General features: G+C 44.8%; 1 long non-coding RNA gene across 1 annotated transcript in view; it reads left to right on the top strand.

The window, feature by feature from the left end:
• LOC144771974 (uncharacterized) overlaps window positions 1-362 on the top strand; it is a 665-nt gene extending 303 nt beyond the window's left edge. The window contains exon 3 of the long non-coding RNA XR_013599572.1: window positions 38-362. This is a non-coding gene — a long non-coding RNA (uncharacterized LOC144771974). The remainder of the gene's footprint in view (window positions 1-37) is intronic.
• The last annotated feature ends 71,727 nt before the right edge of the window (window positions 363-72,089 follow it).

Below are 72,089 nucleotides of genomic sequence, written 5' to 3'. Positions count from 1 at the left end.
CAATACTTACACCGGACTCCATTATGATTGCTTACAGCTACGGCTTTATCCAGTCCGTGTCCTGAGGAGAACCCCTAATCGCTGTGTGGTTCGAAACGCGTTGACCCCGAGCCAGGGATAAAGAAGAAGGGTGCAACTAGGGACATATAATAACACCACGCTTTCCGTCCCTAGAAGTGCAACCACAAAAACATTTAATCACTGGCTCAGCAAGACTAGCAGGCAGTACCTATGAACTGTGTTGTCCGCCCGTCTTCTGTTATATAATCTAAAGGACTGGTGCCTTTTTTGAAAACTGCTTTTAGGCATCGTACTAATTCAATTTATTTGTTGTTATGTATTTTTGGTGTTTTTGAAATCCAGTATTGATGATGTACATATTGAACACTTGTATATATTGCGCACATTGTTTTCTGAATGCATTCTTTATTGTTTGATAACTGTCCTCTTTCTTTGACATACAAAAAAAGAAATATCAAAATCTAAGATTTATATATAAAAAAAACACAAATAAAATATTGATCACTCAGTACTTGCAGGCTGGGTTTGACCAAATAAGAAACAAGTAAAACCTGGTTGGCTCTCTCTTTTGTTTGGTATATTGTAGCGGTCCAAGCCAGCCAGTGATAGGACCCAAACCTTCCTTGTTGCCCTCACGAAGGCCCCAGGCGGGCTCGCCGGCCCCTCCACCCACAGGGCCCCAGCAGCTTGGGGATCAGCGGAAGTCATGGAGCACCTGCACGGAGGACTGTTATGTTTTGAGTGGGGAGAGAGGCGGAATGTGGGCCTCTAGCAGGGTACAGTCGGCGCCGCCACCGGCACGCCGGAGTTATGAGTGGGGGGGAGTGGAATTGATTGAAGGGGATGAGGACAGCTTGGAGGAAGGCGAGTTGAGGGATGGCGCGGGTGGACGGGGTTCCGGTAATGGTGTGAGTTCTTTTTTGCAGGTGTCACGGGGCCTGGGTGCGGTGGCGGCCCGGACACAGTCGGGAGGCAGGTCGGCGCCGGAGCGAAGCAGAGAGGAGCGGCGAGGGGATACCTTGGTCTCAGGTAAATCCACGGGCACTGCACGCATGGTGTCGGTGGGAGTGGGGGGGAGGAAGGGGGGGTGGATCGGTTATGCAAAGGAAAGTATGTGATGGATAGGGGTGTGGGGCCGGATGAGACCGTGCTGGCGCCTGGGGGGAGTGCAGATGGGGAACCCAAGGGGGGGACCGGGGGAGCAGGGGTCCTGGGGAAGCTGAGCGCTGGCGGCACGGGCGCGGGCGTTAATACGACGGCAGGCGAGGGGACGAAGCCTGAAATTCAGGGGTGGCAGACAGCGCAGCGGCCGGGGCGGGTCTGCGGAGGGGAGTGGCGCAGTGAAACCGCAGAGCAAGGAGTTGAAGATTAAGCGGCTTCCTTACATGGGGATTACAAAGCCGCTGGGGGCCTATTTGATGGCGTCGACTAAGGAGAAGATTTGGAAGGGGGAGTATGTGGAGTTGATGAAGCTGTTGCACCGTGAGGTTCGGTCGAAAGAAGGGTCAAAGGAGGAGGACTATGAGCTGCAGAAACACCCGCGGGTGCCGTTGACGATCGAGAATTGGACGGCGGCCTTTTTGATATTCGCGAGTGTGTATTGTGAGAGGTTCCCGGAGCGATCGCTGTCCCTGTTTAAGTACATGGACATTATCAGGAAGGCGCAAATCACGGGCAGGGGGTGTGCGTGGGTGCAGTACGACGAGGAGTTCCGGGCAAGGATGGCGTGGGATCCCAAGGCGAAGTGGGGCGAGTTAGACTGCGATCTTTGGCAGCACATGATGGGGTTGGCGGGGTCAGGCAAGACAATTTTTACAGCCAGCGGCCTCCCAATAATCTATCAGCCCTTTCAGGGCCGCCCCTCCCGAGGAGGGGTTGGAGCCGGAGCGAAGAGCCAGCCCAATGCAGTGGGCTCCTGTTGGGATTTTAATAAAGGGGTGTGTGCCAGGGAACATTGCCGCTTTAGACACGAGTGCTCCGGGTGCGGGAAGTACGGGCACCCAGTGCTTCGGTGTTGGGGCCCCCCGGGCAGCAACATGGGAGTCCGCAGGCGTCAGTCGGGGCGGGGCGCTCCGGAGCCGCTCAGCCGTCGGGCAGTGGCCGAGGCGGCAGGGGGTCTGGGCCAAAGGGCTCGTACTCCGGTTAGGCTGGAGCGCTTGACAGTGGCCCTGCGCAATTACCCAGATGCGAGGGCCGCGGAGCGTTTGCAGACTGGGTTTCGGGACGGGTTTCGGTTGGGCTACGACGGGCCTCGGCAGCGGCGTTGGGCGGACAACTTGCGGTCGGCTCGGGAACACCCAGACGTAGTACAGGGTAAGCTGGACAAGGAGGTGCAGGAGGGCCGCATGGCGGTTCCTTTTTTAGACTGACCATTGGAGGAGTTGATAGTGTCGCCCATAGGTGTGGTACCCAAGAAGGAAGTTGGGCAGTTCCCCCTGATCCAGCATTTGTCATGGCCGGAAGGCGGATCGGTGAACGATTATATCAACGAGAATGAGGCAGCGGTCTCTTACTTTTCTGTGGAGGCGGCCATGGATTTGGTGGTGGCGGCGGGGTGTGGAAAAGTAAATTTTGCCATGTTCTGTGTCCCTACGCCCCATCCATCATATGTTATGTATGCATGACCAATATGCATATGTTATTCCCCATTTCTGATTAATGACGCAATTACAGTTGTGTCCACCTCTAATATGTTAGTTTCCAGTCCTCGTGAATACTACGAATATCAGGCCTGTGTAAAATAATGTTGCCACGTTTCTCAGTGTGCACGTTATTCAATTATAAAGTCCCCGTTTCTAGGCCTCAAAAGGGCCCGGACCCTGGATTCAGCTCCTGTCTCCTGAAAGCCTCGCTGAGGAGCGATACAGCCCCCACCTGTATCCTCGACCTTTCACTTACTTCCTGCTTCGCAGTGCCCGGTGCAGCCCGGCCCTGCCTCTGAGTCTGCCAAAAGTATGTTATAGTTCCAGCTATCAGTTCAGTCCTCCTCCTTTGCATTCCTAAGCTACTGAACTGCATCAATAGTTTCCGTCGTTGTCTAGCCTTCTCGTCTCCCTGTTAGAGAAATACTGTATTTAATGGTCATTTAATATTCTTCATCACGCATTTCATGTAGAATAATGCATGGTCCAGTCTTAGAATCAAGTTAGCCTCTCCCCTCATGACTTCTAGTTTATATCAACATGTTCCCTAAACATTAGATACCAGATAGGGTTTAGGTACATGTCGCTCCGACCCTCCAGACTTTAGTCTCTGCTCCTAGCACAGAGTTCGTAGCCCCCAGCTTCTTCTAGTAACACGTCATTGCCAGTTTTCGCGCACCATTAGGTTAGAGGTCCCGGCTCCTTAGGTAGCCCCCTCCTATGTGTCCGCCCATTCATGACATATTCTGTTACGTTTTACATCACATGTCTAAGTAAACTCCCAGTTACACCTCTTTTTACTGTTATTTCTCGCGACTGTTACACGTCACGCCTTCTGCTCCACCCACTGCTACGCCTACTGCAATGTAATGCTATGTGTTTGCGCTATGTATATATGCCTGTGTCTTGTTATTGAATGTTAGCGCGCTCATCCCAGACCAAGCCCCGGCAGCTGCCGGGCCTCTTTTCCCCTGTCATCCTGTTCCTATGCAGGTTGTCCTGATCCTGTCCTTATGCTGTAATAAACCTGCAGAAACTCCTACTACCTCGAATCTTGACTCTTATTTATTGAGCTATCTGTTATGCTATAAGTCTAGTCAAAAATAGGGTATTATTTATTTATTTACCACATAATGGCGCCCGAATAGGGACTTGCCCTTTCCCCACGCGTCGGTGAAGCCACGCCGACCCCCTGACCCTCTGCAGTCGTGACGGAACTCTTCTGCGCAGTGGCAGATATTTCTGCTCAAGTATCCCTCAGGCCCACGGAGGAGACGGAGGAGGCGGTCCAGCATCCGAACGAGACGGTGGAGGAACGCGGCGAGTCCCGACCAGAGCCCAAGCCGAGAGTCCAAGGTCCGAGGTATCCGGAGGTCCACCCGTAATTGAAGTCCGAAGTCCGAAGTTCGTCGTCGTAGTCCAGTCCCGTCCGAGGCCTTCCGTTCCGTGCTGCCCGGTGAGTACCATTGCTGGGGTAGTGTCTAGACAGGGTCAGTCTAAATTGACTCTGGTCCGTGGGTTGGTGGTACCCAAGCTCACAAACGAAGTGTTCACCTAGGTGGATACGGGTCTTGATGTGTTCCTTTATGGGACCGGTATGTTCCGTACTGTTTCAGCAGTGCATCCAGTAACTCTAGTCTGTTCCGTTCTCGAGAATTCTGTTCTGTTTTCAGTATTTTTAGGTAGTATTCTGTTCGAACTGTTATTTATAATGTTGTTTAATGTATTTCCAATGTCGTGGTATGCCTGAATTGTTTCCCCAATTGTTATTGTTTTTCGTGTATTGTATTGTGTTCCGATTCAAGTTTAGAATGCCGCTCTTTTCCAAGTTACGTCAGTTAAAAACTAGAAAGGGTCTGCTGGAAGCAGCAGTTCCTGTTCCGCCAAGGGACAGTCCAGGTCACTTTATGTATCAGAAACATGGCATAAGCGCCATATTGTATTTAGATTTATGGGTAGAGTATACCAAACAGTTAGAAGAAAAGTATAGATGGCCCGTATCGGGTACATGGGATGCCGAATGTATCATGCGAGTAGAAGAAGCATTATGGAAAAAGAAAGCCAGACAGTCACAGAAAGATGCCATCGAGTTATGGCGTAAGGAAGCGCATAGAAGAACGGAAAAGGAAGTCAGAAAGTCAGAGTTAAGTAGAGAATCCCAAGAACGAGCCCAAGAAAAAGAATTAATCGAGATAGGTGAACAAGTCAAAGCCGAACAGTCAGATAGACAGAGGCATGCCCTTATTAAGGGTATGTATCCTCTCCTTGCCGAAGGCTTGCTAAAAGCGACCCCAGAGGCACCCAGTAATTTCCCGCCACCATTAGTTCCGACCAAGCTACGTCACAAACCGACCGCAGCTGATATTTTTATTTCGTCCTATTTGGACGACACAGTTCCAGAATATGCAAATCCTGTTCGCGCTCCGCCCGTCCCTGTAAATCAGGCACTTCCCGTTCCTCCAGACACCGGAGTACCTGTTACGGTACCCCCGGGTCAGCCTGCCATACAAGTTCAGCCCACGTTACAATTACCGACTCTGCAAGCACGAAGAATGTCAGTCGACGATTCTAGTTTAGGGGCCGCAGGAGGAGGTCCTCCTCAAACCCCGCCGCCACACAAACGTTTATCAGCACTCGAATTACATGCTCAAGCATCACAGCGTACTCCTAAAAGTAATAAGTCTGTTACAGAAATCAGACAAGCCCTTGCCGAATGTGTTTATGATCCAGTTCCAGGCGAATATAATATGGTTTTATATTCCGTACGCGTAAGAAGGGTGACCGAGTATCTAGTCACCTTACCAAATATGAAAGAAGATCTAGACAGAATATATCGTTTCATCCGTACAGGGGATGATCCAGAAAGTATTGGCGAGATTATGTCTCAAAGGAAAGCCGAGATTCAGCTCATGATATTAAAGTTCCTGATCAATTGTCTAATAAGAGAACAAGATTACCCGACTAAAGATCCCGCCGAAATGAGAATCCTGACAAGGTGGAGTGATAATATAGCCGAGGGTAAGCACAAGACCATTAGTGCCATGGAAAGTATGTACAAGAAAATTCGTAAAGAAATAGTAAGGTTACACGAACAGCGTAAAGCATCACAAGTAAGCGAGAAAGAAAGTATCTCTGATCCTGAAGAGGAAGACGAGAATCCCGCCAGAATAGCGTATGTAGGGAAATCCAGATTTCCAGATCGCCATTTACGTCTAGAACCCAAGTCTATTTTTCATCATCCAGCACCAGAACGAGAGCCTTGTTCTCTAGAACAAGTATTTCAAGCTACCGATCACATTCTGAAATCACGAGTCGGTTATAGCGAGTTAAGCACCATACATGAACAAGAATTAGCCCGATCAGCAGTCCGATGGATTACTGATTCTACCACTTTTCCAGACGAAATAGTGGCACAAATGTTTCTGAAACTGCCCCCAGCCGAGCAACGACTGGTGGGTATGTATATGATCCAGCACCTCATTATTCAGTATGAGGGTCAACACTCTGATCCAGGTCCGTTACACGATATCCTGAACGAGTTACTCCAGTACAGATGGAGAGGTCTAGGTACCGATTTAATTAGTGTTATTCTAGAACAGCGTCACAAGTATAGAACGTTCCTGAACCCGCATTTTGTTCACGTCTCACCCCCAGAAAGTAAACCATTCTACATAGACAGACAGAATCCGTTACGAGAAGTCCACCCAGTCCAAGGGACGGGTGGCGAAATGCAACGAGTGTTTGTATACACTCCGATTTCAAAGATGGAACTCCTCGAAATGAAAAAGCTAATTCCCTGCCATGACAAAGATCCAGCAGGGTTCCATAGAGAATTAAAAGACATGCTCCGTATGGGAGAATACACGTACCCAGATGTCATTAAAATGTTAAAGGTTCTGCTACCCGCAGGGGTGTATGAAAAGTTAAAGGAAAAAGAATGGGAGGTGGGAGAGAAAAAGATCGATTGGACAGCTCTAGAAGCTGAAGACAAGGCACGAGTACCAGGTACCGGTCTTGGAGATAAATGTAAAGAATTACCGGAATTATTGATTCAAGTTCTACCCAGATTATTGACAACTAGGAAAGAAGACTGGGATGCAATCTCAGCCTGTAAACAGAAACAAGATGAAGACATTAGTGATTTTTATTCTAGATTCGAGAAATGTTTCAGTATTAATAGTGGTCTCAAGACAAGTAGTGAGTCATACCCTCATCTTTTCGTTACCAAATTAGTCGAGAATTCAAGTCCACAAATTAAAAACCGAGTTTTGAAAGTCGAAAGCACCTGGCAAGCCAATACTCCGTCCCAGATGCTCCAGATGCTTCAGTATCACCAGAATAGAATCAGAGAAGAGCAAGAACACGAAAGAAAACGTATGAAAGACACGAAAATGAAAGTGCTAGTTGCACAATCTATTCCTCAAGACAGTCAGAAGAGGGGTCCGATTCAAGCCAGTCATCCTGCAGCTCCCGTTAAAGGGAACTGCAATTATTGTAAACAGCCAGGTCATTTTATAAACGAGTGTGCAGTTCTGAAACACAACATAGCTACTGGTAAGACTAAAGAAAGACCACGTCCGCCTAGACAAGAACAAGTTTCACAGATTCCTCAGTCACAGAATGCACCACAGACAGTTACAGTACCGCAGCCTATTGCTGCAACACAGCACGTTACATCGCAGATGTACCAGTATGCACAGTCCGAGTATCCAGAGTACCAGTCATATTCATGAAACAGCCTAGAGAGGGAGGTAGGCTTGCCTCTCATCGAGATACCTGTAGACCAAGAAGGTCCCTATGTACACAGTCAAGTATTAGGGAAAGACAGAAAGTTTTTGATCGATACAGGGGCAAGTAGGACCACAATTAGTCATGCCGAAGTTCCAGGGGCTCCGCTCTCAGGCTCAAGAAATGTTTCCCTTGGATTTTCAGGAAAACCCATAGTTAATGAAATATCTCAGCCAGTTACTCTAGAAGTAGGTCCATTGTCCCGTACTACTGATCTGTTACTTACTAAGGCATGTCCAGAAAATCTGTTAGGTATTAAGACACTGAAAGAGTTAGGTGCAGTTATTTGCTGTTCCCCAGAGGGAATACGTCTGTTCCTACGTGACTTTAAGGGTCACTATGTATTACGAGATTTTGATTCCAGATTGTCTAATGTTCCGCAGCATTTATGGGCGCAAGGTCCAACTGATGTAGGTTACATGCAAATCACACCCTATCGTGTGACTCTCAAGTCAGGTGTAGTGTTACCCCGAATCAGACAGTACAGATTGCCACCTGAGGCTGTAGCAGCCTTATCCAAAATTATTGACGAGCTCATGGCTCAAGGAGTAGTTGTAGAAACTGACTCCAATGTATGCAATTCCCCGATCATTCCAGTCATGAAACGTACTGATCCAAATGCACCCCCAGTATATCGATTAGTGATTGATTTACGAGAGCTTAACAAATGTATTATTCCTCAGTACCCAGTTGTTCCAGACATTTCTTCCCTGTTAACTGCCATTGATTCCGAAGCCATGTTTTTCACTGTTATTGACCTCAAGAATGCATTTTTTAGTGTTCCAATTCATCCAGACAGCCAGTTTCTTTTCGGATTCTGTTTAAATGGAAGGAGCTATATGTTTACACGCGCTCCTCAAGGTTTCACAGAAAGCCCTAGTATTTACAGTCAAGCACTCAAGAGACAACTAGACGACATTCACATGCCAACTGACACTGCCCTGCTCCAGTATGTCGATGATCTACTGATCACAGCCCGTTCTGAACGTGACTGCGAGCGAGCATCACTTACAGTTCTGTATTTTCTAGCCGAGATGGGGCACAAAGTGTCACCTTCGAAGCTTCAATTCTGTGTCCAGCAAGTGGTATACTTAGGACACTTGCTGTCCAAGAGGGGTAGGCAGTTGACACCCGACCGTATCCAGTTAATAGCGAGTCTTCTCCAGCCCAGAACCCAGAAGGAGGTACGTGCTTTTATCGGCCTTACTTCTTATTGTAGACAATGGATTCCCCAGTATGCATTCCTAGCCAAGCCACTGATACAGTTAACGACACAGGAGGCAGCCGTATCGACTGTCCTCCCTTGGACATCTGAACATACACTTAGTTTCAACGAGTTAAAGAAAGCCCTATGTCAAGCTCCAGTTCTAGCTACACCGAACTACAGTAAGCCTTTTACACTTTTCGTTACAGAACGCGAAGGTACAGCATTATCTGTTCTCACACAAGATCAAGCAGGTCAATACAAGCCCTGTGCTTATTTTTCGAGCACATTAGATCCAGTCGCCCAGGCGTTGCCTGTGTGCCTCAAGTCAGTTGCAGCCACAGCACTAGCTATCAGACAAAGTGATTCCATAGTTTTAGGACATTCCCTGACAGTACAAGTTCCACATTCAGTAGAAGTTCTTTTAAACCGAACACAAACTCAGCACTTGACAATTGCACGTTTAACAGGTTATGAATTGACACTGTTCCAGCCACACATAGAAATTAGACGCTGCAGTGTCCTGAATCCTGCTACACTGTTACCATCAGTTAATTCAAATCCAGACACACATGACTGTGTGGAAGTAGTTAACATTACGACAAAGCCCAGACAAGACCTGACAGACATTCCGTTACTAGATCCTGACCTGACACTTTATGTGGATGGTTCATGTATGAGAACTAGTACAGGAGAACTAGTCGCCGCATATGCAGTGACTACTGACACTGAAGTTATTGAAACACACCGTATTGATACCCTGTCCGCTCAAGCAGCAGAGCTAGTTGCTCTGACACAAGCCTGTATACACGCCAAGAACCTGAAGGTTAATGTTTACACAGATTCACGTTACGCATTCGGAGTTGTACACGACTTCGGAGTGCTCTGGCAGGAGAGAGGTTTTATGACTTCTCATGGAACCAAGATTCAGCATGGTCTCCTTATTCAAGCCCTGTTAGATGCCATACATTTACCGACATCTATTGCTATCATGAAGTGCAAAGCACATACGAAAGTTACTGACATTATTTCCCAAGGTAATGATTTAGCAGACCGCACAGCCAAGCTTACAGCACAGACTCCAGACATTCCAGTAAACAAGACACATATTCCAGATCTGACTACATGCATGACAGTTAAGGACCCTACTCAAGATGTCATAGATATTCAGTCACATGCTACTCCCGATGAAATCAAGAAATGGTCTGTACAAGGAGGGGTCCAGACAGATCAAGGATGGTTAACGAAGGGTAGAGCCACATGGTTTCTCCCCGATTCTATGGTTCAAGTCATTATCAATACCGCACATAGTCCAGCACATTTAGGAGAAAAAGCTATGTTAGACAGTATCCAGAACATTTGGTTCAACAAGCATTTACGAGCTGCAGCCAAGCAGAAAGTCCGTACCTGTATGATATGTTGCCAGTTTAATCCAGGTAAAAGTGTCCCGGTGGAACAAGGTGGTTTCCAGCCCCCTGACCACCCTTTTGAGGTCCTCCAGATGGATTATATTCAGATGGAGCGATGTCGAGGTTTCAAGTATGTCCTTGTAGTTGTATGCGCTTTGTCCAGGTGGACAGAAGCATATCCAGTCCCAGATTACACAGCCGCGACCACTGCCAAGCAGCTGGTTCGTGAATTTTTCCCTAGATACGGACTCCCTAGAGTCGTATATTCTGATAACGGTCAGCCATTCTCATCCGAACTCATGAAACACGTTTCCCTGTTGTTAGGGTACCAGTGGAAGTTCCATTGTGTACGCCATCCAGAAGCAGCTGGACTAGTCGAAAGGCATAATCAGACTCTGAAAATCCGTATAGCAAAAGTCTGTAAAGACAAAGGTGTGGACTGGTTAGTAGCTTTGCCAGTCGCTCTGTTTTACATGCGTATGGTCGCACATTCCAGATCAGGTCTGTCCCCGTATGAGGTCGTATTCGGCCGCCCCCCTAACATGTGGGGTACTCCTAGACCCCGAAGTATTACCGATGTTTCATGTAATATGCTGACAGATTACCTAGCTTCCTTGATGTCTGCCCTCAACTCATGTCGTTCACAGGTTGCCGCCGCATTTCCAGACAATACCGAGGTGGCACCGCATGAAATCGTTCCAGGTTCGATGGTCCTCGTCCGCAACTTTGACAGATCAAGTCCGCTGGAACCACGTTGGAAGGAGCCACGTCAGGTCCTCTTGACCACCCGAACTGCCGTCAAGTTAGAAGGCAGGAAGGGGTGGGTCCACCTTTCTCATGTAAAACTTTTCAAAGGACCAAAGCCAGACTTCAAAGACATTGCCAAGAACATTTTCCAGGATTCCAAGGATTGCCAGAACATTGTTTTAAAGGACTGTCCCGCACCGAACTTTATTACAACCCCTCCCTTGTTAGAGAAAACTCCGCAACAGGAGTATAAGTTAAAGCTCAGGTCTAATAAGTCAGCCAGTTTGATTGTATAAGTCCTCCCCTAGGTGAAACGGTTAGACTGTTTCTGACATGTATAAAATAGACCCCCATAGTGAGAGAGTCAGTCGAAGTTCACTACAATGTATCGTTTTTCTAAGTTTCATATTATTTCTTAGCATAATGATTTCTTGCACCAGCTATGCTTTCTATCTGTATTTACCAGTTCCTCATGTGAATATGTCTGCTCATATTACAGTAGAGCACACGTTTAGTGATCTGCCTCCTCACGAATATTCATACCGCCTCGCCATGCGTAATAACACATTCATCCGTATGTTACATTATTCACACCAGACCAGCAATGCCACTAATTGTTGGGTGTGTGGTCGACTCCCCCCTTTCCAGACACCGAAGGGAGTTCTGCCACTGTTTCCTTATCCATTCTCACACAATGGTTCGTGTGGAGCATGGTCCACGCTAACGTCATCCTCAACAGATATGTCTTTTCTTAACAGTACATGTTTCCCAGATAAGCAAGGTTTCCCCCATAGAACAGGTTTAGATCTAGAAAACGAAGTATATAATTTAGGAAATTATTCGTCGAATTTCATGGTTCTGAATGTTCAGTCTGATACTACTCCAGACTCACCCGCTATTTCAGTACTACCAGTCAAAGGCGAATTATGTGTCCGTAGTTATGGTTCTGTACATATAGGTCATAGTGAATGTACTACTGTTATCCAGTATAGTGACAGTAGGAAACCTATTTTTAAAGCTTCACGTCATTCTTATTTTGTTTGTGGTCAAACTGCATATGTCCGTCTGCCCCTCGATTGGGAGGGAACCTGTTACATTGCTTTCCTACTGCCACCTGTTTTTCTAGCCCCACCTGATTATCATAGGAATTCTTTCTTAGTACACACTAGACACAAGAGAAATCTCCCGATTGTCGATTATACTGAAACCGCCGCAGAGCAATTCATTGATATAGATAAAGGTGTTTTCCCTTATTTAGGTACAGTTGTAAATAGTAAGTTAATTCGTAGGTTAACAAGAACCCTTGAAGCTGTAGTAGATGAGACTGCCTCTGCTCTAGGTAACTTAACTGAAGAACAATCCTTTATGAGAATTGTCGTTTTACAGAATCGTCTCGTCCTTGACGTCATACTGGCCGATAGGGGCGGGGCCTGTAGAATTCTCGGATCCAGTTGTTGCATTTTCATTCCAAATAACGCGCCGTCTGTTTATTCAGCTATAACCAGACTCCATAAAATTGCCCATCTGTTACATCAAGATCCAGGCACCTGGACATGGTCCGGTTGGTTCTGGAATATAATTTCCGCATGGGGATGGAAAGTCCTGTCCTTTCTAAGTATAGCAGTAGCGATCATATTTAGCTGCTGCCTCTGTATACAATGTGGCCCTGCGATTTGCAGCATGTGTGCTACCTCTTGTATTCCTAGTCCCAAGCCCCGTTCTAAATCCCGTTCCAAGACAATTCGAGACGAGCAAATGGTACTGTATGAAATGATAGACGGTATCATGAATATTGATGTTTCCTGATGGAAACGTAGTGACAAGGAGGGAATGTGGAAAAGTAAATTTTGCCATGTTCTGTGTCCCTACGCCCCATCCATCATATGTTATGTATGCATGACCAATATGCATATGTTATTCCCCATTTCTGATTAATGACGCAATTACAGTTGTGTCCACCTCTAATATGTTAGTTTCCAGTCCTCGTGAATACTACGAATATCAGGCCTGTGTAAAATAATGTTGCCACGTTTCTCAGTGTGCACGTTATTCAATTATAAAGTCCCCGTTTCTAGGCCTCAAAAGGGCCCGGACCCTGGATTCAGCTCCTGTCTCCTGAAAGCCTCGCTGAGGAGCGATACAGCCCCCACCTGTATCCTCGACCTTTCACTTACTTCCTGCTTCGCAGTGCCCGGTGCAGCCCGGCCCTGCCTCTGAGTCTGCCAAAAGTATGTTATAGTTCCAGCTATCAGTTCAGTCCTCCTCCTTTGCATTCCTAAGCTACTGAACTGCATCAATAGTTTCCGTCGTTGTCTAGCCTTCTCGTCTCCCTGTTAGAGAAATACTGTATTTAATGGTCATTTAATATTCTTCATCACGCATTTCATGTAGAATAATGCATGGTCCAGTCTTAGAATCAAGTTAGCCTCTCCCCTCATGACTTCTAGTTTATATCAACATGTTCCCTAAACATTAGATACCAGATAGGGTTTAGGTACATGTCGCTCCGACCCTCCAGACTTTAGTCTCTGCTCCTAGCACAGAGTTCGTAGCCCCCAGCTTCTTCTAGTAACACGTCATTGCCAGTTTTCGCGCACCATTAGGTTAGAGGTCCCGGCTCCTTAGGTAGCCCCCTCCTATGTGTCCGCCCATTCATGACATATTCTGTTACGTTTTACATCACATGTCTAAGTAAACTCCCAGTTACACCTCTTTTTACTGTTATTTCTCGCGACTGTTACACGTCACGCCTTCTGCTCCACCCACTGCTACGCCTACTGCAATGTAATGCTATGTGTTTGCGCTATGTATATATGCCTGTGTCTTGTTATTGAATGTTAGCGCGCTCATCCCAGACCAAGCCCCGGCAGCTGCCGGGCCTCTTTTCCCCTGTCATCCTGTTCCTATGCAGGTTGTCCTGATCCTGTCCTTATGCTGTAATAAACCTGCAGAAACTCCTACTACCTCGAATCTTGACTCTTATTTATTGAGCTATCTGTTATGCTATAAGTCTAGTCAAAAATAGGGTATTATTTATTTATTTACCACAGGGGCCGGGCGCGATAATGGTGAAGTGCGACATCAAGTCGGCTTTCCGGCTGCTGCTGGTCCACCCAGACGACTGGTGCCTGCTGGGGATCCAGTTTCGCGGCCGCTGGTATGTGGACAAGGCTTTGCCGATGGGCTGCTCGATGTCTTGCACGTTTTTTGAATGTTTTAGTACGTTTTTGCAGTGGCTTTTTACGGAACACACAGGTCACGAGGGGGTTACGCACTACCTGGATGACTATTTCTTGGTCGGGGCCCCAGACTCCACGGACTGCCAGGTAGCGCTGGACAGGTTTCAGGAGCTCATGGAGGACCTTGGGGTGCGTTTGGCGCCGGAAAAGACAGTGGGGCCAGGCACGGCGCTGTCATTTTTGGGTATTGAGCTGGACTCGGTGTTGATGGAGGCAAGGTTGCCGGCGGACAAGCAGCAGCAGAAGCTGGGGCACCTGGAGGTTCTTTTTATTCCATCTCAATTTTGCGTGCAGGGTAGTCCGTGTCGGGCGGATGTTTTGTAGACGGTTGGGTCGGGCGTTGGCCGGACAGAGGCCTCCGCATCATCATGTGCGTTTGTCGGCGGGCGTTCGGGAAGACTTGCGGATGTGGCGGTGTTTCTTGAACCAGTTCAACGGAGTGCCCTTACAGCGGGAGGTGGACATGGTTTGGGATGTGCAGATTTTCTTGGACGCGGCGGGCAGCGACGGTTTTGGCCTCAACTGGAACGGGAAATGGTGTGGAGAGGTGGCCCCCCGAGTGGCTGGGGGGCGGGAGGAGCATTGCCTTCCTGGAACTTTTTCCTTTGGAGGTGGCGATCTGGCTGTGGGGTGAGGTGCTGGCTCACCGTAAGGTGACTTTCAATGTGGATAACATGGCAGTGGTACAAGTGGTGAATCGCCAGTCCGCCAGAGATGAGCAAGTGCTGAAGTTGTTGCGTGTGTTTGTGTTGGGCTGTTTGCGCCATGACATTGCTTTTCACGCGGTGCATGTCCCAGGAATTGACAATGACATTGCGGATGCTTTGTCTCGTTCGCAGTGGGGGAGATTCCGTGGGTTAGCCGATGACGCGGAGCGGGACCCGACGCCCATGCCACAGCAGATGTGGCACATAGGCAACACCGGATGTTGCAACTGGTTCTAGGATCCTTGGTGGAGTCAACCAGAACAGCGTATGTGGTGGCCTGGGGGCATTTTGTGGCGTCTGGGGCGCGTTGGCTGCCGCCGGGGCTGGGAAGGCAGGAAGACGTGGTGCAGTTTATGCTGTCCCTGATAGCCAAGGGTTTATCGAGGGTGACCATAGCAGGCAAATTGGCGGGGATTGCTTTCATGGGGAAGCTTTTTTGGGGATACGCCCCGTCCGCAGGTGAGCTCGGGACTAGGATGCTGGAGGGGTGGGCAGGGGAGTGTGGGAGGGGGGGCGGTGAGGCGGCCTATGTCAGAGGACTTACTGGGGAGAGTGCTGAGGGTGCTGCCTCGGGTATGCAGGGACGGAAGGGAAGCCTGCCTGTTTTCGACTTTAATGGTGTGGATGTTTGCGGGGGCATTTAGGGTATCGAAACTGTTGGCGTCCAAAGGGTCTGGAGTGGTCGGAGGTGTTTTTTGGGCGGGCGGAGGTGCGCCTTTGGTTGTGAAAGTCCAAGACAGATCAGCAGTCCGCCGGGGCGTGGGTGGTACCGCGGGAGGTGGTGGGGGGGGGACGTGCCCGGTACGGTGGGGGCGGACATGGGAAAGTGAATGGCAGGCGGGAGTTTTTGTGTTTCAGCATGTGGATGGGAGAGGGACAACGGGGTCACAGCTGTTGGGGGGGTTGCGGAAGGCATTGGCTGGGTTGGGAGTGAATGGGGGTCAATTTGGTACGTACTCGTTCCGGATCGGGGCGGCGTCTGAAGCGCATCGTCGGGGGTGCGGGCAGGGGGACATTATGCGCTTGGGGAGATGGTCCTCCAATTGTTATCGGCGATACGTGCGCAGCATAGACTTGCATGAACACACGCAGGGATTGGGGGTGGACACAAATTTTGACATTTGTTTTTCATTTCAGGTTCGGTGGCGGGCCCCCTGGCCCGGGACATGTTGGTTTGGATTGTGGACCATTCCTTTGTGAAGCGGGCGAAATTACAGGCTCAAGATAGTTATTTTGGGGACAACCTGGGTTTCAACCCGGCTATGCTTCAGGTGCTTTGGTCTGGGAGGGGGGCATGAGATGGAAGGAATTGATCACGACGTTGAATAGTTTGGTGCGGGGGGGACGGTGCCCGGATGTGTTGGTTCTCCACCTGGAGGAGAATGATATGGTGCAGGAGTCGGGTTTGGTTTTAATGAGAGCGATGAGGAGGGATTTGGCGGAACTGCGGAGGACATGGGCAGGTTGTACGGTGGTACCACGTAGAGTGTAGTGGGGGCAGTGAAACCGCAGGCCATAGACAAGGCGCGGCGGAAGTTGAATGTCGAGATGGTGCGATTTTGTCGGCATTTGGGATTTGCCCGCATTTGGCACAGGGACATTAAGTAAGATGCGCCTGAAATGTTCCGGGGGGACGGAGTTCACCTCTCCCGTTTAGGCATGGATTTGTACCTGTTGGAGCTTCGGGAAGTGTTGGCTCGGTTGTTGGGGGTGCGCAGGGAGTAGGGGGCCGCGGGGCAGGTCTATTATGCACAGTTTGGGGGGGCAGGGAAAGGGGAGGCGGTGTAATCACCTAACCCCACTTTCCCTGGGTGGCGGAGTTGTTTTTGATGTTGGCCAAGTTTGGCTGGAGTTCGGTTCTTTATCATTATGTTTGGGGAGTTGGGGAACGGGAGCGGGGAAAGGGTAAACAGTTTGGGAGTTCCATTAGAGGGTACCTAGTTACAGTTGCAAGAAGGCAGATAGGTCTGTAGGTTTTAGCAGATGTTTCAGTTAGGATGTAGGGGAGGAAATTGGATACTATTAGGCTGTAATTGAATTGTAGATTTGTATATTGCAGGGTGGGGGGAGTTATCATGTGGGGATCGTAGGGGTGGGGGGAGAAAAACCTAAGGGGTCAGGTAACTCGATGTTTAGAGAGGTTTTAGTTTTGTAAGGCGGTTTTGCCAGTTTTAATAAATGTGATGTGCACCTGTTTCAATAAAGCGGCCTTTTACACACACATAATGGTAGTCGGTCGTGCTTGCCCCCCTTCTTCCCTCTCAATACATTATGAAACATTTCTCAAACACAGATTCCTTAAAAAATGTTCTTCTGCAGTCCTACATTGGAAAATGCAGCGGAGGTCCTTCAGAATTATACCTAAAGCACACAGTGGAAAGTTTAATTCTGTAATACACACTTGTTAAGGACAGTTGCCATCTACATCGTAACACTGTGCTCCGTGGAATCTGTGAGGAGAGAAGATTTTCAGCAGGTCACTGATTGGGAGAGGGAAAATGAATGAGGCAAGATGAGCAGAACACCAGATATTGCGTCCATTTTAATAAAATGGCATAACTATATTGAATTATTAATCACACCTTTAAACCATATTATTAATTTGTTTCAAGTTCAATATCATTTGTTCGTCGGTAGCTACCAAGTGCACAATCAGAATTATTAATTTACGCGAATACTTTGTCACCCAAAATTGCACATCCTAAAAAACTTCAACATTAACAGCATCTCCAGGATCATGTATAATGTAACTCGTGATTGGATTGAAAATAGTAAAACCATAGTGACACTGAAATACACTGACAATATTGAAATTGCTACTACCTTCGGTGGAACTACATTATTGGGAACTAATGTACCATGTACTAAATTACTTGAAATATACATGCAGTTTTTATGCGCAAGGCAAAGAAAACAGTTATCCTTATCAAGAGGTTTTTTTTTTCATTTATCAATGTCTGTTTCATAATTATTATTCTTTTCAATGTTCTGCTGAGTAGTAAACCCATGTTTAAAGTAATGCCGGAAAAACTTGGTATGCCCTGCTAACTAGAAGATTTTCAAAAAGCTGTTGTCAGTTTTTGTCAAGCTCTCGGCTTGTGACAGAGTGAAGAGTGGTGCTTTGGATGAGGAGTGGAATGGAGTGGAGTGGAATGGAGATCCCAAATGCTGGTGGTTGGTTAGATGTAGGTGTTTGTTTATATGTTCTAGTATATAGAGCAGCAAGTGTGAAGGGGGGGTTTGAGTAGAGAGTGATGTGGGTGAGTGGCAAAGCAATGCGCTTCTTTTTTATTTTGTTGAGTCAGAGGGTAAATGCAAAGGGTGGTCGGGGTGCGGCTCCAGGCCTGGTATTTTTATATGTGGGAGAGGGGAGACCATGTTATTTATGGCTCCCCTTTTACTTCTCTGCTCCTATGTAGCTGTTAAAAGAAGGCAGGTGACTGGCAGGGCATACATAAGATAACATTCTATAGGAGTAAAATGTTAATAATGGGGATATTTTTCTTAACTTGCTCTTCCCTCTCATCTGATTGATGTCACTCAAACCCCCTTAGTGAAAACATGTCCTTGTTGTTAATTTTTTATCAGAATCTGTAATCCAAATAGGTAGTGTGGCAAGTAGTATTAGTAGGTGATCTGTGTGACTCCCTCGCCCCCCTCCCTTTCGCACGAACTATCCCTAGTAATGGGGCACTTTGTCACCTCTTAGTAGATGTAGGAATCTGATTAGAGCATCCAGCATGAGAGATGCATAAACTGAAAAAGAAAGTTGTCCCAGCCGGAATAATTGTCCTATAAGAGGAGGAAGTCTGATAAAATGGACTTTGAAATGCCTAGGTGAATCCCCATCTAAGTGGAAGAGATCTTTGAGAAGAAGGCTAAATGCTGATTGAAATATATTATATATTATATATATATATATATATATATATATATATATATATATATATATATATATATATGTGTGTGTGTACTGGGATCAGTCGAAACGCATCAGTACAGACTTACTGCAATAAAGAAATGTGAACTGTTCACCTTCACTGGAGTGCCCACCTCTTTTTCACTTTGCGAGGAGAAAATTTGAAACTATATATATATATATATATAATCAATGAAATGTGGCAAACCACCAGGTTTCCTCTGAAACACAACTAAAAGCTTCCTCCACACACAATTCTGAAAGAGGCGCCAGTACACTCTGTCAGTGCAATTAAGTTTTTATTCCACCATAACTGGGCTCATCGTGTTCCAGTTCATTACTTTCAAATCCCTCGCTATAAATTCTTACATGACTTAGAATACCAGCAATTAATGAATCCCATAATCACTAATTAAAGAATAAACAAACTAAATTTTAAATATACCTAGTAACCCTTCAAAAATCCAATGAAATCATGAAATTCTGTTAAATAGTGAAATTCAAAATTTATTGCAATACTTGCTTCAATATTCAATGAATAGAAGGCAATTATGCCCAAGTTGGCAAAGTCATATGTCATTTTTCAATGTTCATATTAGATGCTGCAATACATGTCGCAAATGTAAATGACACTAGAACCTAGATAAAGCACACTATTAAAACCACTTCCAGCAAATAAGTATGGATATGTTTTATACACAAAGTCTATATAAGTATTGTCCTCACAAATGTACATACATTTGCTAAACTGGATTGAGTCCTGTTGGTTCCATTGTATCAAATTCAAATATATATATTGTGTTTGTGTGTGTAATATATATATATATATATATATATATATATATATATATATATATATATATATATATATATATATATATTCTCCACAAATCACTGTATATAACAGGAAACACTCAGACTCCTCAAGGTACTGCAAAGTCTTTAATGGCAGACTCAAAAACGAAACGTTTCGGCTTACGCCTTGCTCACTCTCGTAGGAGCCAAAAACACGCTTCTACGAGAGGGAGCAAGGCGTAAGCCGAAACGCGTAGTTTTTGAGTCTGCTATTAAAGACTTTGCAGTACGTTGAGGAGTCTGAGTGTTTCCGGTTATATACAGTGATTTGTGGAGAGACTTGGACCTCCTGTGACAGACAGCCTGTTACATTCCCACCGGGAGTTGTGGAACAATATATATATATATATATATATATATATATATATATATATATATATATATATATATATATATATATATTACCTACTGGAGGTCACCAGTAGGTAGTTATAGTTAGGATCGTTTTCCATAGGAAATCCGCAACATTCTATTGGGAATAACTTTGGCGCCGAATGAGGGATCTGCCTGTAATTGTCCTTAACTTTGCCTCGCTGCGCTCCGCTCCTTCCCTGAAAGTTTCGGGGGGATCCGTCAAGCGGGGGCCGAGATAAAAGGGGGGTCCCAAAACGTGTTTTCCCCGTGTTAATTTCCATAGGACGGTTGGACTCACTTTTAGCCCGAACGGCTGAATGGATTTCCACCAAACTTGGCAAAATTGTAGGGACTGGTACCCCGATGTGCCTTTGCTATGTCTCAAGATATATGCTCCAGTGGTTTTTACGAAAATTAACTTTGAAAAAATATATATTGGGCTACATTGGGCTATATATATGTTAAAGCCCAAATGTAGCCCAATGTAGCCCGTTGTAGCCCAATGTAGCCCAAAGATGGCCACCAGAGACAAAAAAAAACAAATGTAGCCCAAATATCAGCCAGATGTAGCCCAACTATAGCCCAATGACAGAATGTCCCAGAGTGTTCTAAAGAACAACTAGAGCGCTAACAGTCTTACTTATGACAAAAGTATGGCACACCTGAAGTCATCTTGATTGGAATAAAGTGTTAACACTTAAAACATTTAATTTGCAAAGGAACAAAATGAGGGGGGGGTTCATTTTGCCATAGAAATTATGATTAGTGCTGAAGAAAGAAAAATTAGGGCACATTTTGAGTGACTCATCAAATCCACTTATATTTCATTAAAAAAATTATGATATGCAGTCTCCCAAGATGGCCACCAGAGACAAAAGAGCCCAAATGTAGCCCAAATATCAGCCAGATGTAGCCCAACTATAGCCCAATGGCAGAATGTCCCAGAGTGTTCTGAAGAACAACTAGAACGCTAACAGTCTTACTTATGACAAAAGTATGGCACACCTGAAGTCATCTTGATTGGAATAAAGTGGTAACACTTAATACATTTAATTTGAAAAGGAACAAAATGAGGGGTTTCATTTTGCCATAGAAATTTATATATATATATATATATATATATATATATATATATATATATATATATATATATATATATATTACCTACTGGCGGTCGCCAGTAGGTATATATAGTTAGGATTTTTTCTCTATGGGATTTTTGAAAATTCTATGTCTAATAACTTTGGCGTTTGTGGACGGAATTGGCTGAAATTTTCAGGAAAATGGCACATTTTGTTTCTGAGCAGCCCTTGAAAATTTGGGGGGGGGTTCGTCAAGGGGGGGCCGAGAAAAAAGGGGGGTCCCAAAACGTGTTTTTAACATTGAGTTTTCCATAGGGCGGTTGGCCTCACTTTTAGCCCGAATGGCTGAATGGATTTGCACGAAACTTGGCAAAATTGTAGGGACTGGTAGCCCGATGTGCCTTTGCTAGGTCTCAATATATGTGCTCCAGTGGATTTTGAGAAATTAACGTTCAAAAAAAGATATATATCTGTAACAGCGGACCGGGCAGCGCTCCGGTTCGCGGACTTTTCGCAGTACGGAGCTTTGTGAAGCGAAGCTGATTGGTTCTCCGGCGTCTGTGAACATTCCAAACAGTCCGTAGCGGCCGCCATCTTGTCTCTCGGTAGGATCGAGAGACAAGAGGAGGCCAAAGCGAAGGGGCAAATGACCATAAGGGGGCATAGTAGATCCTCGCTGACCCCCTAGGTTTGATGTGGAGGTTTTAAAAGGGCCCCGCGGGGCAAAAAAAAAAATAATAATAATAATCGAACAGCTGAATGGATTTGCACGAAACTTGGTAAAATATTAGGGACTGGTAGCCCGATGTGCCTTTGCTAGGTCTCAATATATGTGCTCCAGTGGATTTTGAGAAATTAACGTTAAAAAAAATATATATCTGTAACAGCGCTCCGCTTCGCGTAACGGAGGTTTGCGAAGCTGATTGGTTCTCCGGCGTCTGTAAACATTGCAAACAGTCCGTAGCGGCCAGCATCTTGTCTCTCGGTAGGATCGAGAGACAAGAGGAGGCCAAAGCGAAGGGGCAAATGACCATAAGGGGGCATAGTAGATCCTCCTTGACCTCTTAGGTTTGATGTGGAGGTTTTAAAAGGGCCCCGCGGGGCAAAAAAAAAAATAATAATAATAATCGAACGGCTGAATGGATTTGCACGAAACTTGCAAAATTGTAGGGACTGGTAGCTCGATGTGCCTTTGCTAGGTCTCAATATATGTGCTTCAGTGGATTTTGAGAAATTAACGTTCAAAAACAAGATATATATCTGTAACAGGTCTCCGCTTCGCGGAGATAAAATTATATCTGTATTACCTAGCTGTTGCTAACACCAGTTAGCGACGGCTAGTAGGAGATAGCGACCATCTTGGGCCCCACTTTGCATGTGAGTGATATTTATCACTAATGACATGCAAAGTGGGCATGCCAAGATGTTAGCGACTGGAAACAGTCGCTAACATCGCTATCTCCTATTATCAACTTTTGGAAATATTCGCGATAAGCGCGAATATCTCCAAAAGCTACCACCTGCCCTGAGCAGTTCTTAGCCATGTTATCCAATGGGAGGTGGATAACATGGCTAAGAGCATTAGCTCGGTAATGCATGAATATCGCTGAGTTTTCAGCGATATTAATGCATTGCGGTCGTTTTTTATCGTATTTGCGATAAACCTTGATAATAGCAAGGTTTATCTGCGATAATTTCTGACGATGCTTAGCGGTAAAAAAATCGTTGCTAAGCATCGTTAGGGATAAATATCGCTTAACTTTGGTAATATGCCCCAACGTCTGTTAACGTTCGATTCGAAGGAAATCAGGAAGTGTTGAAAAACATTGTCTGCGCCATCTTGCCTTTTTTCAAATGCCACACTCTTGTCGTGCACGGCAGTCATTTTAGATGCCTTGACCAGACCCACTCTGTGCACGCTGTCGATCCTTAGCATGGCTCCCCACCCTCGCAAGCATCTCCCCCAGGCAGTGGTCACCCCCGCTCTCTGTCTTATGCATGGGTAATAAACCACCCCCCATCTGCGCTGCTCTTCCCTGAGAATCACACCCTGTGCCCGCCCGACACCTCCCTTTCGCCCTATTCACTACCGCACCCTCTGACACTCCTTTTCCTCTGTGTCCGATTGTCCAGGCCGGTCCTAGGGTATCAGCTAGCCCTGCAGATGTAGTTTATGGCCCCAGCTGTAAAGAATCACCCCTCTTCAAAGGAGTTATAGTAGATCAAGGCCCACACTCGATGAGATCCGTCACAGCAGACGCGTTCCTATTATCTGAAAACCATCCTGTATTGTGATTGGGGAGGGGACCGAGCCTGAAGCGGAAGATTCCAGGGATGACTCTTTGTACATCAAAGTTTTTACAATTATGTGTCACATTAAAAATATATAGCACTCCAACAAAGTAGTAAGATTATAAAACTTTAATAACTTATAAATATATACAAGAAAACAAAAACAGTAATAACATATAAACATTTTTAGGGAAAAACAACGAAGTAGCGGTCGGCTGTGCGAATAGTCCCAACGCAGCACAACGTCCAGATTTCTGGCGTGGGGCGTCGCGGGGGGTGGGTCATCAGTAGCAAACTGTTGTGCGAATAGTTCCAAGGCAGCAGAACGATGGCACCAAGGTGATGTCCAGTAAGTTGCCGCACTGGTTTTGGTATCCTACAATGCTGCTCCGAATAACGGCGTGGGGCGCCCCGGGGGAGGCGGCGTGAACGGGCCTCTCCAGGTGGAGTCTCGTCTGTTGTAGTGGGGCGCCCCTTTACCGTTTCAGTTGCCATTCCGTCCGCTTTTGGTCCACTGTGTCAAAAGCCGCAATTCAGCTGAGTTGCGCCCACTCTTGCGGTGCAGCGATAGGCGGCTGTCACAGGACTCTCAAAATGGCGGCAGGCTGTTTCCTTTTTGGGCCTGGTCCACTGAAATGGCCCTGGGACACCTTGGAAATCGGACGCTTGCCTGCTAGGTCTTGGACCCCATTCTCGAAAGCGTCCCCTCCGCCTTGAGGATTCATCAAAAGATTTGGGGGCCCCCGACTCCTGTAGGCTTCTGGTGGGGAGCGGCTGCCATGATTGCTCGCGGAATGACCACGACGGAGCTACGAGATGGTGGTGCTCTCATGCTGACGCCAGCTTCAGTCTGAAACATCCAGAAACAAGGTGGGGCTTTCATCGTTTGGGAAAAAAAAAAAGTTTTCATCCAATGAAAAGTGTTGTTTTTAGGTCATATGATCAAGCCTTCCATCATTAGGAAACCAAAAGTAAAATGAACCAATGAAAAGTTTTATAAACAAGTCACATGACCTGTTATGCGGCATAGGGTATAAAATGCGGAGAAAATACGTTGGCACGTGAGGCGGCGTCAGTAGCGTACCGATGTGCGAATAGGCCGAAGGCAACACAACGCGCCAAGATCCGGATGGCACCGAGGTGGTGTCCAGCAAGTTGCAGCACTGGTGTGGCCATCCTACAATGCTGAAAGTCGGCGTGGGGCGCCCCGTTGGCCTGTGAGTTTGCGTCAGTAGCGGACCGATGTGCGAATAGGCCGAAGGCAGCACAACGCGCCAAGATCCGGATGGCACCGAGGTGGTGTCTAGTAAGTTGCCGCACTGGTGTGGCCATCCTACAATGTTGAAAGTCGGCGTGGGGCGCCCCGTTGGCCTGTGAGATGGCGTCAGTAGCGGACCGATGTGCGAATGGGGCCAAAGGCAGCGCAACAATATTTTCGGAATAGAAGACACCACAAGGCGTTGAGATGCCAAGATCCGGATGGCACCGAGGTGGTGTCTAGCAAGTTGTGGCACTGGTGTGGCCATCCTACAATGGTAAAAGTCGGCGTGGGGCGCCCTGTTGGCCTGTGAGATGGTGTCAGTAGCGGACCGATGTGCGAATGGGGCCAAAGGCAGCGCAACAATATTTTCTGACTGACACCACAAGGCACTGAGATGCCAAGATCCGGATGGCACCGAGGTGATGTCTAGCAAGTTGCTGTACTGGTGTGGCCATCCTACAATGGTAAAAGTCGGCGTGGGGCGCCCTGTTGGCCTGTGAGATGGTGTCAGTTGCGGACCGATGTGCGAATGGGGCCAAAGGCAGCGCAACAATATTTTCTGTATGGAAGATACCACTAGGCGTTGAGATGCCAAGATCCGGATGGCACCGAGGTGATGTCTAGCAAGTTGCTGTACTGGTGTGGTCATCCTACAATGCTGAAACTCGGCGTGGGGCGCCCCATTAGCCTGTGAGATGGCGTCAGTAGCGGACCGATGTGTGAATAGGCCGGAACCAGCACAAGGCGCCAAGATCCGGATGTCACCGTGGTGGTTTCATAGTTGAGAGGCACTTCATCTGCAGTGGGGCGCCGAGATCCGGATGGCACCGAGGTGATGTCTAGCAAGTTGCTGTACTGGTGTGGTCATCCTACAATGCTGAAACTCGGCGTGGGGCGCCCCATTAGCCTGTGAGATGGCGTCAGTAGCGGACCGATGTGTGAATGGGGCAAAGGCAGCGCAACAATATTTTCTGAAGAGGAGACACCACCAGGCGCTGAGATTCGGTTACCACCGAGGTGATGTCTAGCAAGTTGCCGCACTGGTGTGGCCATCCTACAATACTGCTCCGAATAACGGCGTGGGGTGCCCGAAGGGGGGGGGGGAGGCGGCGTGAACGGGCCTTCCTAGGTGGAGGCTCGTCTGCTGTAGTGGGGCGCCCCTTTACCGTTTCAGTTGCCATTCAGCTGAGTTTCGGCTGCTCTTGATGCTACAGCGACAGGCGGCTGCAACAGGACTCTCAAAATGGCGGCCTGTTCTTTGGATTTGGGCCTGGTCCACTAAAATGGCCCTGGGACACCTTAGAACTCGGACGCTCGATTTTTTTTTCCTTTCCTGTACATGCAAAAAAAGGTAAATGTCCGGTACGTTACACGCTTCATCTGCCACGATGAACTCTCCAGAGGAACCGAAAAAAAATATAGTTATGGTAACTATACCATGCATCGTCATATGGAGAGGTGGCACCAATTAATTATAGTGCTGCATAAAAGAGAGATTTGGAGGAGAACCCCTGACCTGCTAGTACATTCATCAAAGAAGTGGCACTGACAGCATCAGAGGCAAGGGAAACGGTCCCAAATATTTAGAAGAACTTTGGAAAGATTAAAATGACATGTTTAGATTGTGGCAAATTAATTTCATGTGGACAGATGAGTGTTACTCTAATAAATACAGCATATGAACATCATCATAGTCGATGGTTGGTAGAGACATTTTGACTATATCCTGGACCTGCCCGTCCTCGCCCAAAATGGCGCCGGAATAAATGGGACTCGTAACTCCTTGTTGTGTTCTGGTTGCAGAACCTTGAAATCACGAGATACGTATGCAGTTTTGAAGCACATGGCGGGCGGGGACGATAATTGATTGAATATTTCGACATCCCTATTGATATTAAGTTCTGATGTGTTATTGATTACTGTTATGTTATGTTATGTTATTTATTTATTTCTATAGCGCACGGCTACTCAAAAAGAGTGTCCCGGCGCTTTAATGGAGAAAGAGACAATACTGCAACATAAGAAACATAACACCAAAATAAAAAACTGACAGAAGAATGGCCCAGAGATTCGCGGGAGACCGGCTACTGAGTGAACAGCCAAGTTTTGAGGCCCTTCCTAAAAGCCAGTAGGCTGGTCGCTCCCCGTAGGGCCTGTGGTAAAGAGTTCCACAGCTGAGATGCCAGCAGTCCGAAAGAGCGGCCTCCGAGGCGCGCTTTCTTTACCCGGGGGACAACCGCAAGGTGCAAGGCTTCCGACCTTAGAGACCTGCTCGGATGATAAAAGACCAGTCTCTTTTGGAGGTACTTGGCTCCCTCCTTGTGAAGGGCTTTGTAAGCCAAGGTCAGCGCCTTAAAGGCAATCCTCTTGCGGATAGGAAGCCAGTGTAACGTTGCCAGCAAACCCGAGGCCCTGGAGCGCCTGCTAAGGCCAAAGACTGCCCTGGCAGCGGCATTCTGTGCCACTTGCAGCCGCTGCAACAAGTACTCTGGGAGGCCCAGGTAAAGAACGTTGGAATAATCCAACCTGGACCCGATCAGAGCCTGGACAGTCAGCGTCCTATGTTCCACGGATAACAGAGGAAGAAACCTCCGCAACATCCTGAGGATGCCAAAGCAAATGCCCGACACCCCCAGGATCTGGGATTTCAAGGTAAGCCTGTTATCCATCTTCACCCCCAGATTCTTAGCAACCTGAGAGGAGCAGGACGGAGGGAACATATCCCGTGGCCACCAGGTCTGCCAGTCTGGTTCTGTATCGCACCCAAAGAAAAGAACTTCGGACTTGTCGGAATTGCACTTAAGGCTGTTTAGATGGAACCAGTGAAAAACAGCCCCAAGGCAATCCCGAATACTCTCCCCATCAAAGTCGCCTCCTCTCTTACAAGAGAAGAGGAGCTGGGTGTCATCCGCATAGGATACGATCTGGGCACCATGCGACTCCACCAACGCCGCCAATGGGGTCATAATGATGTTAAAGAGGGTCGGGCTCAAAATAGAGCCCTGAGGGACCCCGACTCCCAGAGGCGGCATCGCGGCGGAGTCCGGCGGGGCCCAGATCGACTGCCGGCGGCCGGCTAGGAAAGAAGAAAACCAGTCGAACACCGTCCCCCGTAGGCCAATCTCGAAAAGTCTGGCGAGAAGACCATCATGGGGAACGGTGTCGAACGCCGCCGACAGATCTAACATCACCAGCATGACTTTGCCCCCAGAGTCCAGAACCCCTTTAATGGTTTCCGAGACCTCCAGGAGCGCTGTCTCAGTACTGAGATGGGGACGAAAGCCCGATTGGGTGGCGTGCAGAATCTCATGAGATTCAAGAAAGTTGGAAAGCACGCCTTGGACGTGCTTTTCCAGAATCTTCGTGAGGGCCGGCAGCAGAGAGATGGGCCTATAATTAACCGGGGCCTTCGGATCTAGGCCAGATTTTTTAAGCAATGGAATCACCATCGCCTGCTTCCAGGCCTGCGGGACCACGCCGAGCCTCAGCGAAAGATTTAAGAGCGGATTAGCCAACGGGTTGATCACCTCCGCGACTTTCGCCAGAAATTTAGCAGGGCATGGGTCAAGAGGAGAACCCGATTTTAGATTGCCCATAAGAGCCAGAGAGTCCGGAGCAGAGATAGAAGGAAACACACTCAACGTCGCCCCTGGCCCGGCCTGTGGCAGTGTGGTAATGTCGGGTTCAATCTGGCCCGCAGACACTGGTGCCAGGAATGACTCCTGAATGCGTTGGATCTTGCTCGTGAAGAAGTCAGCAAGGTCCGTGGCCCAGGTGCCAGATGGTTTTTGGTCCGAGGTGTTGGACCAAGGTGAGGTGAATTCTCTCACAATTGAGAAAATCTCCTTGCAAGAGTTGGACGCAGCATCAATTCTCCTGGCTAGATAAGCTTTTTTTTCCAGACGGATATCCCGGTGATAAGCCTTAACCACCGTTTTGTATGTCAACTTGGCGCCAGTGTCATATTGTGCCCGCCAGGCTCTTTCGGCTACCTTGCACTGCTGCCGCGTAGCCGACAGTGCAGCGGTAAACCAAGGTGCAGAGACCCGTTTCGGTGTCGGGCGAGATGTTACTTCCGGGGCAAGATCGTTTAGCCTATCCAATAGCCAGTCTTGCATGGTCTGCAGATCCCTGTCTAGATCACCCACGAGAAGGCAGGGATGGGCCTCAGCTGCCTGGGCCAGCATCTCCGGGGTTACACGATGGAAAGCCCTGTGGACACGACCCTGTTGGTGTACCGGGATAGGCACAGATTTAACTATGCCCTTGATCACAAATTTTGCGAGAAAGTGGTCAGACCATAGGACAGGAGTGATCTCTATACCCTCGAGGGGGACAGACGAGAAGACCTGGTCAAGGGTATGCCCCTTCTCATGCGTAGGCTCCTGAAAATAGGGGATGAGCCCCAGCGGGGTCAGCGCCTCCGAAAGTTTAGCGGCCGCCGGGTCGGATGAATCATCCATCCGGAAGTTGAAATCGCCAGCCACGATGAAATGTTCGGCTTTCAGGGCCAGCTCCACCAGTACCATATCCAGATCTTCAAAGAAGGTGCTGGGAGAACCAGGTGGCCTGTATACAAGCAATCCCTTAAAGGATTGGTGGGGCGACAGAGTGATAGAAAAGGCTAGGGTTTCTGAGCCTCGGATGTCAATAGCTGGCAGGATCTCACAAGGGGTTCCTTTCCGGACCACTAGCGCTACTCCACCTCCCCTTCCGTTGGTTCTGTCCTTTCTAAAGATGTTGTAATCGGGCGGGATTGCCAGGGCGACGTCAGTGTTAGAGAAGTCACCCCACCATGTCTCAGTGAGCATGAGGCATAGTGGTTTATCTACATCGAGAAGCTCATAGATGTCCTGCGCATGTTTGCAGGCAGACCTGGTGTTCAAAAGCATGCACCCGAAGCCCATTCTAGAGATGTTGTTGCTGGGCCGTAAGAAGAGCGAGCGGGTCGGGCGCCAGCCACAACCCGGGCAACGGGATTTCCCATGGTAACGACCAGGGAATACCGTGCGACAGCCATCGCCATGAGATAAAAATGAGCGAAGTTCGCTAGGGGAATAGCGCAAAAAAAGGGTCCCAGGGGGACACATCCCTGGTGGAAGAGTCCCACCCGCCGCTCCGCCCGCCTCCGGGACGCTGACGGGCGCAGACGGGCAGGACTCTGGCTTGACTCCGGCGAGAGTCCGGCGCTCCCGCTGCGCGTCACCGCTGCGCGCAGGAGGCGAGCTTTAAGTAGGGCTCACCTGTGTTGCAAATGAGCGCTAGAGCTGTACTATTGAAAGTTCGAATTAACGTCACCCATGGTACTTGCCCGCAAATGTATATCTAGATAATTTTATTGTAACTGGCCCTGTCGTATTTTAATTATAAAATGTACGTCCACCGATTCCGTAACTGTTAGACACCTTAGTTCTTGCAACCTAATGGCCCGCCCGTTACGTTCCTCTACAGTGTAAATGTCTACTCATCATATACGATTACAGTTTGCTCCGTGGCCGGCCCACGTGGTTATAGGCTCGTATTTGTATAATGAAATTTTCACAATAAAGGTTTTTAAAAGAAAACATGGTAGTAGTATATACATTGGTAAAGTTTTTAATAATAGTCACTGTTTTAGAATCATTAAAAGGCAAGTGAAATAAAGCAGACCAATTACATGAAGGGTAAAAGGTATAATTCGAAGGAACGCAGTAAAGATAAATGGTCAAGGGCTGTTGTGTTTTCTTCTCCTGCAACATAAAGTGATCGATAAGAATCTCATATGCAGGCGTATCGGCGACTAAGACAGCAGGTCGACCCTCTTTTGCTCAACGGCTCCGTCATGGGACGAAGAAACGCTCTTTTTCTCGAAAAAAGAATATATGTTACTTGCAGGACAGTTGTAAATTTTCCGGGAAAGTACATTAGCCTGGAACATTATAACATATATTTAAGAAAAAATAATGTTCGGAAGTAATAAAAAGCGTAATTTTTAGGTCATATGACCAAGCCTTTCATCATTAGAATAAGAAAAGTAAAATGAACCAATGAAAAGTTTTATTAACAAGTCACATGACTTGTTATGCTTACGTTACGCGCCCCGGATGACTTCCGGATGCGCTAACGCGGCGCGTCATATGACGCATTACACGTGACAACGCAGGTCCAGAATATAGTCAAAATGTCTCCACCAACCAGCGGTCGGAACACAACCCCTTTCAGCAGGCTAAATAGTTCTGTTAAATGACAACAGAAGGGACAGGCAACAAGAACCATCAGTCAAAGAGGGGAGGGCTAGTTCTTCTCTACCGGGTTACATTGGGGCGCTACCGGAACTGATCGAATTGGTAGTCTACAGTGTTTCTGGATGTTTCAGACTGAAGCTGGGGTTAGCATGAGAGCAGCACCATTTCGTAGCTCCGTCGTGGCCATTCCGCAACCAATCATGGCAGCCGCTCTTTATCGTTATTTTGGGCGGGGTGGGTAGCGGAGCCGAGCTGTTTTGCAGCCATCATTGTGTGGAGTTCAGTTCATCTCACTAGTTTTGTATTTGTCATGAGGGGTTGTTCCTAATGTTTCTATTTTAGCGAGGTCAAAAAGAGATCCCATTAGTGGCCTACTGATTTTGCTCGATTCCTTTTCTTTTTTTTTTACACGATTTTTCGTTATCTGCAAAGACTAAACAGAGTATTGCGACTCTGTGTTTGTTTGTAAATAGAGAATGAACCAAAGAGAACCAATTCTAAAACAGTAAATACTTGGATAACAATCAATCAAATGGAGAGAGAAGCAGGCACGACGTATTACAACGGGGGCAAAGGCCTGCGTTAACTACCCTTCACTATGTGCAAAGAGAGAGTACTCCTAATAGAAATGAGGGGGGGGCACCATTCAAAGCAGATCAGTGTGCATAAACACGAAAATGTTTTCACTTACCACGTACTTGACATTCGACAGCTTATGATATTTGCTATTAAAAAACCATTGAAATTCACTGAAAAAACCATAGGTTATAGACCATATATAGTTAGGAATTAGCATTTACAAAACCTTGAAAATTCACTGAAAAAACCATAGGTTATAGACCATATATAGTTAGGAATTAGCATTTAAAAAACCTTATTTTACTCACACAAAACCATTGAAATTCCATATATAGTTAGTTGCACTAACTATATATCGCGCACCCGCAATCCACTGCTGATGATGTCACATATTACATCATTCATGACATGGTCAGTGACATCACTGATGACATCACTGATGACATCTCAAATGACATCACTGATGACATCACTGATGACAACATCCAGTGACTGTATGTTTCTGTAAAGTTAAAATATGTCTTACATATTGAAGAATGAGTGGATGAATAAGTGTCTGGACGAAGGATTTAGTAGGTGCATGACTGAATGTATGAGTGAGTGATTAAATGTGTCTCACTGAGTGCATGGGTTAGTGACTAAACTGTCTTAATTTGTGCATCATTATGTCTGTTGTTCTGTAAACTGCTGCATGTGTTGATCATTAGCTATATGAGTAACTATATGGGTTATTGATTGATTGCCCAAGTATTTGCATGGGAGACTGAGTGTGTGTGTGGCTGGCTGGGAGGTGTGTGACTCTGTGCAGATCAATGTGTACTTGTATCAATGATTGTATAAGAGAGTAAGTATGTGTTAGTATATGGTTGAAAACGTAAGGTGCTCTATGTTTAACTGTATAGATTAGAAAATGGAAATGTGATTGAATCTTTACAGGACTGACTAGGTGTGTGAGTAACTCCATGGATGAGTGGCAGAGTGTGAGTGTCTGTATAGGTGTATAAGTGCATATGATAGTGTTGTAAAGATGAGTGATTGGATGTATGAATGATTGTATGGGTGAATGAGTGAATGTGTGTGTAGACGTAGGAATCAGTGAGTGCGTATGTAGTAACTAGTATTGGTGTGTCAATGGTTTCAAAAATTATACTCTGTATTTAACACTGGGTGTAACAGAGGTTATATTAAAATGTGAGGAGATGCATTGTATTCTCACATGAATGATATCATCAGTGATGTGGTCATTGATGTCAAATGAGATGTCATCAGTGATGTCATCAGTGATGTCATTTGAGATGTCATCAGTGATGTCATCAGTGATGTCACTGACCATGTCATGAATGATGTAATATGTGACATCATCAGCAGTGGATTGCGGGTGCGCGATATATAGTTAGTGCAACTAACTATATATGGAATTTCAATGGTTTTGTGTGAGTAAAATAAGGTTTTTTAAATGCTAATTCCTAACTATATATGGTCTATAACCTATGTTTTTTTCAGTGAATATATATATATATATATATATATATATATATATTCACTGAAAAAACCATAGGTTTCACACCAGTTATAGTTAGGAATTAGCATTTAAAAAACCTATTAAATTCACTGAAAAAACCATAGGTTTCACACCAGTTATAGTTAGGTGGAAATTTTACTCGCATAAAACCATTGAAATTCCCACGTTATAGTTAGTTGGACTCACTATAACTTGCGCGTTCAATGCACTGCTGATGACGTTACATATTACATCACTCAAACATGGTCAGTGACATCACTGATGACATCACTGATGACATCTCAAATGACATCATCCAGTGAATGTGTATCTTTCTGAAAAATAAATATTTTTTATACATGTATATCTAAAGGTTGATGGAAGAATAAATGGGTAAATAAATGTCTAAATGGATGTTTTTTTGTGTAAAATTGTTTGGTTAACTGACTTATTAAATGTATCTTCGTGAATACATATATTAGCGAGTAATGTTTAAATATTTAAATATCTGTATCTGTGTCTCACTTTGTGTATAAGTGGCTGCATGGGTTGGTGAGTAGCTACATGAGTGTGTATATGGGTTATTAGTTGTTTTTTTGAGTATCATTATCAGTGTCTGTATGGTTCGGTGGGGGATATTACTTAGAGCACAGATGCATGAATGAGTGACTCACTATTTGTATGTATTTTGAAGACAGCATGTGTGCAAGACTGTATGGGTGGATGATTGTGTGTATGGGTGGTTTAGTGAGTATGTGTTTTTATAATTGATTGTTTAAGAGAGTAAATATGTTTCCATTTCTGTAGAAGTATGTGTAGTGGTGTGTATATAGCAGTATAATCAAGTAAATGTTTTTTTGATAGTTTATTTGCATGTGTGAATTTGTGTGTGAGTAACTATATGGATGAGTATTAGTGTGTAACAGGATGTATAGGTGTATGAGTACATATGATGAGTAAGTACATGCATGAGTGACTATATGGAACTGTTGGTGAATGAGTGGATGCGTATGTAGATGTTGGAATTACCTAATAAGTTGTTGTAATTGGTATTGGTTTCTCCTTTTTTAAGAAAATGTTAGTTTCTATTTTTGAATGTGTGTGTGTCAAAGGTTATTTTATGCTGATAGGAGGTCTGCCACTTTGTCACAAGGATGTTGTCATCAGTGATGTCATTTGAGATGTCATCAGTGATGTCATGAGTGATGTCACTGACCATGTCATGAGTGATGTAATATGTGACGTCATCAGCAGTGCATTGCACGCGCAAGTTATAGTGAGTCCAACTAACTATAACGTGGGAATTTCAATGGTTTTATGCGAGTAAAATTTCCACCTAACTATAACTAACTATAACTGGTGTGAAACCTATGGTTTTTTCCGACGAAGGCGGCAACGCCGAAACGCGTTTGTAACCCTTGTTATGCGGCAGAGCGATGAATTAAATGGCTATACCACGCTAAACTGACTTTGAGTGCTCTTCTTAAGGCGAGTCCTGGACACGAAGGGACCGAAGTGTTTGGATATATATATATATATATATATATATATATATATATATATATATATATATATATATATACGCTGCATGCCTCTTACCTTCCTTGTACAAAAGCCAAGCACTCACTGGGAATAAGTCAGTATATTAGTTGATTTCCTGATTACAACACCAGACGCGTTTCGGCAGTCGCCTTTCTCGAGGGTGAATGGACGTGCCGACAACGGCCATTTTTATTCACGTCATCAGCCAGAGTCACTGGCACAAAGAAGGGACCAGTGATCTATTGGAATTCATAGATGTTCTAAATCACAATGATTACAATCTGAAGTTTAGTGCAGAGATCAGCACTATATCAGTCAACTTCCTAGATTTGGAGGTATTTGTGTCAGAGGAGGGGGGTGTGCTTTGAAACGATCACAAGCTGTTTGCCCATATCTAGGCTGCTATAACCCGCTTATTTGCACGTTGGCTCTAATTTAATAACTTGCACAGTCTCGTTGGAAACTTTTAAAGAATCTGGTTTTAAATATTGTACTGGCTGCAATTGACCCTGCGGTGCCCGTCTGTAAGAGCGGGCCCGCCACGATCAGGGTCAGCGCTCTAGTCTCAGGCAGACTATAGATTGCACACTGGTGCGACCACGCAGCGTGTGAGGAGGGGTGTGTGCTTTGTGGAGGAGTGTGGCTCAATGGTTAGAGCGGCAGACCCTGATGCAGAGTTCTGGCCAGGGACCAGGGTTCGATTCCTGCCTCGGTGGGGTCTCGGGCTCAATTTCCTCAGACCTGTTAATTCTCGCCTCGGTGCCTATAGTAATCACGGGCCCCACGCTGCAACTCTGGGCAATAGCTTGCTTAGCCTCCACAATGGCCCCAACAGCGCCAAGGATGCCTGGCTTCACCCTTGGGGTGCCCAGGAGTGGACACTTCACAGGGAAAGCCAGGAGGGGTTCCACAGCGGTATGAGTATCAGCACCAGGAAGCCGAATAGGCGACACCGCAAGGTGACCGTCTGGTGACAGTGCGCTCTATAAGTACCATGACATTTACATTTACGATCATAATCTGTTTGCAAATCGACCTATATCTAGGCTGCTATAACCCGCTTATTTGCACTTTGGCTCTAATTTAATAATGTTCACAGTCTCGTTGGAAACTTTTAAAGAATGATGGGGCATATTATCAAGGGGGTTTATCTCCGCTTTTTTGGCTTTAAAAGCCAAGAAAGCGGAGATAAAATTATCTCCCTATTACCTAGCTGTCGCTAACACCAGTTAGCGACAGCTAGTAGGAGATAGCGACCATCTTGGGCCCCGCTTTGCATGTCAGTGAAATTTATCACCAATGACATGCAAAGTGGGCGTGCCAAGATGTTAGCGACTGGAAACAGTCGCTAACATCGCTATCTCCTATTACCAACTTTTGGAGATATTCGCGCTAAGCGCGAATATCTCCAAAAGCTAACACCTGCCCCTGAGCAGTTCTTAGCCATGTTATCCAATGGTAGGTGGATAACATGGCTAAGAGCATTAGCTCGTTAATGCATGAATATCGCTGACTTTTCAGCGATATTCATGCATTTCGGCCGATTTTTATTGCTTAGGAGATAAACCTTGATAATAGCAAGGTTCCTAAGCGATAAAAATCACCGCAGCTCGGCGATAAAAATATTGCTGCTAAGCCAACATAGCGATAATTATCGCTAGTTGTTGGTAATATGCCCCCTTGTTTTAAATATTGTACTGGCTGCAATTGACCCTACGGTGCCCGTCTGTAAGAGCGGGCCCGCCACAATCAGGGTCAGCGCTCTAGTCTCAGGTAGACTATAAATTGCACGCTGGCGCGACCGCGCACAGCGGGCACACCGCTGGCGCGCCAAAGGCAAGCCCGTCTGCGCCCGTCGGCACCCGGAACGCGACCAGCGCCAGCCCCATGCCCATTTTAACAGGAAACATTATACTCGAGATGAATTACTCTCATTAAACGGGGGTAAGTGCATAATGCCAACTTTATTGATTGACCAATATATTCCTTGTCCTAAATACTGTTCTAGCTGTGGATTTAAAACCTGTGGCACGCCAGCCACAGCTACTGTTTGCCAGGTGGACTCTATCAAAAACGTCTCCTCAACCAGTTTATTAAGTGGAACCACCAACCAGATTAATATTCAAACCGGTAGTAAGCTAGCGTATAGGACCATGTGTGAAAGGTCTAACACATTAAATTGTATTCTGCTGAATACTAGATCCATCGCTAAGCATAAGTATGAATTAGAATCTTTAATATCTGACACTAGTCCAGATTTGGTATTTCTTACAGAAACCTGGGCTTCTCCCTCCTCTGGACCAGATTGAACATTGCTGCTCAATTGGGTATTCAGTGGCACAGGTGGAAAGAAAAGGAGCAGTAGGAGGCGGTATTGCTCTGCTATATGGCTCCCATCTTAAAGTAAATTATAGATCTGAATCGACGCTAGAGGCTGAGGCCATGTCTTTTAGTATAAAACTTAGCAATCAAGAACTTCTACCAGGCTTATTGATCTACAGACCCCCTGCCCCTTTTACTCAAGCACTACACGTTTTTATAGAATCATGCCTTGATACTGCCTCTTTTACAGTTCTAGGTGATTTTAATTTTCATTTAGAGGACAACAATAATTCTGATGCTGCTATATTAATTGATCATATGTTAGGCTATGGGATGAAACAGATTGTATCTAAATCCACCCACCAAGCCGGGGCATATGCTGGATGGCATTTTTACCAGCTATGATCACTTTGAGATGGCAGATGTACTGACCATCCCCTGGTCAGATCATGCGGCAATTTATTTTAAAATAAAAACTAATTTACCTACTAATGGCCGAAGGGACCGTCCCTTGCCAGTGAAAACCCGTCCCTGGAAACAAATTCAGATAAATGAGTTAGTTACCATTTTGTCTAATACCATCCCCCTCATAGAGGACAGTGATGGCGGGCGAATAAATTCGATTTCTGGATCAGCCAGGCAATAAATGAGTTGGCTCCCGAGGAAAGCAAGCAACTGAGGAGGCGATTAGCTACCTCACCATGGTATACAGCGGAGACCAAACTTTTTAAAATTAAGTGCCGGCTCCAGGAGCAGATTTGGAGATCTGACTATACTGCACAGCACCGGAAGGAATATAATAAAGCCTTGGAGGACTATAAAAAGGAAATAAAACGAGCCAAAAGGACCTATTTCACTAATAAAATCTAAGAGGCCACAAATTCCGCTAAGGAGTTATTCAAAACTGTATCGACTTTAGCTAAATGTCCTCGAGACACAGTGTTTGTCCCAGACCAAATTTTTTTTAACAACCTCGCTTTGTTCTTCCAACAAAAAATTTAAACAGTCTATAATAATCTCCAAAATTTGCCAGCAAATATGGGAAATAATAACTCTCCAGTTTTTAAAACTTTTTCTCGATTTTCCTTTCTTAATGAAATTCAGGTGACTAACCTGCTGACCTAAACTAAATCTGGCTCACACTTAGATCCATGCCCTCCCTATATACTGCATCAGGCCACTGAAACTATAAGTACTTTTTTGACTCCCCTTCTTAATGAAATTATACGATCCGGAGTCTTTCCCCAAAGACCTATCTTGAAGAAAGAATCTTTGGACCCTCTGGATATTAAACATTATCGCCCTATATCTTGTCTTCCTTTGCCATCTAAGATACTGGAGAAAGCAATGAACCAGGAGCTGATGGAGTTCGTAGATCGACACACTATCTTGGACTCCATGCAGCATGGCTTTAGATCACGTCACTCGACGGATTCTGCGCTAATAATGGCAACAGAGGAAATTCGTAGGCCCATGGACGAAGGTGGCAGAGCTGTCCTAATTTTACTCGGCAGCTTTCGACACCGTCAACCATGGGGTCCTATTGGAACGGCTCAAAGCTGTAGGTATTAGGGATACTGCCCTAAACTTACTTGGATCCTTTCTGGACTCCAGAGTGCAACAAATCTACTGGGATGGAATCCAATCGAGAGAATATTTTCTCCCATGTGGAGTCCCCCAGGGATCGGCATTATCCCTCACTCTATTTAATCTATACGTGACGCCGCTGGCAAAACTAATAAAACATCAAGGCCTATAACTGGTGTCCTATGCAGATGACACTCAGTTAGTGGTGTCACTTACCCAGAGTGTAGAAATTACAGCCGAGCACTTCAGAAATTGCCTCCTGAGTGTTAAGAGCTGGATGAATAAGAACTTTCTAAAGCTCAACACTGAGAAAACGGAGGTGATAGAATTCGGCCAAAAATCTTCTATCTCTAATCAGTTATGGTGGCCACCTGAAGCTGGTATCTGTCCCATCCCGGCACCAAAAGTTAAGAACCTAGGCTTTATGATCGATCAAGATCTAACATTTACTTCTCAAGTCAATCAAGTCACCTCGGCGTGCTTCTTTATGATAAAGATCCTTCGAAAAATACTACCTTATATACCTTTCTCATTAAGGAAGACAGTAGTTGGAGCCTTGGTCTTGTCTCGCATTGACCACTGTAATGCAATGTACATGGGAATCGGGGAAAGACAGCTCTCCAAACTCCAGTCACTGCAGAATGCTGTGGTGAGAGTGCTGTTGGATCTCCCGAAATATCATTTGACGTCCAATGGTATGAGGCAACTGCATTGGCTTCCTATTCGACGAAGGGTGCAGTTCAAAGCCTTGTGCCTAGTGTATAAAGCAGTGAATGGAGGAGGTGCAGAGGATATAAAATCTCTTTTTCCTCGCTATGTACCTTCCCGCTCACTGAGATCTACCAGTTTGGGCCTGATCTGTGTACCAAGGATTAAGAGAGCCCGATGGGGTGGCAAGGCGTTTTCTTTTCAGGCAGCAAGGCTTTGGAACTCTTTGCCTACTGAGATGCGATTGGAAACTAATAAGTTCGTGTTCAGAAAGGCATTAAAAAGCTGGCTCTTTATTAAACCTTAGACTGTAAACGCTCATCCTAAATCCTCACATAGCGCCAAGACGCCTCGGCATTAGAGCGCTTAATAAATAATTCAGTCAGTCAGTCAGAGCAGAGGCTGTGTACTAGATTATACCACAAACCTACCGCGGGTAATTCAGTACTCCATGCTTCAAGTAGCCATCCCCCTAAACTTATCAGCAGTATCCCCTATGGAGAGCTGCTTAGAATAAAAAGGAACAACACTAGGGAGACAGACTTCCAAACATTTGCAGGAGAGCGTATGGAAAGGTTTAGGGCAAGTGGTTACAGGGAGAACACTTTGAGGGAAGCACTAGATAAAGTAAAGTCTGTACCTAGGCAGGAACTCTTGAAGATAGAAGGAAAGAAATCAGAGAATAACAATGAATTCAGAATGGTGACCACTTATTCGAATGGGCCGGATGAATCGAGGACTGTATTGAGGAAAAATTGGAATATGTTGAGAGCAGATCTGATTATTGGTGATGATATCCCAGTACGTCCATCGATGACCTTTAAAAAAGCTAGAGCCCTTCGGGATTCTCTTACTAGCCGCCATTTAGTCAAGCCCGTGCCTAAGCCCTTTGGCAGTGATTTGAAAGGGTTCCTCCCTTGTGGAACATGCAAAGCCTGTGCGAACAGCAAAAGTGTTTTGTCATATGCGATACCTGGCTTTGAGAAACCGAGATGGATTAGAAAATTAATCATATGCCGTACACCGTATATGGTGTATTGTTTAACTTGCCCCTGTGGGCTTAGATATATCGGAAGTACCATCAATCAAACTAAAATGGGTTTTCTAGAGCACACAAGGGCAATAAGAAACTGCGATGCCACGTATCCGGTGGTGAGGCATTTTCTGGCAGAACACAAGAGTGATAGTAACCTCATGACTTATTTTGCCTTGGACCATGTGCCAGCGAATCCAAGGGGCGGAGAGAGAAGATCAAGACTTAGAAAACTAGAATCTAGATATATTATTGACCTCCGCACAAAGACCCCTAATGGTCTGAATAATAATGAGGAATTGTCTGTGCATCTTGGGGAGTGAATCTTTATAATTCATGGCATTTAGCAAAGTAATATGGATATGATGAGAAAATTAAGTGGAATTCTGAATAATTTTGAGAGCCATCGTATAATTGATCTAATAAATTGATTCTCTGTAGTAATGTATTGAAAGCAATGAAATATCTTAGAACTGTATATTATTATTATTTTAACCTTGGTAGTCTTATATGCAATTGGAGGGTAATCCTTTGCATAATTGTGCATGGGTGATGAGATCATTGAAGAATACATTTGAATGCCCATATAGAGCGGAACTATGTAACAAGAAATAAGTGTTTGGTTGAATTAATGGCCCATCCAGGGCATAATCTTGAGAATTAGGGCAATACTATACAGTATATGCACTATTGGGGCAAAGTCCGTGGCCCATACCGGGCTGGATTGTCGTGTTATGAAATTATGACAGGAATGTAATTTTACATTGTGCTTTGATGAATTCTCTTACCATGCATTTGTGAGAAACGTTACAAAATGGCACCACATTTTCCAATAGATCACTGGTCCCTTCTTTGTGCCAGTGACTCTGGTTGATAATGTGAATAAAAATGTCTGTTGTCGGCGCGCCCATTCACCATCGAGAAAGGCGACTGCCGAAAAGCGTCTGGTGTTGTAATAAGGAAATAAACAAATATCCTGACTTATTCCCTGTCAGTGCTTGGCTTTTGTACAAGGAAGGTACGAGGCTGCAGTGTTAAAACATGCGGGGGCACCGCCAGCGCAAGCACCTGTACGGGAGTGAGCAAAGCTGGTGCAGAACTGAAGCGGATATATATATATTATATATATATGTGTGTGTGTATATTATGTAATTATTCTGAGGTAGTTTGCACAATCTTGGGGGCAAGTGACAGTGTGAAGTCTGACACCACACGTATCCTATATGTACTCATGCCCTCTATGCTGTAATGTATCTGAATGCAATAATTCTGTATTCTAGTGCAATTTAAGTGGGGGGTGACACTGCATGATAGCAACCAGCACATACCAGTGGGAGGAAGTAGGGGCTTGGGCAGCTGTTCCTTGGCAGCAGTGCATGAGCAAAGCAGTCCGTTTACTTAGGGTCGCAGGGTGCAGGTCATCAAGTAAATGGAGTATACCAGGAAGTGGTGAAGTCACAAATCACTATATTCGGCAGTGGTTTGGCATGGAGCTCCAGTTATCACAAGCCACCTAGATGTTTATATGGCAACTGTAATATAGCAGATACACAGCTCTTTTCCCCTATTCTCTGGGTGTCCAGCTGGAGCTGGGAGGATTCTCCCCTGTTTTCTGCCCAGTGACACCAGTGATTTTCTCTACAGAGGCTGAAGGTCGGTGGGGGCCTTTTGGATCTCCCCTAGTGGCACTAAGTGGGCAATAGGGTAAATGCAGACTGGACCCCTTCAAAGTGGCACCCCTGTTTGCCCTGAAACGTAAAAAGAATCTTAAAGACAGATTGGCCCATTCCAATACAGAATAACATAACCCCCAAAGGAATCTTCGAAGTCTCCTGGGACTTCCACCAGTGATTGGCCATCATAAATGCGGTAACTGTATCGTATGTGAAATGACTATTGAGGGAACGGAGTTCACATGTAACAAACTGTTAGACCTGACATCAGTGGCGTGAGTCTCCCTTCCATTTTTGACGGATTGCCTCCTCTGTTTTGACATATTTTTGCTGGTTGTATGTTTTGGGCACTGTGCCACTGCTAATCAGTGCCATAGTGCAAGTGCTCCCTATGTTAAATTGATATACTGATTGGATTCCATGATTGTCTTATTTGATCTACTGTCAGTCCCTAGTACAGTGCACCATGTGTGCCTAGGGCTTGTAGAGCAAATGCTGCTGGTGGGCTTGCAGCACTGGTTGTGCCACCCACAGAAGCAGCTTGTAAAGTGTGTCTCAGGCCTGCCATTGCAAGGCCTGTGTGTAGTCTGCGACTACCATGTCTACTTGGCCAAGTGCACCCACTTGCCAGTCCCTAAACCTTCCCTTTGCTTCATATTAGACACCCCTATGGTAGGCCCAAGGGCAGGGTGCATTGTAAGTATAAGGTAGGACATGCTCTGATGTGTGTAACATGTTCTAGTAGTGAATTACAGCCATTTTCGTTTTTAAATATTGAAGGCTACCGCTTCTCATAGATTAGAATGGGCAGTGAAGATTGTTACATCCCTACAATCCTAACTGACTCAGGGAACATGGTAGAAATTCGAGTTTAGTATGCCTGAACTCAGAATAATAAAATACATCTTTTAGTAAAGTTTATTTTAATATTCTGTGTTTGCAAAGACCACTTTTAGAAAGTAGGTATTTGCTTGCCTAACCATTTGAGCCCGCCTCTGCTGACTTGTGTATTACTTGTCTGGGTTTGTGTGTGACAGGGCTGGGGAAATTCCAGGAGACAGTCTGGGACAGCCCAGTGGTGAATAGGGAGATTTACCTTCAGATGGGAGGGGGAGAGTGCACTTGGGACCTGAATAGGGCTGGGCCTTCCCTTCACAATGCTGGCTGCACCCCCTGTGGCTTTTCTGATGTCTCTGCCCTGCACAGTGAATGGAGAAGGGGAATCCTGTCAACAGAGTGCTCCAGAGCTGCATCTTCCCTCCCCTGTGCTGGCTCCACCTCCTGTGGGGCGTCTGATGTTTCTGCCCTGCACAGTGAAAGGAAGAGAAGAGTCATGTAAACACAGTGCTCAGGAACTGGTTTAAACTAGGCAGAGGCCTCTCTGCCTTCAGAGAACAAAGGATTTTTTGGTATAAATATTGGGACCCAGTCCCACAGAATTTAGATCACTTCTGGAACAAGAAACCTTTCTGCCAAGGAGAAGAACCAAGGAAGCTGCAGGAGTTTGGACTGCCCCTCTGCCAGTGTGCTGTTTTGCTGGGTTGGCCTGCAGTGGTTGCTTCATTGCCAAGGGAAAGGAGAAGGAACTTTGTAAGGACTTTCATCTACAGAATATTCTCCAAGGGCTTGAACTGTGCTTGCCTCCTGCTGAAGTCTCAGGGCCAAAAGACTTCACCCCCAGCTCCCTCCTGAATTTCCTTGCTGGGAATTCTGACTCCAGTCACTTGCGTGCTGGGAGCTGGAAGCGCGACGCATCGAGAGAGGCGCGTCGCCACCGCAGCTGAAATCATCGCAACGCCGGAGAAGCGAGAGTTCGTCGCATCTCCCTGGAAGCGTGTGTTCATCGAAGCTGTCTGCTGTCGCATCACCGGAGAAGCGTGACGCATCGAGAGAGCTGTCATCGCATCACCGGAGAAGCGCATTGCAGGGCCTGTCGCGCCTCCAAAGTACAGAGTCGTCGCAAGGCTGCCAGGGCGTCATCGCATCTTCATCGCATCGATGCATCAAGGGCGCCATCTTCTCGCATCGCAACTGGAGCCTCGCATCGTCATCGCATCGCATCAAGGCGCCAACTTGTGCACCGCAACAGGACAAGAATATACGCATCACCTCCGCACCGGTAAGGCTCACGACGAGTCCCCTACTCTGCGCAAGCATTGAGGAAGGACGCAACCGTTCCCCCGGGTCACGGAACCGACGCATCTCCCCTTCTGCGAGCCTTTTGTTTACTTTGCGTGCCGCATCCAAGAATTTTGTTGAGAACTTTGTCGCATATACCAACAACTTGAACTAAGAGACTTTTATCATCCTTAAAGTAACCGTTAGTATAGTATTGTGGATTTTTGTCATTTGTGGTCTTGCGTTTAAGTCTATATAAAGAATACCTATTTTTATAAAACCTGTGTTGTGTCCATCTGTAGTGTTATCACTGTATTACTGTGTATATTCACAAATGCTTAACACACTGCCTCTGAGATAAGCCTGTGTGCTCGTGCCAAGCTACCAAGGGGGTGAGCAGGGGTTATTAAGGAGAGTAATCCCCTTGTCCTGACTTAGAAGTAAGGGTCCCTATTTGGACAAAAGGTGATAACCATTGCCAACTAGAGACCTCCAGATCTAATACAAACCTACACTCAATCACAATGAATTCACGAACTGTAAATAAAGAATTTCATATATCGTATACTTTGCCTCTGCCAAAAAGCTTGTATTGGAAAAAACAATCGGGAAGACAAATATTACATCAGTCAACATAAATCGAGAATCAGGTGCCGGACAATGTCAGAGCCCTTGGTTCATCATTTTCTGCAATATAATCATGCAATCTCAGACTTAAAATGGACTGTAGTATGACAAGTACAAGCGGAATCATATGGGAACTTATTCCTATTTAGTCAAGAGGCATTTATGATCATGAAACTATGGACGGCTGAAACGGGATTAAATGAAATGTCTGAGTTTAGCAATATACTCTGAACAACTGTAAAATCTTTTGTCTCAGAAATATCCCCGTAAAGATGCTCAGCCACGTTTTTATTCTATTGTATGTGTAAGTGATTTTTTTTATTACACAAATGCCATATAGATGGAGTGGGTCTCTACATAAAAAAGTGAGGACACTAGTGACATTTTCATTCAAACTAAGATTATTTTGCCCATCAGCCCATTTTACAGATACATGACTCTTTTACTAAGTACGTGGAAACAACTTTCCTCTAGGTGTCACTCTTAGACTACTTTTCCTAGTATTCTTTACCATGCATAGGTCTTATCAGTGAGCGATTCAGCTTTGCGAATGCCATAACACCCACTGAGGGTTGTGACGACCGAGGGCGTCCCACGAGTGTTTTCTACCCATAGAAACAGCTAAACGCAATGCAAAGCGTCCAAACACGCTGGATGACTACTCCGAACTGGTGAACTTTTTTAAACTTTGAGTGACAACTGAACTTTCTGCTGGACAAATAGCCTCGAGTGCAAAACATTGTAGGTTACTAATAGGAGACACAACTCTGTTCCTTTTAGGTTCAAAGGCAATACCATACTGGCTTAGGTGAGCGCATTAAAACAATTTTCACGAGTGCTGGTTTATAATGGTCTATTTGATTAAGTGACCTTACAACCACTGGCTCCATACCCTTTCTCCCTCTCTGTCTAGATTACATGGAAAGCACTGAAAATCCTACTCGATGAAGTGAGTATGTAATAAAATAAGGGTAAAAGATGTGAGCAATAAACAAGCTATTGTAGTATATTGTACTTATATACTGATGGAGCAAGAATTCGCACGTAAAGCGTCTTGCTTGTATTCAAGAACCTCGAATAACGATAATAAAATATAACCAACATGTTTGTCTTACTAATTTCCCTTTATTCAGACATTTGGGATGTCCTAGAGAAGCTTGCCTATGTGTTCATTAACATTAAAACGCTTGCCTTTAAAATGGCCGCTGCTTTGCGGGATTTTCCTCTGCGCATGCATTGGTCACAATCACGTGACGTGACGTACTCGCAGTTCTGGTGAGAACTTTTTGCGCTTGCGCACTCGACTTAAGATGGCCGCTTTGTGTTCTCACATGCTGAAGCTTGCCCTGCCGCTTTCTGCAGCTCTGTTCGTTTGCACTAATTTTAATGCTATAAGTTAGTATAAAGTAAGGGGATTCATATAGGGATTCCTGGTATACAGTGCATTCATTTATTTCCTGTGTTGTTATTTGTTTTCGCTTACTTTTCATGTATCGTAACCCATGGGCCTGGGAGGGATTCAAAACCCCATCTTAGAAGTCCCTACTGCGCATGACATCTTGGCAGAGGGAAGAAAACCTTGTACCAGTGGAACTCAGCCAGCTGGCAGCCACAGTCAAGATGCTCATGAGAAAGTGACCTGCGACCCAGCAGAACGAAGCTGAACTGTCCTGCAACTGAAACAATTGTATATAATTCATTGTATTTGGTAGAATATGTCATGGGAACCCCAAATTCAATAGGCGGTCCCAAAAGATGCAAATTTGGTCTTGTAAATGTCTGTCCTGGTTGGTGTGTTAACCTGTCCTACTTGAGGACCAATCGAAATTGGGGATTCTTACACTTGCAACATTTGGGGGGTGGTACACTGACCCGAAAACAGTATAACTAGCCTAGGTTTAGCTAGAGAAATTGTCCGACTTGTCCGAATAGCTGACCTGTCACTGACCCAACGCACTCAATAGGTGACTGATACAGAGGGCTGCGGAGCACTCTGTCCGTAAAATCCATAGACCCAGGGGGGTTTTGGAAACCTTAAAGTGCTGGCGGAGCACTTTGCTGGAGAAATTCGATAACCCAATCGGGGTTCTGACTGATAGCTGCAGAGAGGGTGGAGCGCAGGCGTTGCTACCGAACTGCGGGTGCTGGTCTTACCTTGGTGGTCCTGTCCTGATCTTAATCTGGTCATCCTGTCCTGTCCTGGGGTGTCCATTCTGCACCTGCTGGCCTACTGGCGACTGTCCTTCCTTGGGGTTCCTCCTGTCCTTAACTGATCCGTGGCCAGGGTTGGTCTTCATACCACGCTAGGTAAATATAGTACTCGGAAATCTATTCTGCATCTTTCATTCTTTCCCTTGCTTAATAAAGTGTGGTCTTGCATATTGATTATCCATGTTTTTCTTTGTACTGACAAATGAAAAGGTCATACATTATAGTTGTTATTCTAGCACGCTCCTTTTCTTACCCATCCTTTAAGTACATTTCTGTTTTCAGTTCATGAAATACAGTTTGTTCCTTTTTCTTTACCTTCCCTTAGCTAAATGAAATGTTTGCTCTAATATATTAGCGTGTTCCACTTTTTTACCTTCCCTCTAGTCACATGTTACTTTTCGAGTCTCCATAGACTGACTAAATCCTCGTACTGTATCACTTTTGAAGGGGTATATTCTAGCTTGTTCCTTATTGTTCCCCGTCCTTTAGTCACTCTATGACTAGTCTAAACTCCTGAAAATTCTTACTAGCATGTTCCTTGTTCTTACCTTCCTTTAGAATTCTAAATGGTTGGCCTGATTTATTTCTTATATGGATACGTGCTCTTTATAATTTTAGTTATTGACAGTTTAATTGCTGTAAACCTTATGCTTTCTGAAAACGATGAACTTTAGATAAAGGTTTTTGAAACTTTCTGAGTTTGTGGTTATTATATGAGTGCAAATATAGAAAAGGTATTTTGTATTTTGGTGTCTGCCTTTCTTTTACAGCTAGCTCCCTGATCCATTGTGGTCATAGGTACCCGTAGCGGTGGATTGGTAAGTCGGGTACACTGGAAAATACAATAGGAAGGAAACAGGGTTACTGGTAGTAGAGTGCAAGGTTACCCGATTAATAAATATGGTGTATTGAAAATTTATGGGCCCAATGTGCATATGGTAAAATTATAGCCGGGTGACCTGCGCGCTCTATCAGTAATTTTCTGGTAGCAGAGGAAATGGTTAGGGACTAGTTAAAGTTAGGTAGGACTGGTTAAGATAGGTAGGTAGGTTATTTGCTGCTAATTGTGAAAATGTTGCTGCTATTTGATCGAATGTGAATTTAATGTTTTATTGCTTTGAAAAATTATGAAATGTTTTAAATTGTTTTCTTGCTGCTATATTGATATATGTTCTAACAAAACCTCGTTAGTGATTGTTATATGTTTGTTGGGAATCCCCGGGGAAAGAATAGCGGGTGGTGAGGAGAATCCTTCGCGCAGTGAGGTCAGTGGCTTGAGGAAAATTGGTGCAGGTTAGGCAGAACTGGAAGCACTAATTAGGTTTTTTTCTGTATAAATGTATGAATAAATGGTAGCAAAGAGTTCGCTGGCAAAACTTCTATTGTGATATAACCTAGTAAGGGTCACACGGAAGGAGTAGCAGGTTCGTCTAAGCTTGATTGATAGCAACGGAGTTCTCTGGTGAAACTTTTGGCTTAGTATATATCCCACAGTGGATGAGTCGAAGGAGTAGCAGGTTCACTAATGCTTGTGTGAAGGGTAGGCAGAAGGGATCTACTCGCAGTATTTGAAAAGTAAATAGAAAAAGTTTACTTGCAGTGAAAAAAATCTTTTCTTTCTAGACACTCGAGTACAGTGGCGAATGTGTTTACGTTGTAAATTAAATAGAGCACTTGCACTTTAAAGGGTAGAAATCGAAGCGTTTCTTACCTTGTGAAGGAGGGAGTCAGTTGCGGAGCTGCGCTGACGTCACGCCGTGTCGCGCTGGTATTGGTCAGAACGGCGGGCGGGTAGTTGAGGAGGAATTGTAAAGGAGGGGTGAGTGCCGAAGCGTAAGAACCTGTCTCGTGAAAAGGCCGCGCACCCATTGGTTGAATTATTTTTGAAATCGTGTACGCGATTGGTTGCACAAAAATAAAAGACGCATTTGGATTTGGGAGTGATACTGTAAACAAAGTCGCTGTGGAAAATTATATGTGGTATCCAGATTTTTTACCCGATCCGAAATACTTAGGGTTCGCTAAAGATCAGATGCTAAGAGGCAGACCTTATAATATGTACGGAAGCAAGAGAAAAATGACTTTAGTAGACAAAGTTAAAAATTATTTCAAGAAGGATAAGCCCATCAATACTAGAGAAGGAATAGTTATTCCACCACCTAATAGCGTCATTCATGTTATTTGACAAAGGGTATCACACATGTGTATGGTTGGAAAATTGGGCGGAATATACTAAAAGTGACGGAATTTTGGCATTCCCGTTAGATGGTACTTTTAATAGCCGGATTTTGTTCAATTTGAGAACCCGAATGAATGATTTACATCCCAGACCCAGACTAACGCAGTATGAGGCTTTAGAAGAATGGGAGATAGAGGCTTTTGAAGGAGATAGACCTAGAATTGACAAGGGAATAAGTAAATGGTACCCGAAAATGCATGGAGAAACCAAAGAGAAAAAAATGAAGCTGTGGAGACAAAACATGATAATAGAAGGACTGTACCCTATGATGGCACTAGAAGAACCCATGCGAGGAAAAAAGACAGAAAAGACAAAGCATCTGATGACCGGGGGGGATTCAGATGACGATTATTTGGAGGAATTGTTAATGAAAAATCCACCTCCTTATAATGAAGGAGCAAGACCAGTAAGTGCAAGAGATGCCTGTTTAATACCTCCTTATCAGGAGGAGCCGAGATCTTTAAGCAGAGGGAATCCGTTCAGGAAACCTAACTATGGTGAGGGACCAGGTATGACACATCCGACTGCCCCGAATTATACCCCAACCCTGACTCCGCAAATAGTACCTGAAACTAGCCTGGAAAGAGTACTGCAGGAGAGAGAGAGCGCGAAGCTATAGCTAAACAGAGAACAGAATTAATTCAGAAAATTTCCCAACTAAACACAAGTCCTGAAGCCTTGACAATTCCAGTGACTATTGGACCAGTTGTTCCATTGTACGGAGATAAACAGGGGTGTCCAAAGACTCCAATTATTACGCCAGCTGTAGTGCAGCCGAGAAAAGAGCCCTTAATTGTAGATGATCAGGCAAGCAAATGCGAATCTGTAATTTCCTTGATGGATTTGCCAGTACAAGAGCTGGAAAGGGATTCACAGAGAAAGAACACTCCTTTCAATTCAGGAGAAGTGCAGATTGAGTCAGCTTCTGGTACTAGAAGTGCCACCGTAGTGACTCCTGAAGAAATCGAGAGATGTCGTCGGGAATTAGAGAAACCAAATCCTCAGTCGAAACCATTAGACATTTACAAATTAAGAATAGAATTGGAAGAACTGATGGCTGGGAATGTGGGGTTAGACAGACTAAATACTTTTTCCGAGGAAGAATTGCTGTTTATCTGTAGGAGTATCACCCGTAATACCAGAGTGTTCCATGAGAAATTAATGGATACTGCGGCTAGTATGGGAATAGATATTGGGAAATCTAAAGTGTTGCAAAAACCCTACAGAGCAGAGTTCTCAGACAAAAATTTAGAAAACATGAATGTGTCAGGGAAAAAGGTACAGATCAGAGAACCTGTTGCAAAAATGGGGTGAATTAGAAAAATGGAAAGCCAGGTGGGCAAAGAAAAAGGAGGAGATTAGATCAAAACAGATGGCTTCCGAGTATGTCTTAAAAGAAGCAGACAAGGCAGAAAAATTACATCCTATGCGAGAAGTGCCAGGTGGAAAGTATGTGCATGTTCCATGGTCCCGACAGGATATTGTGTCCTTTACCAATGACTTCCCGAAATTACGAGAAAAACCTGTATATTGGTACAGGCAGGTAGAAAGGTTTGTGCAGGTACAAAAATGCCTTTGGAAAGATTTGGATGGTTTCTTTGACATCGTAGTTCCCGTAGATTTGTGGACAGAATGCAAAATTGCTAATGATTGGCCTAGTGAGGAATTCCCGAGGGACCCTAACACAGGGGCTCCTTCACCCGAGGTAATGAAAAAGTACAACCGGGTAATGTTGCATCTGAAGGGAAAAGTGCCTGCAAAGGAAACTGATTGGACCCGAAAAGATAGAACTACCCAGAATAGAGATAAAACTGTGCATTCCTATTATGAACGGCTGTTACAGGTGTTCAAAACGTACAGTGGTCTAGACAACATTGAGATGAAGGACATGACCCACTTCATTTACAGGTTTGTATTAGGCTTGAGACCTGAAATTTCACAATGGATAAAAGACAATAAAATCTGTTGGCAGTCTAAACCAATTGATGAGGTTCTAAAGTATGCCAAGTACTGTGAAGATGAGATGGCAGACAAACGAAAAGCATTGAAGGAAAAGGTCATGTGGGCCCAGGTAAAGTTGGCAGAACAGCAGGAACAACAGCTAAATAAATTGACCAGTAATCAGAATCAAGGCCCCGGGGGTGGGGGGAAGCCCAGAGTAAAAATGAGCAGAGAAGAGGCCAAAAAGAAGTTCCCTTGTCACGGGTACGGACAGATAGGGCACTGGAGAGACGAGTGTCCACATGTACAGAATGGTAACGTGCAAATTAATGATTTAAATCCACAGACGCAGAATGAGAAACCACGAAAGACCCAGCAACAGGTAAAACAGAATCAGTTGCCTCGTGCACCTAGACAGAATTTTAGGAGCAAAGCACAGCAGGGTGAAGACACCGAAGTGTGGGAAGTAAGGGAAAATAAGAATGCAGCAACCTCACAATTTCTGTTAAATGACACGTTTCTCTGTGATGACACTTACTGACGGTGCCTGAGGGGGGAGGACGAGGAGTGCGTGCTTGGCGCCTCCTTGCCGGTGGACCAGTCAGGGCCATACATTGAAGGAAAGGTTGAAGGAAATGACGTCACCTTTCTGTTGGACACTGGTGCTACCCGGTCTACTGTAAGAACAGCAGACGTTCCAAACCTACCCCTCTCGGGAGAAGCGATCCAAGTAGTGGGAGTTTCTAATCAGCTAATTAGTACCCCTGTTACGAAACCTATGGAAATCAAAATTGGAAATTTTAAAGAGATGCATAGATTTGTTGTCTGTGGCACCAGTCCTGTAAACCTATTAGGACGAGATTTGCTGTGCAAAATGAATTGTACTATCTTTTGCACACCAAATGGCGTCGAACTCCAAACCCCAGACGAAGATGGAATTTACAAATTAATGTTAGCAAGACCAGACTCTGAAATTAAAAGACTGACCATGCAGGACTTACCTGAAGAGCTCCAAGAAACGGTGAATCCTAAAGTATGGGATTTTACTGGAAAAGATGTAGGATTGATGGAAAACGTTGACCCAATTAAAATAGCCATAAAGGAAAATGTGACATACCCAAATATTAAACAGTACAAAATGAGTGCAGAAGTAAAAGCAGGAGTTGCCCTTGAAATAAAAAGATTGTTAGAAGCAAACATCATACAAGAAGTAATGAGCAGCCCATGTAATTCGCCCATAATTGGGATCAAGAAACCTAGTGGTAAGTACAGGGTAGTACAGGCCCTGCGCAAGGTTAACAAAATTGTAGTCCCTTGTTGTCCTGTTGTGCCAAACCCTGCAGTGATTCTATACCAAATTCCATGGAATGCTGGATGGTTTACCGTCATTGACTTATGTCATGCATTCTTTTCAATTCCACTGCATCCAGATAGCAAATTTATTTTCTCATTTGAATTCGACAGTCACGTGTTTGTCTGGAATCGCGTCCTTCAGGGGTAGACAGAAAGCCCCTCTATCTTTAATCAGATTCTGAAAAAGTGCCTTGAGACCCTAATTTTGCCCAGAAAATCAGTTTTGGCGCAGTACATAGACGACCTCTTGGTGGCGTCTAAAAATCGAAGAGACTGTGTAATTGACACCATTGCCTTGCTAAACCATTTAGGTGAAGGAGGACATAAAGTATCACCTGAAAAATTGCAATTCTGTACCACCTCAGTGAAATATCTGGGGCACCAGATAGAGAGAGGTATCAGGAAAGTCACCTCAGAAAGAATCAGGATAATTCGAAACATGGAATTACCAAATACCCAGAAGGAAATCAGAATGTTCCTTAGAGTCGTAGGATACTGCAGGCAGTGGATTGTGGGATTTGCAGTCCTAGCGAAACCATTAAAAACAAGCATTCGCAATGCAATAGGTCTCGCATTATGAAAGTTTGAGCTATTGGTCTTGTAAATGACAATTTTTTTATTTATGTGTTGATTTGGAAAATAGCTAAATTAATAGCTTTGTCATTTTCAATGCCAATAGTTATAACTTTCGTACATGTGATGACTATAGCATTTGTAATGCAACATGTTTTGTATTTACGTGACTTAGATGTATTGATATTACAAATAGCAACGGCTTTTAATTTTTTTAAATAATTAATACTTAAATAAAAGTGATTGTAATTTATATTGGCAATAGCTTAAACTTTTGTAAATAACGTTTGTGAAGATTATGTTCAGTGTATTTTATTGTGATGAAAATCCAAGAACAAAAGTGAAATATTAACATCTTTGTGACATTTGTAATAAAGCTTGAAACATTGAGAGAACATATTTGAACCAGTGATGCTGTTGTGGTGCTGAGTGATGCTGTGGTTGCGCTGAGTGATGCTGTGGTTGCGCTGAGTGATGCTGTGGTTGCACTGAGTGATGCTGTGGTTGCGCTGAGTGGTGCTGTGGTGGTGCTGAGTGATGCTGTGGTGGTGCTGAGTGATGCTGTGGTGGTGCTGAGTGATGCTGTGGTGGTGCTGAGTGATGCTGTGGTGGTGCTGAGTGATGCTGTGGTGGTGCTGTAGTGGTGCTGTGGTGGTGCTGAGTGATGCTGTGGTGGTGCTGAGTGATGCTGTGGTGGTGCTGCTGAGTTCTCTCTGCAACTGCACTCTGCAACTGCACTCTGAATCTGCACTCTGCACTCTGAATCTGCACTCTGAATCTGCACTCTGAATCTGCACTCTGCACTCTGACTCTGCATTCTGTATCTGCTCTCTGAATCTGCACTCTGCACTCTAAATGTGCACTCTGCACTCTGAATCTGCACTCTGCACTCTAAATGTGCACTCTGCACTCTGAATCTGCACTCTGCACTCTAAATGTGCACTCTGCACTCTGAATCTGCACTCTGCACTCTAAATGTGCACTCTGAATCAGCACTCTAAATCTGAACTCTGCACTCTGAATCTGCACTCTGAATCTGCACTCTGCACTCTGAATCTGCACTCTGCACTCTGAGTCTGCACTCTAAATCTGCACTCTGAATCTGCACTCTGCACTCTGAATCTGCACTCTGAATCTGCACTCTGAATCTGCACTCTGCACTCTGAATCTGCACTCTGCACTCTGCATCTGCACTCTGCACTCTGAATCTGCACTCTGCACTCTGAATCTGCACTCTGCACTCCGAATCTGCACTCTGAATCTGCACCCTGCACTCTGAATCTGCACTCTGCACTCTGAATCTGCACTCTGAATCTGCACTCTGCACTCTGAATCTGCACTCTGCACTCTGCACTCTGAATCTGCACTCTGAATCTGCACTCTGAATCTGCACTCTGAATCTGCACTCTAAATCTGCACTCTGAATCTGCACTCTGAATCTGCACTCTGAATCTGCACTATGAATCTGCACTCTGAATCTGCACTCTGAATCTGCACTCTGCACTCTGAATCTGCACTCTGCACTCTGAATCTGCACTCTGAATCTGCCCTCTGAACTCTGAATCTGCACTCTGCACTCTGAATCTGCACTCTGAATCTGCACTCTGCACTCTGAATCTGCACTCTGAATCTGCACTCTGAACTCTGAACCTGTACTCTGCACTCTGAATCTGCACTCTGAATCTGCACTCTGCACTCTGAATCTGCACCCTGAATCTGCACTCTGAATCTGCACTCTGCACTCTGAATCTGCACTCTGAACTCTGAATCTGCACTCTGCACTCTGCACTCTGAATCTGCACTCTGCACTCTGCACTCTGAATCTGCACTTTGCACTCTGAATCTGCACTCTGCACTCTGAACTCTGAATCTGCACTCTGCACTCTGAATCTGCACTCTGCACTCTGAATCTGCACTCTGAATCTGCACTCTGAATCTGCACTCTGCACTCTGAATCTGCACTCTGCACTCTGAATCTGCACTCTGCACTCTGAATCTGCACTCTGAATCTGCACTCTGCACTCTGAATCTGCACTCTGCACTCTGAATCTGCACTCTGAATCTGCACTCTGCACTCTGAATCTGCACTCTGCACTCTGAATCTGCACTCTGCACTCTGCACTCTGAATCTGCACTCTGAATCTGCACTCTGAATCTGCACTCTGCACTCTGAATCTGCACTCTGCACTCTGCACTCTGAATCTGCACTCTGAATCTGCACTCTGCACTCTGAATCTGCACTCTGCACTCTGAATCTGCACTCTGCATTTTGAATCTGCACTCTGCACTCTGAATCTGCACTCTGAATCTGCACTCTGAATCTGCACTCTGCACTCTGAATCTGCACTCTGCACTCTGAATCTGCACTCTGAATCTGCACTCTGCAATCAGAATCTGCACTCTGCACTCTGAATCTGCACTCTGCACTCTGAATCTGCACTCTGCACTCTGAATCTGCACTCTGAATCTGCACTCTGCACTCTGAATCTGCACTCTGAATCTGCACTCTGCACTCTGAATCTGCACTCTGAATCTGCACTCTGAATCTGCACTCTGAATCTGCACTCTGAATCTGCACTCTGAATCTGCACTCTGAATCTGCACTCTGCACTCTGAATCTGCACTCTGAATCTGCCCTCTGAACTCTGAATCTGCACTCTGCACTCTGAATCTGCACTCTGAATCTGCACTCTGCACTCTGAATCTGCACTCTGAACTCTGAACCTGTACTCTGCACTCTGAATCTGCACTCTGAATCTGCACTCTGCACTCTGAATCTGCACCCTGAATCTGCACTCTGAATCTGCACTCTGCACTCTGAATCTGCACTCTGAACTCTGAATCTGCACTCTGCACTCTGCACTCTGAATCTGCACTCTGCACTCTGCACTCTGAATCTGCACTTTGCACTCTGAATCTGCACTCTGCACTCTGAACTCTGAATCTGCACTCTGCACTCTGAATCTGCACTCTGCACTCTGAATCTGCACTCTGAATCTGCACTCTGAATCTGCACTCTGCACTCTGAATCTGCACTCTGCACTCTGAATCTGCACTCTGCACTCTGAATCTGCACTCTGAATCTGCACTCTGCACTCTGAATCTGCACTCTGCACTCTGAATCTGCACTCTGAATCTGCACTCTGCACTCTGAATCTGCACTCTGCACTCTGAATCTGCACTCTGCACTCTGAATCTGCACTCTGAATCTGCACTCTGAATCTGCACTCTGCACTCTGAATCTGCACTCTGCACTCTGAATCTGCACTCTGAATCTGCACTCTGCACTCTGAATCTGCACTCTGCACTCTGAATCTGCACTCTGCATTTTGAATCTGCACTCTGCACTCTGAATCTGCACTCTGAATCTGCACTCTGAATCTGCACTCTGCACTCTGAATCTGCACTCTGCACTCTGAATCTGCACTCTGAATCTGCACTCTGCAATCAGAATCTGCACTCTGCACTCTGAATCTGCACTCTGCACTCTGAATCTGCACTCTGCACTCTGAATCTGCACTCTGAATCTGCACTCTGCACTCTGAATCTGCACTCTGAATCTGCACTCTGCACTCTGAATCTGCACTCTGAATCTGCACTCTGAATCTGCACTCTGAATCTGCACTCTGAATCTGCACTCTGAATCTGCACTCTGAATCTGCACTCTGCACTCTGAACTCTGAATCTGCACTCTGCACTCTGCACTCTGCACTCTGAATCTGCACTCTGCACTCTGAATCTGCACTCTGCACTCTGCACTCTGAATCTGCACCCTGCACTCTGAATCTGCACTCTGCACTCTGAATCTGCACTCTGCACTCTGAATCTGCACTCTGCACTCTGAATCTGCACTCTGAATCTGCACTCTGCACTCTGAATCTGCACTCTGAATCTGCACTCTGAATCTGCACTCTAAATCTGCACTCTGAATCTGCACTCTGCACTCTGAATCTGCACTCTGAATCTGCACTCTGAATCTGCACTCTGAATCTGCACTCTGCACTCTGAATCTGCACTCTGAATCTGCACTCTGAATCTGCACTCTGCACTCTGAATCTGCACTCTGAACTCTGAATCTGCACTCTGCACTCTGAATCTGCAGTCTGAACTCTGAATCTGCACTCTGCACTCTGAATCTGCACTCTGCACTCTGAATCTGCACCCTGAATCTGCACTCTGAATCTGCACTCTGCACTCTGAATCTGCACTCTGCACTCTGCACTCTGAATCTGCACTCTGAATCTGCACTCTGAATCTGCGCTCTGAATCTGCACTCTGCACTCTGAATCTGCACTCTGCACTCTGAATCTGCACTCTGCACTCTGAATCTGCACTCTGCACTCTGAATCTGCACTCTGCACTCTGAATCTGCACTCTGAATCTGCACTCTGCACTCTGAATCTGCACTCTGAATCTGCACTCTGAATCTGCACTCACAATCTGCACTCTGAATCTGCACTCACAATCTGCACTCACAATCTGCACTCACAATCTGCACTCACAATCTGTACTCTGCACACTGCACTCTGAATCTGCACTCTGCACTCTACATATGGTATGTTATGCTTACATACGTTCCATATATTATCCATGTATATGCCACATTTAGTTAAGAATATATGTTCTGTTTAGTTACATTACTTTGTTTGTATACCCTTTTATGCTGCTCTAAAGTTATTTAAATGGGTGAAATGCAGAGCCTGGGTAGCAGGAAGGAGAAGATAAGAGAGTGCATCGAGTGCGGACTTGTGAGCAAGCGCCTTAAGCCATCAGGATGCTACTTCAAGGCACGTAGACAGGGTCGTAATACCCAATGATACTCGTAAAGGTAGCTACAAAAAATGGCGTTAGGTTGTGCACACACCCTGCAAAGATGCGTGTAGCGCCTGAAGTCACAAGTTGAACCTGGTGTTGTTCGCTACAATAGACGATAGTTATCAGTGAGGTTTGTTCCACCATGAAACGAAAGTTGGCTGCCGAGAGTAACAAGGCAGTGCTGGGAGGGGGGCTGCGCACCAACTGAAGTGCTCTGGTTGCACGGCCTGCGGCCGTGTGAAGTGATAAGCCTTTGAAGTATGGGAGTGTGGGAGGAGTGCTGCTATGGCCTGGGGGAAGCTGGCTGGGGAGGGGGAGGAGAAATGAATGTAAGGCTGTGGGGAACAGAGTTTATGGCCCAAAAGCGCGTGCCTGTTGCCACGTGAACTTCAAGAAAACTCCAAGGAACGAAGCCCTTGGTTTGACGAGGATTTCGAGCACTTGAATTCTCGATCCCTCAATGCGCTTGCGCGCATTGTAGGTCTCGAGACCTAAAAATGACAAGGAAAGGAGCAAGTGACCGTGTAGAGTGGGATGACGAAAGCATGACAGCTTTTACAAAACTACGAGACTCTCTCTGTACTGCTCCTGCCTTAGGAATGCCCGATTACTCAAAAGATTTTGCACTGTTCTGTGACACACGAGATAATTGTGCACTTTCAGTCCTGACCCAAATTCATGGTTTGACTCGACATCCAGTGGCATACTTTTCTTCCACATTGGACCCAGTAGCAGCTGGATTACCTGGATGTCTGAAAGCTGTAGCTGCAACCTGCATGAGTCTTGAACAGAGTGAGTCTATTGTGATGGGCCATCCAGTAACTGTATATGTTCCACATTCTGTTGTAATTTTACTGACAAGGACAAAAACCCAGTACCTCACACCTAGTCAGCTGACTAAGTATGAGAGAATCCTTGTAGGTGCAGGAAATGTAAACATCGAACGATGTAACATTCTGAATCCAGCTACTTTACTGCCCAGCTCATTTGCAGAAGAAGTGAGGGAGGAATTTGCACACAATTGCATTGATTTGACTGAGTTCAGTACCAAACCACGCCCAGACATCAAAGAAAACCCGCTGTATAGTGAAGATTGTGAGCTGTTTGTAGACGGCTCATGCATGAGACATGAGGACGGGGGCCTAAGAGCCGCCTACTCAGTATGCACTCTAGAGCGACCAGTGGAAGCATCCTACTTACATGGAGTTAAGTATGCACAAATAGCCGAATTAATTGCATTGACAAAAGCTTGTAAATTTGGGAGAAATTTGAGAATAACCGTATATACTGATAGCCAGTAGGATTATGGGGTTGTGCATGACTTTGGCCAGTTGTGGCTACAGAGGGAGTTCCTTACTTCTTCAGGTACCCCTATCCGAAATGGAAAATATGTGCAGGATTTACTGGAAGCAATCCAGTTACCAAAAGAATTGGCTGTGGTCAAGTGTGCTGCTCACAAATCTGGCAATGACGATGTGACAGCAGGTAATCGTTATGCTGGCCAGTTAGCCAAACATTGTGCAAAATACAAAATGGCAATCAACATAAAGGTTGGGGGAAATGGAAGCAGCTGCCAACTTTTGATGCTAGAGGGAGTGAATACATGGGAGGAAGTGAGAGACTTACAGGAAGCAGCAGACCCACAGGAAAGGCAAAGATGGAGAAACTTGGGTTGTTGTAGAAGGCATGAAGATGGTGTCATTGTGTACCTTGATGATGCGCCTGTGTTGCCAGACTGTATGCTTGCTCCTAAGGCTAGGCTGATCCATGGAGACACCCATGTAGGCAGAGATGCGATGATTCGCATGTTCCGCCAAACATGGTTCAATTCGAAATTCAGAAGCGTAGCAGAAGCACTCTGCCAGAGGTGTTTAATCTGCCAACAATTTAACCCTGGAAAGAAAACCATAGTATTGCCAGGGAAAATTGGAAAGGCAGAAGGCCCTTTTATTAGATTACAACTTGACTTCATTCAGTTGCCCCCTTGTCGAGGAATGAAATACCTACTTGTCTGCCTGTTTTCAAAATGGGTGGAAGCTTTTCCTGCACGGAGAAATGACAGCATCACTGTAGCAAAATTGTTACTTAGGAAACTAATACCTCGTTACGGTTTCCCAGTCTTAATTGAATCGGACAGAGGAAGTCATTTTCAGAATGAAATAATAAAACAGATCTGTTAAGCATTCAAAATCACGCAACATCTGCACTGTGCATATCGTCCAGAGGCTTCTGGAGTGGTAGAACAGATAAATGGCACAATCAAATCAAGATTGGGAAAGATGTGTGAATACACTCAGCTGGAATGGCCAGATGCTCTGCCTCTCGTACTGATGTGACTCAGAAGTATTCCAGATCGGAACACGGGCTTGAGTCCCCATGAAATCCTGATGGGAAGAGCAATGCGGCAAGCATGGGTACCAGGATACAAATTAATAAGCATATCCGATGATTTGGTACTGGAATATTGTAAGGAACTGGCTGATCAAGTGCGTTCTATCTCTCGCCAGGTTGGGGGAGAAGACGTCGCCAGACCAACGACTCCAGCACATAACCTGAATCCAGGTGACTGGGTCGCAATAAAGAAGCACACTCGGAAAAGTTGCCTTGAACCCAGGTGGGGAAAGCCATGACAGGTGATCCTGGTAACCACCACAGCTGTAAAGTGTGCAGGAGTACCTCGCTGGATCCATGCCAGCCATACGAAGAAAGTGACTGAACCAGACTTAACTGAAGCTGAAGGTTGCGCAGCTGAAGGATCCCAAGAAGTCGGACCTGAAGTAGCTGAAGAACAACCGAGCTCCAGTCAAGAAGAGTGGATTCCATTAATCGATCTGACAATCGACCCTATACGAACTAGAAGTCAAGCCCAGTTAGATAGACATTGGGATAGTGAGGACGAGACAGGTGAAGAAGAAGCGACTCAGATCATCGAAATCCATGTAAAATCTGATTCTGAGGAGGACCAGGTAGGGAGAGAGCAGGTAATTGACACTCCTCAAGAACACTTGCACCAGAAGAGGGACAGATAGAAATTAGGGCGGAAGTTCATGCGGAAGAAAATCAAGAGTTCGAAGAGCGTGAACAGGAACAGGTAGGGTTAGACAATTGTGTTCAGGAAGAAGAAACCGAAACAGATCAAAGCCAAGCTCAGCAAACACCTGAACAAGGCCAGCTTAGGGACCAGGCAGAAGAAACAGATGAAAGACCTGGACCTAGTCAGTTAGGGAACAATGCAGGAGTTGAACTTGATCCAAATGTGCCACAACTGAACGAAAACAAAAGAGTGTTTGAAAAAGGCCAAGACACAGTGCCAGTTAAAAGACTCAGAAAAGAAGACTCAGTTCCTCGATTTGTAAAAAGGCTGAGGTTGCGTTTGAAGACAATAAACGAAGAGCCTAACCAAATAAATGAGGTTTCAAGTCAAACTGACCCAGTGGTGACAAAGCAAAGGAGAAGAAGTGCTCGCATTAAAAAGCTGAATAACAAGTATTCGAGCCCTGAATGGACTTACTATGTACTGGAAGAATTTGAGAATTTGGAAATAAGTGACGCCAGTACTGAAAGTGACGGAGAATTGATTGCTGAACAGAGCGAAGACCAAGCAGAACCACCCTGAAAAAATTGCTCGAGTAAGCAAATTGTGCAAAGTTACAAAGAGGGGTTAAAGCTTCTTTTGAGCCGAAATGTCTGATTCTTCTGAGAATGGGAGACCGAAACGAAGTTGTTGTAGAACATGCTGCCAAGTATGTTTATGTAGTGTAGCAATAGTACTGATCCTCTGGATAGGACTAACAATAACCCTTCCTTCTATGATGAGCAAGAACCCAAGTTTGTACCCAAATAATAATTTACCTGACGACACTGTAGAAATGCACACAAGAATTACACCACGAAGAGTAGACTCATTGGACAAACCACTTAGCCTGAAATGGAGACAATTAGACTTAGAAGCACCAGATGAGGAAGGATTACACTTTAACAAAATTAAGAACAAGACACATTTAAATGTTTTCCTAAACCTGTTATTGCATTATGTAGAAACTATGGAAATAGACGATTGTTATGTCTGCATGAAGCTACCTACTTCTGTGGCTGAAGGCGTGACTTATCATCATCTGCCCTTAACCTATGGAATTTCCTGTAGTATACTAGCTAGCTTATTTTATAAAAGAGGACCTTTACAGTATTACTATTCAAACTCTGACGTAACATTTTCTGAACTTCCTGTTCGAAGAAATCTGAACCCTGTACATACGACTAGAGATGTAGCTAAGTACATGAGTGATTATTTTCTAACTGTAGGAAAAATTAATATAGATGATGCACATAAAAATAACCTGACATGTTCTTTACATGAAAAGGAAAAATAATTTCTGGACATGGTAGAGAAGAGAAGAGAGAGTTTCCAAAAGAAAGCAAAAGACAAGAACCATAAAGTTCCTAAATGGGCAGAGAGTATAGGGAGCACCCCAAATGGTGGAGCTAATGCTGCAATGCTTCTTCATTTTGAAAAGAAAGGGAAACTCTGTCTTAAAAGAGAAATGACTAGTTATTAAAACAATATTTTCATTGGTTCCAGTGAATGCGAACATAATTACAAGGTAATTGGAGGTTGGGGTTTCAAAGATGGGACAGAGCCTGTGTTTCCTGGAATTCATTTTATTTGTGGGAACAAGGCTTATTTCAAATTGCCCGACCATTGGTATGGGAGTTGTTATTTTGGTATTGTCTTCCCAAAGATATACCATGTGGGGAAAATCACTGAAAGCAATGAAGAAACTAACCAATTAGTACGCAATAAAAGAGAAACTGCTGGTGAAATTGTAGGAGATATTTTTAGCTCAATATTACCTGCAGTGGGAGTGGTTCTGAACACACACAAAATTTGGAAATTGTCAACAGTAGTAGATCGGTTATCTACTGACACTGCTGGAGGCTTCCTGATGGTCAATACCGAAATGGTTGCGGTCAGATCAATGGTTTTACAAAACAGACTTGCCCTTGATACTCTATTGGCAAAAGAGGGCGGAGTCTGCAGAATGTTGAAAGCGCCACATTGTTTCACTTACATACCAGATAAAAGTGTGGAAATCCAGAGGTATGTAAGGAACATTACTAATTTGGCAAAAGAACTCAAACCACTGGAGGTTGACAGTGCCTGGAAGAGACTTACTTATGGTCTCTCCGCCGTAGGTCATTGGTTTGCTAATTTAGGTAGAAGTTTGTTGACTAAAATACTGATGCCAATTGCAGGAATAGGTTTAGTAGTGTTCATTATATTCGTCTGTTGTAAATATCGAAGGCACCAGAAAAAGTATACTGTGAACCAGAGAGGAGTAAAGAGAAATGTGGATGAACTTGAATCAGAAGAAATGAATAACCAGCTTTATAAAAGGGTGAAAAATTCTCACCCTAATACAGAAACAAAAGAGAAATTGAACAGAATGTTTGAAGAAATTGAATTGGGCAAAATGTGATAAGTTGGCATCTGGTTCTATTTTGATTTGTGATGATATAAAATGTCATCAAAGAGGGGATTGATGGAGCAAGAATTCGCACGTAAAGCATCTTGCTTGTATTCAAGAACCTCGAATAACGATAATAAAATATAACCAACATGTTTGTCTTACTAATTTCCCTTTATTCAGACATTTGGGATGTCCTAGGTGTTCATTAACATTAATACGCTTGCCTTTAAAATGGCCGCTGCTTCGCGGGATTGTCTACTGCGCATGCGTTGGTCACAATCACGTGACTTGACGTACTCGCAGTTCTGGTGGGAACTTTTCGCGCTTGCGCACTCGATTTAAGATGGCCACTTTGTGTTCTCACATGCCGAAGCTTGCCCTGCCGCTTTCTGCAGCTCTGTTTGTTTGCACTAATTTTAATGCTATAAGTTAGTATAAAGTAAGGGGAGTCATATAGGGATTCCTGTTATACAGTGCATTCATTTATTTCCTGTGTTGTAATTTGTTTTCGCTTACTTTTCATGTATCGTAACCCTTGGGCCTGGGAGGGATTCAAAACCCCATCTTAAAAGTCCCTACTGCGCATGACATCTTGGCAGAGGGAAGAAAACCTTGTACCAGTGGAACTCAGCCAGCTGGCAGCCACAGTCAAGATGCTCATGAGAAAGTGACCTGCGACCCAGCAGAATGAAGATGAACTGTCCTGCAACTGAAACAATTGTATATAATTCATTGTATTTGGTAGAATATGTCATGGGAACCCCAAATTCAATAGGCGGTCCCAAAAGATGCAAATTTGGTCTTGTAAATGTCTGTCCTGGTTGGTGTGTTAACCTGTCCTACTTGAGGACCAATCGAAATTGGGGAATCTTACACTTGCAACATTTGGGGGGTGGTACACTGACCCGGAAACAGTATAACTAGCCTAGGTTTAGCTAGAAAAATTGTCCGACTTGTCCGAATAGCTGACCTGTCACTGACCCAACGCACTCAATAGGTGACTGATACAGAGGGTTGCGGAGCACTCTGTCCGTAAAATCCATAGACCCAGGGGGGTTTTGGAAACCTTAAAGTGCTGGCGGAGCACTTTGCTGGAGAAATTCGATAACCCAATCGGGGTTCTGACTGATAGCTGCAGAGAGGGTGTAGCGCAGGCGTTGCTACCGAACTGCGGGTGCTGGTCTTACCTTGGTGGTCCTGTCTTGATCTTAATCTGGTCATCCTGTCCTGTCCTGGGGTGTCCATTCTGCACCTGCTGGCCTACTGGCGACTGTCCTTCCTTGGGGTTCCTCCTGTCCTTAACTGACCCGTGGCCAGGGTTGGTCTTCATACCACGCTAGGTAAATATAGTACTGGGAAATCTATTCTGCATCTTTCATTCTTTCCCTTGCTTAATAAAGTGTGGTCTTGCATATTGATTTTCCATGTTTTTCTTTGTACTGACAAATAAAAAGGTCATACATTTTAGTTGTTATTCTAGCATGTTCCTTTTCTTACCCATCTTTTAAGTACATTTCTGTTTTCAGTTCATGAAATACAGTTTGTTCCTTTTTCTTTACCTTCCCTTAGCTAAATGAAATGTTTGCTCTAATATATTAGCGTGTTCCACTTTTTTACCTTCCCTATAGTCACATGTTACTTTTCGAGTCTCCATAGACTGACTAAATCCTCGTACTGTATCACTTTTGAAGGGGTATATTCTAGCTTGTTCCTTATTTTTCCCCGTCCTTTAGTCACTCTATGACTAGTCTAAACTCCTGAAAATTCTTACTAGCATGTTCCTTGTTCTTACCTTCCTTTAGAATTCTAAATGGTTGGCCTGATTTATTTCTTATATGGATACGTGCTCTTTATAATTTTAGTTATTGACAGTTTAATTGCTGTAAACGTTATGCTTTCTGAAAATGATGAACTTTAGATAAAGGTTTTTGAAACTTTCTGAGTTTGTGGTTATTATGAGTGCAAATATAGAAAAGGTATTTTGTGTTTTGGTGTCTGCCTTTCTTTTACAGCTAGCTCCCTGATCCATTGTGGTCATAGGTACCCGTAGCGGTGGATTGGTAAGTCGGGTACACTGGAAAATACAATAGGAAGGAAACAGGGTTACTGGTAGTAGAGTGCAAGGTTACCCGATTAATAAATATGGTGTATTGAAAATTTATGGGCCCAATGTGCATATGGTAAATATATAGCCGGGTGACCTGCGCGCTCTATCAATACTTACATCATATAATTGTCTTTCTGATTTAGTGTCCAGATACAATGGATGTACCCCCTGATGATGACCTTACTAAAAGGAATGTCCTGCCCAGATTGAGGTAGAACACATCTGTGACATTTAATGTGAGGAGTATGGAAAAGCTTCTCCCTTTTGGGAAATGTAAATACTTCCTTCAGAAAGAACTGATTAGGAATAGAATATATATCCTTAAGTTGGAAACAATGTTGCTAGTGCATCTTCCCCGCCCCATTATTCAGTGTTTATGCACACAAGGGGAAACGTGAAATACTCCACATCTTTGGCTTACTGTCCTTGACACATTTTTTCAACATGTGAAATCTATATGTGTAAAATTGATGTGTGTCGTTGTTATGTGTGTATAAAAGGAATTCTGTGTGAGTGCTGCATAGGAAATCCTATAATCAAATAAGATTGTTGTTTTAAAAAAGATTTATTGGCACACATTATTTGTGGTTAAATAAAAAAGGGGTAACCCTGTGTCCCTCAGAACCTGGGTAAATGTGGTTAAATACAAGGTGGTTCTGTTGGGTAAGACAAACAACTTTAACAACGCTGATAAATGCAAATTAAATGGTTAGAACCTCTCTGAAACACATATGCAATGAGGAGATGAATACTCAAGCAGTATAATGATAAACTTATATGGACAGGGGGTGATTTGAAACAATTTTATATCAGAATTCTATCATGTTACATCCGAATTAATTCATTCAATGATGACATTGGATTCTTAAAACCGACCGTCAAACACAAGTGAGAATTATGTGACAATTAGTGACAAGTGCTTTGTGCATGAAGCTATGTACAGTGAGATCAAATAACAAATATATACAATTGTATACAGGGGTTAAGTTTGGCCAGAATCTTATTTTATATCCAAGGGATCCTAGTGTTCAGTTAATGGATCCTGGAGTTGCTGGACCATAGGTGAGCGTCGACGTTTCGACCCTAATGCGCCCCAGTTGGTGGTCGCGTCGGGTCTTTTTCAAGACAGGTGTGTGTGGATGGACAGTCTGAAATGTATAAAAGACACATTATTTGTGTTCGTGTTGTGATGAAGTAACTAATGTTTTATCTCTGACTAGTCAGGGGGCACTTTGCTTTGAATGTCACAGAGGAATAGGCAGGGCTGCTGCAGCCAGATGAATCCAGCTCCACCGTCGGCCTAATCAGCATCAGGTAAGCTCATTGTTAAACTCCTTCCTCTGGCCTCTCTGCATTATCATGACAGATGCAGTGGCATCCAACTTGTATCAGGTAAAACCGTAATAAAGGGGCTCATTACGATGGCGGAACGATCGACACCGCTGGACAGACAGTGGCAATTGTTCCACCATCACCTTGGGATTTACCCACCGCCATATTAGGATGGCGGTGATTATCGCGGCGGACGCAAAGTCCGTCCGCCGCTTTCCGCCGGTGGCAATCGTACCGATTGCCTGGCGTGCGGAGCAGGGCCACTAATATGTTGGCGGTGCCTAGCAAGCACCGTCTGCCATATTAGGGTGTGTCCTGGTAGAGGCCTTTCCATGGCGGCGATGCCTCCATGGAAAGGCTGGCAGGGATTGGGTTTGGGGGCTGTTGTGGGACCCCTCTGTGTGGGGGGGGGTAGGGTGTAGGTGCACTGGGGGGGTACCCATGGTACCCCCCTACATTTCCATGCACAAGGTGGCAGGCACCATGTGGTACACGGAATTTCACATCGTGGCATTCTAACATTGCGAACGGTGCTGCAGCCAGCAGCAGCGTCTGCAATGTTAACAAGCCAGGATGGGCTGCTGGGACCGCCGCACATCTGGCGGGTGGTCCCAGCACCGCAAGATGGCGGGCAGACTGATGTCCGACCTGGCATCATAAAGAGCCCCTTAGCAACAGAGGGATATGTTTTTCAAATAACCTGCCTCTCTGTTCTGCCTCCTACTCTGATGATGAACAGGACTCAATTCTTAGGTTGCAGCATTGCTTCCCTCTCCACTTTTGGTCTTAGCTCTTGTCCACTATTTTTCCGTAGGTATCCACTGTTTGAGCTAGAGACACAAAATGATAAGAACACATTACTGAATAACGATGCACTGCCATTCCAATACATTAACACTTCAACATCCATGCGCGGCAATACATGCACTACCTCCCTCTGTGGACTAGCACAACTTTTGGCCAATCAAATGATCAGCTGCCACAAAGAGACTCCTGGGCAAAGAGGTTTCTAACTAGACTTAAAAACAGATCAGCACTCTCACTCAGTCCTCAATGTCAAGTGGTTCAATAATTCCCCCAGGCTTCGGTTCATGGTGAATAAGGCTCACAGATTCCATTTCTAATGCTTTTCACACATAACTACAGAAGAAAATCAATCGGTTACTCCGTATATGTAATTGTCATGCTCGAGAAAGGATGGGTTCAGGCGTTTCTTATATTGAATGTTTTTTATTGTGCGTGACCGATGGGTTGGCAGTTGTAGGTGAAACAAAGTTGTCCACTGTGTCTTGATGGTCTTCAGAGAGCAATTCTTGTGGGTGTAATTGAGTCATGGACTGAAATAGCAGGACTATGCCAATCACTGGATATGCAGATATGGTGTACAAATGGGGACTAAAAGGGGACAGAGAAACTGTATCATATAACTCATCTCATTTGACATATACAAGACATGAACAACTGATACAAGGCATAAATGGTACACCTGTAGAGCCATAAGGTGAATGTGATAATGTTGCAGGAAAATAATTCATCACACTGTAAACATCCGGTTTAGCTTAGAGAAGAGATAACAAGGTCAGGAATATAAAGAGACTGAAGAAGTGATCAGGCCAATAGAATTTGGGACGGTTAGAGATGTGTATTCAGTCTTTAATTATTTTAAAAAATCTAGTCTAGAATACACCCCTTACAGGGGATAGGGAAAGTGTTATGTTCTAGTAGATGTCCAATAAGAAAGACTTCACAAGGGGTGTGTGCTCGTATTTGTATTTTTCCCATATAGGTTGAAATCTCCCACGAAAAACAGAACACAAGAGCAGATGAGCTGATCCATGATCTTGTCAAGGAGACCTTTATTAAAAATCTTTTGTCTGCCAGGCCAGTTTAGCCTTAGTGGTTTAGGTGCTGTGCTGATAATCCCCACAGGGAGGAACTGAAACAAGGAGGAGATTAGTGAGCTTATCACTTTGCATTGAATGCACTTTTTATGGTCAAAGGACCCCAATCAAGTCTTTTTTGTTCTACCGAGGTGGAGGATGCTATATCCTAGTAGTACATTAGCGGTTTGGAAACAGGTTTCTCTGAGTGCAGTAGCAAAATTGTATGGGTCTAGGGTGAGGGCAGATATGGAAGTTGCATTAGAGGGTATAGGTATCAACACAGCAGCAGGTGCCTTTCAGTGGTAGAGGGTCCAGAGGTGTGGGGTCCCTCTGCACCCCAACCTTAGCTTTTCTGTTAATGGTCAATCCTTCCCCTACCTTGCAAAAGGTCCTGCAACCACCTTTTTATGCCACCGGTAGGATGGTAGTCAGTGGATTCAAGTGTGGTGCTTATAATGCTTTTATATTGCCAGACTGACCTTTGTGTTTAGAACATCTAATGCTGTAGATTGTGGTGATAGGGTGTGTTGTGGGATCTGTGATCAAAGAGTATCTGTGTGTGGGTTGGATTAGAGTATATTTGAAAGCTGTGAAGTACTGATGTTTGTGTGGCTCTTTAGGAGTAGCTCTGTCATGCAAAGTGTAACGAGGTGTACAGTGCTGTGGCTGTGGAAGAGTGATGGGGAGTGTGGCTTGCAGGCTTTGTATCACATCATGTTTGTGATAGAGGTTTCCTTTGATATGAAGCAGTTCATTTTGGGTTGTGATAAGAGATTTATGTTCTGGGCTGGAGCAAGTGACTATAATGAAGCGTGAGCCGAGTGATTGCATTTAATTAGAATCGTGTATGGGTAGTTGTTGGAAATGTTCTCATCAGGACCACATATGGACCACATCATGACCTTGTGTCAGTAGAGGGAAAAAGGACTACTGTAGGTTAATGTGTACCTCCGGAATTTGGTTCGGCGTTCGCGTCCTATGCTTTCCATAGCTGGAAAGCATAGGACGCGAATGCCGAACCAAACGACAGAGAGCCCAAGACCAAAGTTAAAATATATGGCAAAGACTTCCAAGATAACGAAGAAATTCTGCTGCCCGACAAGAAACAAAAATGCAGCACTAACACAACCAAATTCTGGAGGTACACATCAGCCTACAGTAGTCCTTTTTCCCTCTACTGACACAAGGCAGAGATATGTGGTCCTTATGAGAACACCCCCTAATAAGGGTGTTCGAAACGCGTAGACCGGCCCTTCATACAGCCTTAGGAATCTTCACAAAGTGTAGAATTTCCTAATTCGAAAAAGTCATCCCAAGGCTGCCTTTAATTCTTAATCAATTTTTCTGTACAAATGAATGTAAAAATGTATACTGTGTAAATAGAAAGTGTGGTTGACTCTAGTGAGTCTGGATGAATGTTGGTATGGAAGGTGTGAGAGGATAGAATAAATGTTAGTTTCGATTTTGTAGGTTGTGTCAAAATAGCAAATGTCAAGAAATGTATATAAATGTGGTGATGTCATATAAATAACAAAAATGTTTTTTGGTAAATAAGAATAAAAATATAAAGATTTAAGTCAGACAGAAAAAGAAGTCTTGGGAATATGGTGTTTTGTTTCACTATGTCACTATACTTGTTCTAATGTAAAACTGCAGTACTGGTATTCGTTTTGTCATATAGTTAAGTGAGGCTTGACCTTACTGCATTGAGCCCAAACCCTCTTTTTGGTTTCAAAGTGACCTGAGTAGTGACATAGGTCTGCAGGACTTGCAGTGTCATAGGACGGCTAATAACCACAACTAAGTGATCTAGGAAGATTACCGTGAGCAACGCCTTAGAGAATGGATAATAAAGTGGAAGAGAGTGATAAAAAAGTTGCCATGAACATTAAGTATAAGAAATTATTGTTTAGTCGATGTGGCGTAACACTATGTATTTCAGTATGTTTATGTATTTTATTCGCTTGTGTGGGTTGGGTTGTCCACACTATGCAGCAAGCACCTGCTCCAACTTCTGTTCCTTTGCCTTCTTCTCCTACTACCTCCTCGCACAAGTTCTACACACTCCCAGATCATAGGCAAGTCAGGAGAACAGAATACTTCCACAATTCATTTATCCAGTTGTTACATCAGCATCAACTGGTAGTCAACACTACTGATTGTTGGGTTTGTGGGCTTATGCCCCATAACGCCGAGAAAGGGATGCCATATTTAGTTCTTCCGTTTTCTTATGAAGGTTCTGCTTGGGCTTATTTGGCTATGTTTTCTAATGCATACCAAAATCAACTTCGACATCTTCTTGGTGGTCCATATAATGGTGGAGCAGATTTTAGTCATAGTTCTTTGATAAAGGGAATAGTGACTATGGCTAAAATTGCCGAAATTGGTAAGATTCCCGTTGATCAGAAACGGGCATATGACGGTTGGAACATGACTCGTTACGTTACTAGCCTTACTGATAAGGCTAGACAAAGAAGATCTTTGCCAATTTGGACCATACCTCATAAAGGTAACTTATGTCTGCAGATAAATGATCAGAATAGGAAGAATAAACAGGAAAAAAGTGTTTGTTCCCATACATATATCTATTCATCCCTGATTTCTTCACCGTTGGTACCATCTCAAGGTACATATTTTGTCTGTCATGGTAGAGCCTATACATGGCTTCCCACCTATTTTTCAGGAACATGTTATGTGGCTTTCCTTCTTCCCCCTACATACACTGCTCCTTCAGGTCATCACAGAAAAAGATATGGCAGAGGGGTTATTGATTCTAAGGACACAGCTGGACAAGAGGGAGGAGACTTTATCAAAGGGTTTCTTCCTTTTTGGGGCCCAATGGCCAATAGCAGAAACATTAGACAGTTAGTTTGTGTTGTCGAGGCTACCATAAATATAACTTCCGGAGCCTTGAGTAATCTGACAGCCGAACTTCAGGCGGATCGTCTTATGACTTTGCAAAACCAAATGGTTTTAGACATTGTCCTTGCAGATAGAGGATGAGTCTGTAAATTGATTGGGTCTAGTTGCTGCATTTATATTCCTGATAATGCTCCTACAGTATACCAAGCCATTTCTAAGCTACACGTGATCTCCGAGTCTATTCACCAGGACACAGGAGATTGGTCTGTGATGGGATGGTTTTGGGGACTACTGTCCACTTGGGGATGGAAAGTGTTAACTTTCCTCGGGATGATTTTAGCCATCATTTTCTCTTGTTGTCTTTGTTTGCAGTGTGGCCCCGCCATCTGTGCTCTTTGTGCCACCTTGTGTGTCTCAAAGCATGTGTCACAGAAAACAGAGAATATTAAAATGATGTTGCAGCAACAGCTCAATGACCTCCTGACCATTGACATTGACTCAGACTAACTTGAGTTATTTGTGTTTTGCCTGAGTAATGGCAAAAGGAGGGTCTGAGGTTATGCGATTTTCGTTATCACTTTGTATTCAGCCGCCATTTTGTGTCCAGCCGCCATTTTGTGTTGCCTTTACTCATGCAGCACGGCGAACATGGTGTTTTTGCCTTTCCAGCTGCTATGCATCTCTTTTAGTTGAAAAGTAACCCACTGTCCTTGTTTACGAAACTGATTTCAGGGACTGGCCAAGTTTGTTAATCCATGTCTAGACTGATTGATCCCTGTTTTAGTTGACTGTTTGAGTCTCACCATTCTTCCTTTACTTTATCTTGTTTGATTGGCCTTCGCTATTCTCTTCTTGTATTCTCCTATTACAC

Source organism: Lissotriton helveticus, chromosome 8, assembly GCF_964261635.1.
Source record: "Lissotriton helveticus chromosome 8, aLisHel1.1, whole genome shotgun sequence".
In the NCBI taxonomy this organism is placed as follows: Eukaryota; Metazoa; Chordata; class Amphibia; order Caudata; family Salamandridae; genus Lissotriton; species Lissotriton helveticus.
The sequence above is the reverse complement of the archived record's forward strand: the minus strand, read 5'-3'. Positions and strand labels throughout refer to the sequence as shown.